The sequence below is a fragment of the Phyllosticta citribraziliensis genome, assembly GCF_038025025.1.
Source record: "Phyllosticta citribraziliensis strain CPC 17464 chromosome Unknown J3D65scaffold_5, whole genome shotgun sequence".
Taxonomy (NCBI): Eukaryota; Fungi; Ascomycota; class Dothideomycetes; order Botryosphaeriales; family Phyllostictaceae; genus Phyllosticta; species Phyllosticta citribraziliensis.
The window spans coordinates 1-50,787 of NW_027117342.1; the positions used below are offsets into that span (position 1 = coordinate 1).

At 45.9% G+C, this 50,787-nt stretch overlaps 13 protein-coding genes across 13 annotated transcripts; 6 read left to right on the forward strand and 7 right to left on the reverse strand.

The window, feature by feature from the left end:
- Positions 1-2,852: 2,852 nt before the first annotated feature.
- Positions 2,853-4,810, reverse strand: J3D65DRAFT_311283 (uncharacterized protein). The gene has a single exon (XM_066795274.1). The coding sequence runs from the start codon at positions 4,589-4,591 to the stop codon at positions 2,861-2,863; it is 1,731 nt and encodes a 576-aa protein (XP_066655723.1). The 5' UTR covers positions 4,592-4,810; the 3' UTR covers positions 2,853-2,860.
- A 412-nt stretch (positions 4,811-5,222) lies between these two features.
- On the forward strand, positions 5,223-5,657 carry J3D65DRAFT_602094 (uncharacterized protein; the record flags this gene model as incomplete). Its single annotated transcript, XM_066798092.1, has 1 exon — positions 5,223-5,657. One exon carries the CDS (start codon positions 5,223-5,225, stop codon positions 5,655-5,657), a length of 435 nt encoding a protein of 144 aa, XP_066655724.1.
- Positions 5,658-6,800: 1,143 nt separating this feature from the next.
- J3D65DRAFT_311405 (uncharacterized protein) lies at positions 6,801-7,919 on the forward strand. The gene is made up of 2 exons (XM_066795275.1): positions 6,801-7,069; positions 7,142-7,919. Exons 1-2 carry the CDS (start codon positions 6,947-6,949, stop codon positions 7,622-7,624), a joined length of 606 nt encoding a protein of 201 aa, XP_066655725.1. The 5' UTR covers positions 6,801-6,946; the 3' UTR covers positions 7,625-7,919.
- A 1,287-nt stretch (positions 7,920-9,206) lies between these two features.
- On the reverse strand, positions 9,207-9,991 carry J3D65DRAFT_620786 (uncharacterized protein). The gene has a single exon (XM_066799891.1). It carries the CDS (start codon positions 9,924-9,926, stop codon positions 9,384-9,386), a length of 543 nt encoding a protein of 180 aa, XP_066655726.1. The 5' UTR covers positions 9,927-9,991; the 3' UTR covers positions 9,207-9,383.
- A 457-nt stretch (positions 9,992-10,448) lies between these two features.
- On the reverse strand, positions 10,449-11,310 carry J3D65DRAFT_676157 (uncharacterized protein; the record flags this gene model as incomplete). Its single annotated transcript, XM_066803604.1, has 3 exons — positions 10,449-10,893; positions 10,962-10,980; positions 11,229-11,310. 3 exons carry the CDS (start codon positions 11,308-11,310, stop codon positions 10,764-10,766), a joined length of 231 nt encoding a protein of 76 aa, XP_066655727.1. The 3' UTR covers positions 10,449-10,763.
- Positions 11,311-13,209: 1,899 nt separating this feature from the next.
- On the reverse strand, positions 13,210-14,176 carry J3D65DRAFT_311455 (uncharacterized protein). Its single transcript, XM_066795276.1, has 2 exons — positions 14,074-14,176; positions 13,210-14,004 (listed from the first exon to the last, which is right to left on the reverse strand). The coding sequence occupies exon 2, from the start codon at positions 13,978-13,980 to the stop codon at positions 13,264-13,266; it is 717 nt and encodes a 238-aa protein (XP_066655728.1). The 5' UTR covers positions 13,981-14,004; positions 14,074-14,176; the 3' UTR covers positions 13,210-13,263.
- A 528-nt stretch (positions 14,177-14,704) lies between these two features.
- J3D65DRAFT_311465 (uncharacterized protein) lies at positions 14,705-15,788 on the reverse strand. The gene is made up of 2 exons (XM_066795277.1): positions 15,417-15,788; positions 14,705-15,357 (listed from the first exon to the last, which is right to left on the reverse strand). The coding sequence occupies exons 1-2, from the start codon at positions 15,628-15,630 to the stop codon at positions 14,849-14,851; spliced, it is 723 nt and encodes a 240-aa protein (XP_066655729.1). The 5' UTR covers positions 15,631-15,788; the 3' UTR covers positions 14,705-14,848.
- A 1,441-nt stretch (positions 15,789-17,229) lies between these two features.
- Positions 17,230-17,648, forward strand: J3D65DRAFT_666759 (uncharacterized protein; the record flags this gene model as incomplete). The annotated part of the gene is made up of 2 exons (XM_066802952.1): positions 17,230-17,340; positions 17,439-17,648. 2 exons carry the CDS (start codon positions 17,230-17,232, stop codon positions 17,646-17,648), a joined length of 321 nt encoding a protein of 106 aa, XP_066655730.1.
- A 3,640-nt stretch (positions 17,649-21,288) lies between these two features.
- On the forward strand, positions 21,289-22,505 carry J3D65DRAFT_666761 (uncharacterized protein; the record flags this gene model as incomplete). Its single annotated transcript, XM_066802953.1, has 2 exons — positions 21,289-21,501; positions 21,552-22,505. 2 exons carry the CDS (start codon positions 21,289-21,291, stop codon positions 22,503-22,505), a joined length of 1,167 nt encoding a protein of 388 aa, XP_066655731.1.
- A 102-nt stretch (positions 22,506-22,607) lies between these two features.
- J3D65DRAFT_666762 (uncharacterized protein) lies at positions 22,608-23,345 on the forward strand (the record flags this gene model as incomplete). Its single annotated transcript, XM_066802954.1, has 2 exons — positions 22,608-22,931; positions 23,013-23,345. The coding sequence occupies 2 exons, from the start codon at positions 22,608-22,610 to the stop codon at positions 23,343-23,345; spliced, it is 657 nt and encodes a 218-aa protein (XP_066655732.1).
- A 2,390-nt stretch (positions 23,346-25,735) lies between these two features.
- On the forward strand, positions 25,736-26,948 carry J3D65DRAFT_657606 (uncharacterized protein; the record flags this gene model as incomplete). Its single annotated transcript, XM_066802523.1, is given in 5 exon segments — positions 25,736-25,823; positions 25,879-26,063; positions 26,116-26,257; positions 26,277-26,373; positions 26,439-26,948. The coding sequence occupies 5 exon segments, from the start codon at positions 25,736-25,738 to the stop codon at positions 26,806-26,808; spliced, it is 882 nt and encodes a 293-aa protein (XP_066655733.1). The 3' UTR covers positions 26,809-26,948.
- Positions 26,949-30,140: 3,192 nt separating this feature from the next.
- Positions 30,141-30,942, reverse strand: J3D65DRAFT_620810 (uncharacterized protein; the record flags this gene model as incomplete). Its single annotated transcript, XM_066799892.1, has 1 exon — positions 30,141-30,942. A coding segment is annotated over exon 1 (481 nt), but the record flags the coding sequence as incomplete, so codon positions are not given.
- J3D65DRAFT_311636 (uncharacterized protein) lies at positions 30,895-31,361 on the reverse strand. The gene has a single exon (XM_066795278.1). The coding sequence runs from the start codon at positions 31,255-31,257 to the stop codon at positions 30,979-30,981; it is 279 nt and encodes a 92-aa protein (XP_066655735.1). The 5' UTR covers positions 31,258-31,361; the 3' UTR covers positions 30,895-30,978.
- Positions 31,362-50,787: the final 19,426 nt, after the last annotated feature.

The window sequence follows — 50,787 nt, forward strand, 5'->3', positions numbered from 1 at the left end:
AGTAGTATTTAGTTAAAAATAAGGAGGTTCTTAGTATTTCTAAGAAGAAAGTTAAAAAGAAGACTAGATTAAGGGTCTATATTATAGCTACCCCTTACTACCTACTATTTACTTATAGAGGGGGCTAAACTATAGTAGGAGGTACTTAATAAGTAGCCTATTTAGTAGTATTTAGCTAGGAATTCTTCCCTATCTCTTTCTTAGTAAAAATTTAAAAAGGAGGCTAGATTAGGGGTCTATATTATAGCTACCCCTTACTACTTACTATATCCTTATAGAAGGGGCTATATTATAATAAAGGGTATTTAATAAGTAGCCTCTCTAGTAGTATTTAGCTAGTAATTATTCCCTATCTCTTTCTTAATAGAAATTTAAAAAGGAGGTTATATAGGGGGTCTATATTATAACTACCCCTTACTACTTACTATATACTTATAGAGGGGGCTAAGCTATAATAAGAGGTACTTAATAAGTAGCTAGCCTAGTAATATTTAGCTAGATTTTTAACTTCTTTCTTTTTACTAGACTTATTATTATTTTATTAAAGACTAGACTTTTTTTCTCTTTTTTACTTTTCTCTTTATTACTTTAGTCTTTATCTACTAGATAAAAATATATTTAGGCTAGATTTAGTAGATTTACTAAAATTTAAATTTTTTACCCTACTTTTTATCTAGTAGGGGACTTAAGAGGCTAGAAAGGAGGCTACTTTTAAAAATAAAAATATCTTAGTATTTTAAGCTATAGGCCTATACTATAAGACTAGTATATAAGATATAAGCTTAAATTATAGTTATATCTTAAGCTTTAATCTAGCTATAGTAGATTCTCTACTTTTTAATAGAGAAGAATAGGATAGGGTTTTTACTAAAACTAGACTATATATACCTATATACTAGCTATATACTAGTTAAATAGACCTAGTTATATAAGTATATACTTAGTAGGTAGCTATTCTAGTAGTATTAAAATAAAAAAAAAGATTCTTTAAATTTTAATATTTTCTTTAAAAGGAGGCTAGATTAGGGGTCTATATTATAGCTACTTTCTAATACCTACTATATACTTATAGATAGGGCTAAACTATAATAGAAGGTACTTAATAAGTAGCTAGCCTAGTAATATTTAGCTAGAAATAAGGAGGTTCTTAGTATTTCTAAGTAGAAATTTAGAAAAAAGGCTAGATTAGGGGTCTATATTATAACTACTCTCTACTACTTACTATATACTTATAGAAGGGGCTAAATTATAATAAAGAGTACTTAATAAGTAGCCTCTCTAGTAGTATTTAACTAGTAATTATTCCCTATCTCTTTCTTAGTAGAAATTTAGAAAGGAGATTATATAAGGGGTCTATACTATAGCTACCCCTTAATACCTATTATATACTTATAGAGGGGGCTAAGCTATAGTAGAGGGTACTTAATAAGTAGCTAGTCTAGTAGTATTTAGCTAGATTTTTAACTTCTTTCTTTTTACTAAACTTATTATTATTTTATTAAAAACTAGACTTTTTTTCTCCTTTCTACTTTTCTCCTTATTACTTTAGTCTTTATCTACTAGATAAAAATATATTTAGACTAGATTTAGTAAATTTATTAAAATCTAAATTTCTTACCCTACTTTTTACCTAGTAAGGGACTTAAGAGGCTAGAAAGGAGACTACTTTTAAAAATAAAAATATCTTAGTATTTTAAGCTATAGGCCTATACTATAGGACTAGTATATAAGATATAAGCTTAAATTATAATTATATCTTAAGCTTTAATCTAGCTATAGTAGATTCTCTACTTTTTAATAGAGAAGAATAGGATAGGGTTTTTACTAAAACTAGACTATATATATCTATATACTAGCTATATACTAGTTAAATAGACCTAGTTATATAAGTATATACTTAGTAAGTAGCTATTCTAGTAGTATTAAAATAGAAAAAAAGAGATTCTTTAAATTTTAATATTTTCTTTAAAAAGAGACTAGATTAGGGGTCTATACTATAGCTACCCCCTAATACCTACTATATACTTATAGATAGGGCTAAACTATAGTAGGAGGTACTTAGTAAGTAGCTAGCCTAGTAGTATTTAGCTAGAAATAAGGAGGTTCTTAGTATTTCTAAGTAGAAATTTAGAAAGAAGGCTAGATTAGGGGTCTATACTATAGCTACCCCCTACTACCTACTATATACTTATAGAGGGGGCTAAACTATAGTAGGGGGTGCTTAGTAAGCAGCTAGCCTAGTAGTATTTAGCTAGTAATTCTTCCCTATCTCTTTCTTAGTAGAAATTTAGAAAGGAGGCTAGATTAGAGGTCTATACTCCTTCTTTCTATCTATCCGTCCGTCCTTTATTACTTTTTCACGCCCGCGCTTGCTAACATTAAATCCGTGTCTCCTGACCCGTGAAGCTAACCGCCATGTCCCGATGGCTGCTGAAAAACTGGAGAGATGGGCATGGTGAAGATAGGGTAGTGGTAGTGCGGCGCGGTAGCAGCAGTCATCAATAGAGGCGCAGGCAGCTGCTATATACTCAGCGGGCACCACGCCTAGAGTGGCCGTGGGCGGGACTAGATGTGGCTCACTTACACCTGAATTGGGAGTTGATGCTAGACGACGAAAGGTGGGCCGCTGTGGTCGGTCTAGAGGAACGCGCCGGCCAAATGGCCGCGCGTCAAGGGCGTGCGTACCCAACAGGCTCCTTGGACGGGCCGCTCATTCGTGGTGGCCGTCTTTGCAGGGACTGGCCAGATAGGGGACCAGGCAGGAAATTTTGTCGCGGCGGTGCGTATGGTCGTGGATGTCGATGGCATCTGACCCGACGAACTTTGTGGGCGCGGCCGTCCTGACGCCGTCTACGTGTTCTCAGCCGGGGGCGCGGGCGGGCGAGATAGGCGCAAGACGTCCCTCAACAGCAGTGCAGCCACCCATCTTGTAAAAAGCAGCGGCGAGGCACCTGGCGCGGGCAAACTCGTACTCGCAGGCGACGGCGTCGCCATCGCCGTTGGGGAAGACGCAAAAGGGCCGGTCGTGCTGCGCCAGCCGCACGGCGGCCCGGCCAAGCTGGATGAGGTCCTCGAACATGTCGACGTCGGCGTTGGCCTGCAGGTTGCGGTTCAGCCAGAGCCGCATGTAGTCGGCTTGTTTGGCCGGGTCCAGCGGCCACGGCGCAGGGTCGCACGTCCAGCCGGCGCCGGCGGGCTTGGCGATCTCGTCGGCAATGATGCGCTGGGCGAGAGAGTCTCGCAGAGCGGTGAAGTGGTCGCGCATCTGGTCTTGGGCCGGCGTCGTCACCATCGTGCCGGTCGCACCAGGAGTGAGCTCGTGGATGGCGAGTCGCGCGGCGAGGCCGAGGTCGAGAAAGCCGGCCAGGTATTCCTCGTGGGCCCGGGGGTTGCATCGCAGCGCTCGCTGCAGGAGCGCGACCAGATCGAAGAAGAAGGCGTTTGCCTGCGTGAGCTCAGTCCTCCAAATTGATGTCAGAGGCCCGGTGCTTGGGGCACTCATGTCAGGGCGGCTAAATGATTCGAAGCTCCCATGGCCGAGATGCGGGCTGTCCTGGTCGCCGCATGCATCAGCCGTGCCGACGCTGTTGGTGGCGCCGTCCGTCCGACGACCATCTTGAGTTTGAGCAAGAGCAGCGACGGATGTCGCAGCCGCCGCCCATCTGTAGACCTCCTCAGTGCAAGCGGCGTCGGTATCCGCGGTGCTCCGCTCGTCCAATAGCACCTTGCGCAGCAGCTCGCGACGCCTGGGCGGCGAGTCGGAAGCCTTGCGCTTCTTGGGCGTCGGATCAACGCACCTCCAGGTTATGACTTCGTCGGGGGACGACTGGGCTACAGGCTCGCTACGGCCGGGCGAAGGTGGGATGAGAATGTCGCTGTACGCAGGCGGGTCGCGGTCGACGTAGGGGTTCCAGCCGTGTGTCTTGTTGGACCAGTCGTCGGCAGCGACAGGGTAGTGCTGCCAGCAGTTGATGGCCCTCGTCGTCCCATCCGCGTCTGGGGTGGCGACGTCGATGGCGAGGTCGCGAAGGAGAATGCCTTGGGGCGCAGCGTCAGCCAAAGCCTGGAACACGCGAGACGTGGTCGAGCTCTTCACAACGTGCACATCTACATGTTGGACCACCACGAGGCTTCGCATGCACGTCACAAGGTAGCCGGGGGAGTCGTCGAGCGGCTTCTGCATCGTTCGCCTGGGCACGGGCATGATGGCGTACGGGGCGGCGGCGAGCGCGAAGGACAAGCCAACGTGCGGGACAGAAGAGCGCAGCCCGAGGTGGTTGTTGGTCGCCAACTGGGTGTTTGTGACGGGCAGGACGATGTAGAAATCTTTTGTATTTTTTCCCTTGGACGTCCGGCCTCGAAGCGAGAGACGAATGGCAACCACCTTGCATGTAGGGTCGTCGACAGCGTGCCCAACCCACAGCGTCAAACCCGTTGCCAAGGGCCCAGTAGCTCCTCCATGTGCACCATCTTGATCCTCGTCCAGGCGGCCAAGAAGCTGGTAGGCGCCCGAGTCCTGGCGCCGCCACCCAAGCACAGCCAGCGCGCCCTCGACTTCCCAGTGTATCTGCGTATCCTTGGCCTGCAGCATTGCGCAGGCGGGCAGGGCGAGTGTAGGTAGGGTTCGGATCGGATGCGTCGGAGGCCTGCACTGGTCCGTCAGTTGGTCGTCTCTCCAATCTTCAATTGGGGCGTCCGTCCGGCACAGGTGCTGGTGCGAACAAATGCGGCTCACGGGGCGCTCCTCAACTCCAGTTCCGCTTGAGCAGACACGAGAAGAGGCGCAAGCGCGAACACACGCCGCTCACAGGGCACGAATGGGCCGGAGCGGGGCGCAGGAACCAAGACACAAGCCGCAGCGCATATCGCGGCTCGCGGGGCTTTCCTCGAGTACGTCGCAGGCGTCGCGAGCGAGACGGGACGACGTGCCAGAGGCGCAAGCGCGAACACACGTGCGCTGACAGAAGCAGGCTCGGTGCGAGAGAGGGTGGGGAAAAGAGGATTGATGCAGAGTGACGGTCGGAGTTGATGGCGATGGATGGAGAGATGATGGTGATGGAGCAGGAGAGTGGAGGTCGGGCGAAGGTGGAGAGCGGAGGTTGGGGAGAGCCACCAAGTCTAGCTGATGTAATGCCGTAGCCACTCCCTATATATAGCCGGAATCATACTCGCCGGCGAGTATGGCTTCCTCACTCACGTGACCGGCATACTCGCCAGCGGGAATGGCCATACTCGCCGGCGAGTATGGGTTCCCCACTCACGTGACCGGCATACTCGCCGGCGAGTATGGGTTCCCCACTCACGTGACCGGCATACTCGCCGGCGAGTATGGGTTCCCCACTCACGTGACTGGCATACTCGCCGGCGAGTATGGCTTCCCCGCTCACGTGACCGGCATACTCGCCGGCGAGTATGGCTTTCCCACTCACGTGACTGGCATACTCGCCGGCGAGTATGGCTTTGCCGCTCACGTGACTGGCATACTCGCCGGCGAGTATGGCTTCCCCGCTCACGTGACTGGCATACTCGCCGGCGAGTATGGCTTCCCCGCTCACGTGACCGGCATACTCGCCGGCGAGTATGGCTTTCTCGCTGGCGGGCTACTTCCTACATGTACCGCACCCACCACCGACCCGACTGCTACTGACCTGACCTGACCCATCCATGCCTTGCCTGGCAGCCAGCGACCACCATCCACCCACCATCATCCACCATCATCCACCATCCACAATCCACAGCAGCCATCTGGATGTCATGGGTGGGCGGTCACTTCACTTTCAAGCCGCACGCCTTCGAGCGCCCACGCCTGTTGCTGCGCCTTGGTCATGGACTTCGACGATGACTCGATACTCTTGAGAGCCCGGGCCCGCACGACGACTGCGAGCCTGCCCCCACGCCTTTCCTCCGCCCAAGCGCCGCAGCGCCGAGACACTCGCCTCCGCCCAAGCGCCGCAGCGCCGAGACACTCGCCTCCGTCCAAGCGCCGCAGCGCCGAGACGCTCGCCCTCGGCCAGATCAAACACCACCAGCCGACGCCAGAGCTGCTGCTCCAGAAGCTGCCGTTTGCGCGCCTGGTCAGTACCTACATACCTGACTGACTGACTGACTGACTGTGTGGATGATTGGCTGGCATCCGCGAAATCGCACACGACATGACGGCGCCCGGGCAGACGACGCGGTGGCGGACAAAGGCGCTCGAGGTGCTACAAAACTTGGCAGAATGGTATTGAGGCTGGACATGCGAATGTAGGGAATCGCGCAACATCATGGTGGACGAAGCTCCAATGGCCATCAATCAATCTACCAGCTCGTTCTGCTGCCGCGTCGCTGAGTATTGTGGGCCGGCCCCGGCCATGTCGACGCCGCCTCGAGCGTTCTGGACGGCTGCCGTCGGACCATGGTTCGAAGTCTTGGGCGCCTGGCGCCGGGAGACGAGGAAAGAAGGCTCCTGACTGGCGCCTGAGAGCGAGTGAGGAGGAGCGACCAGGTTCATGCTCAAGTCCACAGGTAGACTGCCCAAGTGAAGGCTACTCGGTGTTGTGCTTCGTCCTCGAGGGCGGTGCACGGAACCAGTAGTCGAGGCTGGCGCCAGCGGCGTGGAGTCACGATGAATATGGTTATCTGTAGCAAGAGGTATTGCGCGTGTAGGTTCATCTATAGCCAAGACTGCTACTGCTTATGTTTAGATAGCATGAGCATGTGAGTGCTTTAGACATACTCGGACCGCCGTGGCTGCTGCCGGCGAGCCACATTTGCAGGTACATGTATTCTGGGATGATCGCGGGGTCGTACTGATCTGATGAAAAGTCCATCCTGGCACTAACCACGCACGGCAAGGAGATTGAGTAACAATTCCATTCACTTCCTGGTCTGGAATCTTTAGCAACACGAGTGCTCTGCTCATCCACGACATTCTCGTACTTGACAAGCAAAAGCGCGCAGAGACATGGGTGGGTTTGCTTATACTAAGGACACGCCCGACCTACCTTGTCTGTCGCAATCTTGCCCACCGCCTGTTTCCCGTTTTCCCGGCGGAGAGGGCCAGAATCCGCGAGGCATGCACGAAGAGGCAAGTTTGGCCCACAAATGAGGATGTAAAGCGGTGGACTGCATGTTGGTAACATCATCTCATCTCGGGCAGTCCTTCCTTGGCTTGGCCACACGCCCCGGAAACTTAGGCAAAAGGCCATGCGCACGTCACGACGGAGACGAGGCGATGGATCAAGACCCACAGCTTCTCCAGAGCGTCGAACAAGGACGACTGCGAGTCTTTTCGCCCTTTTCAATTGGTCGTCAAAGCAACGTGTATGACAAGCCCACAGTCGGTGCGCTCCGCCGTCGCGTCAACCGCAAATTCAGAGAACAGCTGGGTGTTGTGGAACAGTTTGCCACCGTCTCTGAGGCGCAAAAGGACGACAAGCGCGCTTCTGCCTCGGGTTTCAATGCAGTAGCTCTACCGCGTCGCATGGTCTGGAGCATCAAGCCCATGATTGGCGCCACATGGAGTGACGACGGCAAGGAGGAGCAGCGCGAAGACAAAGAGAGCGAGGAACACGAGCTCAGTAGTTTTGATGCCACGGCCAACACCTCCGCCCAGGACGCATTTCACCAGGCCCTCACCTAGTCGACCTATACCAAACCATGTCCTTGCGCAAGAAGCACACGGCTGCGTCCATGGCGACGTTTAAACAGCGCTCCGCGCAGCTGCGTGCCCATCACGTCCAGCGTTTCCTGACAAGTATGGTGTCTATCGCATGCTGCAAGGTGCGCGTTGGCGAGCGAAGTTCGGAAGACGGCCGTCGAGGGGTTGAGGGTCGAGGGTTGAGGGTCGAGGGTCAAGGGTCGAGGGCTCGGGCAGTACGCGCAGGTCGGGGGTAGGGGAGTTCTGGCTTCTTTTTGTCGGTCGCGGGGTGCTGCTGCTGGTGCTGGTGCTGGTGCTGGTGCTGGTGCTGGTGCTGGTGCTGGTGCTGGTGCTGCTCCTGCTCCTGCTGTTGCTGTTGCTCCTACTGCCTCCTCCTCCTTAGACAACGGCAATGCCAACCGCGCTGCTTTTGCAGAGACGCCCGTCCCAAGCGCGTCAGTCCCGACCGTAGTCGCTGACACGGGTGCTTCTGGTGCTGCTGGCGCTCTCCCGACGCCCGTTTCGCAGACCGAGCCCGCCACGGCCGCACCCAACACGAACGACGACGACAACAACAACAACAACAATAATAATGGTGATGAAGGTCTTTCTGCTGCTCGTGCTGCTATTGCGGCCGCCGCCGCCCTCTACCCTCCTATCATTTTTTCTTCTCGCCAAGAAGACCACACAGAAGAAGGAGAAACGCTGCCTCGGCCTTTCGTCACCACCTCGGGAGACGCCTACGGCCGCGCCATACACGATCTTGAAGCCCTGACGGCCTGGTACTGCCGCACCGGCGGCCGCGGCGGCCTCGTGATCACGCGCCTCGTCGCCATGCAGCAGCGCACCGTCATCAGAGCCATACACGAGTACATGGAGTTTTTGGTGACGTTGTTGGCGAGATTGAGACACCTGCAGTGATGAGGCAGAGGCAGAGCAGAGGCAGAGGCATATGCGGAAGAGGTGGACGATTGTGGAGGGTGAGGATGAGGTAATTCAGCGTCGGTCGGGCAAGGGGGGGAGAGGGTTTCCTTTGTTTTGTCTTCTTTTCCTCCCTTTCCTCTTCGTTCCTCCTCTTTATTACGGATGCTTAGTTTGGTATCATGGTTTCGTTGTAGTCGAATGGAAAAGATGCCATTTGAGAGCGTCAGTGTCCGCTTCTTCCCTCGGTACAACTACACTCTTAGCTCTGCTGCCCGCTCCACCACAAGCCAGAAACGCAACGGCGCGTTACCAATGCCGCATCCAGACTTGCATCGTGACACGGCAGGCAAAACTCTGTGGATGGGATGGTTGGCGAGGTCGGAGGTTATGCGCGGAGAGCGCGACGCGCGCCGTGCCTACGCCCTTCTCTTGTGTCAACAACGCTGCCTCTTGTAGCACCACACACTCAAAATTGTTTGTCGTTTATCATCGTCTGGTTGGGGCCTGACCTGACCCCCGCCGCTACCTCGTTGGGTGACTGACCTACTTCTGACGGTCGAGGGCTCTGGCTGTGGCGGCGGAAGCAATAGCGCTGCGGTGCGAAGCAAGACGACGAGACGGAGAACAGCGCAAGGTATCACGTGGAGAAGGGACGAGTAAACATGGCCAATGTTGTAGATATTCAGGAAACTCAAGGATCCATTCCACTCCACTCGCAGTGCCCGCGACAGGAAACCCCAGAAAACGTGCCGCCATAGGCTGCCCGACGTGCGTGTGCCGGCTGATAGGAACAACGGGTCAAGTCCAGGTGTCCATCCTCCACTGGCAATACTTGCACCTAGACCGTGCCCGTACAGTACACGTCGACGTAGCCGCCCGTGCCCCTTCCCGTGGCAACCATGGCAGCAGATACTTCATGCCCGTGCAATTGCATTTCCATCTCCATCAGCTCGGCGGCCAGGAGCACGTCGTCGGTGTCCGCGTCGGTTTGCGTGGTCCACTGCTCGCCGCCGCCACCGCCGCCGCCGCTCGTGTCCATGCTGCCTGTGTAGTCGGTGCTTTCACGGCGCCGCCGGCGGGGCTGCAGATGCACCATGGCACCGCATTCGGAGAGCTCGATGAAGCCTCGACTCTGACCGTGGCTCGTCGCTTGAGGGGGTGGCCGGCGTGGCTCCTGGTTGTTGCGGACCGCGCTTGCGCTGTTTAAAGATTGTGCTGGCTTGGGCGTCGGACCATTTGCTGGGGAGAGAGACGCCGAAGGTGACAAGAGACTCAGTGATTTGGCGCCATGTGAAGGCAGGCGGCCAGCGTCGTCAGAAGGCTGTGTATGCTGGTCCCGGCGTTGGTGGCTTGGTCTTAATGGCGACTGGTGACCCTTCATGATTGTTTCAAGGCTTGTGAGAAGGATAATCGATGACAGGAGGCGATTAAGGCATGGACATGGTGGGCTCTTGAGTGCTGTCGCTGTTGTGATTCACAGACGGTCGGGTTCCACTGCATGCATTTTCAGCAGAAACGTCTGTAATGTCTGTATGCAAGGGGAGACGCTGCATGAAGAGACGCAGCTGCAGCTGCACGAGAGACCAGGAACAGCATGCAAGGAGACTTTGCCGAGTTGTCAACATGCACACTCCCTGCTGTGTTCACGGAGGAAAAGGGGTCATCGCCGTGTTCCCACGTTGCGATTCGGACTGGGTCCACTTCTTATGGGCTGGCTGCTCACCGACTGTACGCGCGTTTCATCAGTCAGTGGGCCTCATTCAGCCAGTATGTACCTAGGAGAGGATGGATTGAGCTTTGCCGGCTGATGGTGCATTTGTTGGTCTGGGTCAAGTCAGTAGCAGCATGGCCCTTCTCATTGGCGTTGAAGACGCGACACGCAGCATCAAGAGCAGCATGGCCATGGTGGCCGTTGCATGAGCAGCATCATGTCGTGTTCCAGACGGAGGGTATGCAGGAATGCAGTCGGCACAGCGGAGGAGGACCCAGACAAGGGCAGATGAAGATGATGAGCCACCTCATGCCATGCATGATTCCGCGCTGCAAGATGTGTGCCGAATCCTGTACATGCATCCCTCGCTTCAAAGTATGCCTGATGATGACTGGAGACCGTGTGAAAATAGTTCTGCGAATCTCAATGTTGAATGTGGCATCGCCCGTTTGAAAACATTGCTCTCGTTTGGCAAATTGGAACAAATCAGCCCATCTTGAAAACGTCCTACCACTTTTGTGTCCTCTGAAAAGAGCCGTAGAGATGATTGTGGTAGTGTTGCGCTGGCGATATGCGGTATTTAAAGGCGGCGGGGAATAATGGCGACGTGTTTGGCGCGTGGAATTCGGCGATAAAACTGCCTTGGAGCGTTAGCCAGTGTCAAGAGTGAGCCAGGGATGTGGGGAGTAAGCCAGCTCTGCTTACTGGTAGTCTGTGTCCGTATCTACGTTCCGTTGGCAATCTTGTCCTGATGCTCTTGGATCAAGCAAAACTTTCGGCATTCTGGCCCATGCGACTAGCAGGGACAATGTGCCTCTTCTGGGGTGGGTACACGGGCAGTCCTGAGGCCGTCCAGCCAGCCGGCAATCGACATGGCGAGGCCTCGAACGGCGTCACTCAACGCGACTGCTGCTTCAAGCGCCAATGACTGCAGTGACGTGTCGGTTGCTCGGGCGATGAACTCATCCGTACATTGTTCGAGGATGATGTCGTGTTGCTCCTCGTATGATACCGTAACCCAGTCGTGGCCGATTTCGGCGGCTTGGGTCGTCATTTTGGCGTCGTTGGACGGAGGGGTTGCGAAGGGTTGATCGACATAGGCGGCGCTGCTGGGAGCGAGATTGAGCGAGATTGAGCGAGAGGGGCAGAGGAGAAGATGGAGATGAGTAGAGTCGGAGGAATGAATTTGTTCGGTCGGGCGTGGTGTGGGTGTGGGTGACTGCCGTCGCGCCTGCCCTGCCAGAAGCAGAAGTGACGACCAAGGACGTCGTGACTGTCGGGTGAGACCTCAATCTCGGCTCCATGTATTGTTCATGGTGTTGTCAGAGCAGCGCGGTGTGGCGTTTATGGCGAGCTGTCAAGTACTTGTTGACATGGCCCTCGGCCGGTTTGGGCGAGTTGGGAGTTTTTTGTCCTCTACCACTTCGACTCGGTGAATCGCGACGCCGCGTCCTCCTCATCCTCTGGCACCACTTCCACCCTCATAGAAAAGGCGGTACTGGGTCATTCTTCGGGCGGTAGTGCTGGGAGAGGTAGGATAAGGAAGCAGAGGGTGGATGCGGGCACGCGCGGTCATGATTTGCGGCGACAGTGCAAATCTCCATTGTCCTCGTTCAAGCCATGTCCACGCCGCGCTTTTTCTTCTCCTTGAATGCGTCAAAAGACGGTTCCGGCATGGACGGCGTCAAACTCGTCAGGGCCCCACGAGGTGGACGGTGATTTGATGGGGGAGGGCGGTTTGTAGTGTGGGGGTGGGCCTGAAGGTAGCGTGAGAGCAGCGGGTGCTCCTGTTGAGAGGGCGAGTACACGGGTCCAAGCAGTATGGAGAAGCCGTGATTAGGCCTTTTGGTTGGCCAGGCCCTGGCGGGCCATCTGTCGGATAGCCCTAAATGTCGCGGAGGTGTCCACGATCCTCAACCAGCTCACCCGTCACCAGGTCGATTTTGTCGATGCCACCGTCTTCTCGGGCGTACTTGGCCAAAGAAGACAGCGGTGAAGATCGGGTCGGCCCATGCTGGTGCTGCTGGGGGTGGTGTTGTCTCGAGACATGTTGTTGGATGGAAGGAGGACGCATGGAAGGCGTGTGGTGTTGGAAGAGCAAACGCCCCAGTAGCGCGTTGGTTTCGTGGGGAGAGGTGCGCGCGCAAGAATGTGGATGGCAAACATGATGACGAAGACGCTGCAGTCGTCTGTCCTAGTCTGATGCATACGTGCCAGCATCTCAACCTGCCACCCGTCCCAAGATATGTCTATGCTGCTTACGATGGCGCGGGCCATGTCCGTGGCATTTTCGACGGTTGGGGGAGCTAGCGAATCGTAAAGTCTTGCGCGTGAAGCCAGAAGTCCACTCAGACTAGGAACCATTGTCTCCCGGAGCAACCAATGTCGAGCAAACGGCTGTCGGGCTGCATGAATTTGGCAATCCGTCGAGAGGTCGGTAGAGCTCAGCCAGGCTGACGGCGAAAGCTGAAGTCGAGTAGCAGCAGCAGCATTAGGTCAGGTGTTGTTGAAGCGCGTGGGCTACGGTCGGGCGAGGCGTGCAAATCTACTATGGTGAGTGGTTAGCTTGAGAGCTACCGCTGGCGTCGACGGGCATCTACACATCCATCTACGAACCTAGCAGCGTCGTCGTCGTCGTCGGAGATGATGGTCTCCACGAGAGACATGGCACCGAGGTCTTCCTCTTCTGGCGGCGGCTGATTGCGGGCATGCTCGACGCTGACGTCTGAGGCAGAATCGCTCAAGTAATCAGCGGTAGCCTAGGGAATACGCAGTGCTTAGGTGGGCAACAAGGTACTGTGGAGAGCTCATTGTTTTCCCGAACTTTGGTAACAGTGTCAATAGAAGCTCTGTCATCGTCTGTTGTCTGGTGCGTATCTAAGCGTGTGCCAGTTATGTAGTAGGTGCATCAAGCGGAGAGAAATGCGCTTCTTGATTTATCTAGATTTTGGTTTCAAAATTAATGCATTACGCTGAAGCCGTCTAATCCCAACCCCCTAATGTTTTCCTACCTATTCCTCGTCGTCCGTTTTACGTTCCTCCTAAGGTTCGGTTTGACATCTTCGTTGCTGTCTTCGGCGAGGGCTTTGGCAATGGCGTCGAGTAGGGTTTTGCCGAGTATAGCGGCGCTGGTGCCTTGATTGACAGACGACTCCTCCTCTTCCTTCTTCTTCTCATTCTCTTCCTCCTGCTTTTGAGCGCTGCGCGGTGAGACGGCAGCATTTTTGCCGCTGTTGCCGGCGCTGCTCATGTACGCCGTGATTGAGTTTTTGCTGGACGTGGCCGTGGCCGTGGCCGCGGTCGCGCAGTGCGTGGCTCGCTGGTGTCGCTTCATGTTTTTGTCGCGCGTGTACTTTTTGCCGCACACGCACGCGAAAAGCTTCTCACGCCTGTGGACGGTGCGGCGGTGGCCCTCGACGTGGGTGCGACGCGCAGGGAAGTGGTGCTGTGGTAGGGCTCCTGGGCGTTGTTCTAGTTGTTGCATATCAGGGAGCGAAGCCATGTCGCTGCTTTCATGCCCCACCATCGGGCTGGGTGAATCGGCGCTGAATTTGAACTCGTCGTCGTCGCTGCTGTCATCCACCGCCACGGGGCTGGGCGAATCGGCGCTGGCTTTGAACTCATCGTCGTCGCTGCTGCTGGCGCTGGCGCTGGCGCTTTTTGATGGTGGACTGTAATCAGACATTGAGTCCGAGTCTGAGAGGACGATGCGGCGGCGCTTCATCGTCTGGCCTTGCCACGGACGGCGCTGCATGAAGTTTTGGTGGTCAGGAGAAGATGACATTGTAGAGAGGGGATGAGGACATGGAAAACTTACCAGGTTAGCTGCACAGTTCCGTGTCTAAATACTTGTAGCGGTCGAGCCACGGCAGAGCACACGTATGCCCGTCGCCATTTGACGGAGAAGCACATTTCATGCGATTAATCGCCTTGTTTCATGCTTCCTCTCCGCTGGTGGGCCGTCTATCCACTTCTATTCTTGCGCGCTCACAACTCTGCCGTTTCTTTTGGTGTTATACACAACGGGGAGCGGGGAGTAGCAGCCGGCTAATTTCGAAGCGGGTCGGTCCGTCGATCAAGAAGATGCATCGTAAAGTTGTCAAATTCAAGGGTAGTCAGGGATTGATGATGTCGACAGAATTGTGTCAACGCGAGTGTTTTTCGTGCGACAAATTGACTCTGAGGCTTGCTAGCGGTCGGGTGGCACAAGAAGGCCTTCCTCAAAGACCCTCTGAAAGGTGCACAGTTGAGACCCATGGCAACGATGTTTTTGGGGACTTGGAGGGTCGTGCGCTGATGCATCATCGTAAAAAAAAGCAAGGGAAATCAGGAAAAGAAACTGTGGAAAATTAATGACCAAACAAAAACAACCATGAGCACCGGCCTCGGCTGTCGCGTTAACTGGAATTTATCCCGGGCTACCCATAATTCGCACTCGGCGCGTCAAATGGAAACCTACCTTTTTCTTGATGACGGCAGCAGTCCTCTCCGCCGTCTTGGCCCCCACTCACAGCAGCACCGGCCGTGCAACATGTCTCCATGCGACGATGCTGTCCATCTCGCGCGCTTGGTAGGCTTGCCTCTGTCGTATTTTATCCCGTCTCTTCCTTATTCCTGAAGGCCCCGACCTCGGCGAAGGCGGCGACCTGGCGCCAACGCCCGCGCTGCCGCGGCCAATAAGCGGACACTCGGCAAACGCAGCCGCAGTCGACGCGCAGAGCCTTCAACTGCAACAGAGAAGACGCGGAGGCCCGGAACACCAGACACTGGGCGGCGTAGCAGCATTTGTTGGAGGAACCGGGTCGCAGGGGGGCAGACGATTCGGAAGCAGCGCCGCGAAGTTGAAAGCCTACAACGCCGGCTGGTTGACAGGGATGACGACAAGATCCATTCTTGCGGCTATCGGCGCGCCAAATTTCAAGGGCAGAAAAATGAGCGGGTCGCAGCGCAAGCGGCTGGTACCGTAGGGTTGTTGTTGTTGTTGTTGCGACGGGGGACATGACTGCGGCGGCGAGGGCAGCTGCTGCTTGACGAACATGGCCGCGCGGCACAGCGACTCGAGGCTGACAGACGACACGGTGCTGCCCATGGTCATGCGGCCCTCAGTCGCTATCAGCTTGCGGATGAATTGGGAGAGAGAGAGAGGGGCGTACAACGTACCCTGCCAATGATGATAGGAATGAGCCGCTAGCGAGGTTTGACAAAGGTTCAAGGGAGAAGGGCGTGGATAAGGGCGGTCATGATGGAGAGGCTTCGGCCGAAGGCGAGGGCAAGACTCGAGGTGGTGGATGGAGAAATGAAAGCGAGAGAGACGAAGTTGGACTGGACCGGGACGGGACCCGGACCTGACCTGAGTGGTTGACGCTGACGTCATTTCCGCTTGCTTCCCTCCAGGTCAACACCACCGCAGGCACCGTCCCGCCATCACATCACAACCACCCACGGCACCAATACTCCAGGGAATTTCAAGGACTCGCGCTTCTGGTTCTTTCGGCTTTCTCAGTGGTGAGCTCACTGCAACAACACTGCCCAGCCCTCTTCTTCTGCCCCGTACCACCACTCCGCTAACTTGCATGTACCACCAGAGTGACGAATCGCCTCTCTCTGTACTGGGCCGACATGTCCGGCTCCGCTCCCTCGCTCCCGTACATCTCACGGCACTTTGGCGGCATTGCCCCAGACATGCCCAGTTCATACGGCCTCGACATCTCCCATCCCGGCCCAGCAACTCCTGCCAGCCGCCGCCGCCGCCACCGCCATCGCAGAAATAACGGGTAGCTGGGTACAAAAGTGGGTGCGGCGCACTGAGGAGGCTCTAGAAGATGGCAACAAACATGACTTGATGCGCGCAGAGGATGAGAAGCAACCAAACCGAGAGGGAGAGGGGGACGGGTCAAGACGAGCGCCTTCTCGCGCCCGCACTGCCGTCATGATGGAACATCACCGTGGCATTGGTCCAGCTACGCGTCGCCAGAGTCAACTGCCGCACCGCCTGCCTTCCATCTCCCTGCCAGACTCGCCCCAGACCGAACACCCACCTTATGAGCTGTGAGGGTACAGGGATAACCATAACCACCCCGGCCCGCGCGCGTCGCGTACGCGTTTTCTGGTGCTGGAGATGCAGCCGCTGCCCCGTGTTTGCCTGGCTGGCGCGGAGAATTTCACCTCCAAACTCCTGTCCCCGCTGGCCCGCGCCTTGGTGGACGCGACCGATAGTATTTCATCTCTTGCGACGCCCACGCTCAAGCTCGACCTCGACCCTCGTCTGACCTCTTCTGGCAGAGCATGATGGCCTCCACCCGGTATGCATACGCCATGTGATGCCAAATGCGGTTCACTGGGCGGCCGGTACGTCTGGCGACACGTTTGCTCAGCACCCTCGCACCAGAGCTCCGCGACGAGATCGAGCTGATGCACTCTCACTGCCGCTTGGCCGCCCTAGGTACGCAGACATGACCAAGCCAAACAACGGGAAATGCTAACCTTCACCACTCGTGTAGCCCGGCCTGCTCCTACAGCGCTGCCAGCTCGACCACCGTCGCCACTGTTCCTCCTTCTACTCTGCCAGCCCGACTGCGGGCACCCTTTCGCCGGCACCGGAGGTTAACAGCTCGACGGCTCACACGGACTTGCCAGTCGCAGCCCTGGGCACCCCTACTCCACTACTTGACGACCAGGCAGGACCATAGCCGTCTTAGTCGCCTTGTGCCCACGACCGACGCGTCCCCAAGGGCGGCAACCCCGCGCCCAACCAGAGCCGATGTAATGGACGCGCTGCTGCGACTTTGCGCCGTGGCGACGAGTCCTTCACTGCCGTCCGACAGTGCTCCCCGACGCTTACGGTGAGAGGCAGGTCGGGCTTGCGCCGCCGCTGCCGGGCACCGCCTTTTTGGTTGGCGAACGCCGCTGCGCAATAGCAAGGTCACCCATATTGTAGCAAGTTAGAGGTCGCATGGCTAAGCGGATCTGCAATATGCTGATTGACTTCCCCCACCAGCAATTCCCCGTGCTCATGAGCTGCGTTGACTTTGACGAGGCCCGGCCGCCGCTCTACAGCTTGGAGGCCTACCGCAGCCGGACGCCTGTTTTCCCTGTCGCAACGCAGGCTCGACCGGCCGCCATTTTGTGGGCTACCGCGAGACGCGAGCAAGGAGGACAGAGACGCCGGCTGTTTCGGTGCAGATAAAGATCAAGACGACGGCCGCCCAGACAGCAAAGAAGCCGGCAAATAAGAACGCCGTCTACCAAGGCTATGAGCTCAAAGACGGTGACGACCAGATGTGGCATGCGAAGTGGTGTCTGGGCTCGTGGAACAAGTCTGGCTCCAATACCCTCCTGCTCTTCGAAGAAGCCGGCGAAGAAGAACGCCGTCTACTGCGACTACGAGTTTGAAGACGGTGACGGCCAGATGTGGCATGCGAAAAGTGGTGTCTGGACTCGTGGAACAAGACTGGCTCCAAGACCCTCCTGTACAAAGGCGCGTGGTCAATCGCGGTAGAGGTTGCATTGCCCTGCTTGTCACCCTGTGTGCTGGTCAATGGGGGTGCCTAGTTGGTAAAGCGAGGCGGCGCTTCTAGACATGTGGGTGCAGCTTTCTGGCGCAACGGCAGACCGTCATGTAAGCAGCTTCGCGGCTGACCAGGGAATGGACGATCCCGGGCCTGGTTGTGAGCGTCCACTCTGCACTACACTCATACCTCTCAGCAAGCACCGAACCACGCCGCTCTACTCGCACCTGTACCTGTTTCAGCGTCACCAGCCCCATGTACTCGGCCCTCACAGACGTGTCCGCAACCATCAACTCAAGCTCATCCATATCTCTCAATTGCAGTTGCCGCAGCGGTACTATACCCGGCACTCCTAGCGTCTTTGCCCGTGCGGTCAACCTCTACTGCCGCTAAAAGAGCCTACCGGTCCTGGCTGCAGGCGCACGGCCCGACTCAGAATACCGGTAGTGCCTCAAGTCTGTCGACGTGTGACTCGGTTGCCGCGTGCCCGCGTGCGTCTGCTATGGGAGTACGACTCGCGCAACGGCGCCAGCGCGTGAAGCTCCTCCTTGTGCATCTCTTGCAGGTACTGGTAGGTCCTGAGTCGTAGGTCGTGGATGGCGGCATCGGCTCTGGTGTTGTAGAACGGTGGCCATGGTGGCAAGGGAGCATGGGGAGGAAGAAGAAGAAGAGAGTTGACGAGGGTGGTGTTGCTGGTGCGAGGATCGCTGCGTTTACGCCTTGGCCGCTACGACGGCCAACGCTTTCAATCCCCAATACCATCTTGCGAGACCGCGCGCGCCGCCTTGCTTTTCCCCGCCAGGACTTCCTTCTGTTGTTTGTTCTCAAGTTTGCTGTGACGTCCAAGTCCAATTCACCCGTCGTACTGTTCCCCTCCTCTCCTCGCTGTCGCCAGGGAGCCCCGACCCGCGCTTGCTAGTGACCGCGGAGATTACTCAGCAGCATCCCAGCTGCAGCAAGCGACGCAAAAATGATGTAGCGCGCTCCGGCCAGGCCATGTTGCTGGCGAAGAGCGCGGTGGAGGGAGTGGAAAGCGCGGAATTGGGCTTCGCTCAAGGTCGTTGGCGAGAGTTCGGCGTAGTCGCCTGGCACGAGGACGCTGCCAGCCATGGCCGGCGGTTCAGCGTGAGCGAGAGGACGAGGTTTATGAATGTACATACTCGCCACGCCGCCGGAAGTCCGGCCCTACCTCACTGCTACTCGTCTTGCTTGCGTCCTAGCCGCAGGTTATTGAAGAGAGACGCCGGCCTCTCGCCGGCAGGACTGGATTGAATACCACAACTCTCAACTTTTGGTGACAGTGCACGTCATTCGGCGCCTGAACAGCTGGAATTTTCGACCGCTCCTCCCGGCTCTACCAAGACAGACAAGACGCGCTGCTCCAACGACACCGCTGCCCCCACCGCGTTCGTCGCGCGAGCGAGCCCTCTCCAAACTGTTGCAATTGCTAGATCCATGGCCCTGCCAGAACGCGATTCACAACGTGTGGCGACGCCTTTTCACAGACGGGGCTGATGAAGAACAGGGTCGTGTGGGAAAAGGATCGAGTCTCCACCGACTTTGAAAGGCCGAGTCGGGAGACGGACCCATGGCACGCGCCAGTTGTAACCTGTATTGCGCCGGAGCGATTGCGCTCTGTCGCCCGCCGAGAGCCCATTTTGTGATTCCATCTTCCATCATCCCTCAGCCTGTTAGGCGAACGAGGTGCGGCTGACGATGCGGCGAGAGGATGAGGCGGGGCCTGAGTAGAGGGTGGGGTGATGGGGGAAAAGGCGGGTCGCGAGGGCGAGTTGGCAGCCGAGGAGCTGGGTCCGCTGGAGAAGTTGAAGGTGGTGGACATGGGAGTAAGGCCACGATGTCCGCAGGATTGCTGACTTGAGGTGCTCGAGGGCAATCACTGTGCCAGCTCGCGGGCCAGGCGCTGCGTCTGGCGCGTCCTCAGCTGCTGCAGCATATCGGCATGTGAGGTGGCTTCCAAGGCGGCGGCGGCGGCGGCGGCGGCGGCTGAAATGTTGGATTCGGGTGGTTCCATTGTGAGTTTCGGGTCGGCGATGAGGTCGTTGGGCGATGAGGTCGTTGCTGGGCGTCCAATCTCAGGAGGAGCGAAGCGGTGGGAAGAGAGGGGGATGCCGCGAGTCGAGATGACGACGGGAGGGGACGTGACGGCGGAGACAGGGAGACCGACTGGAGTCCGTCGATGCCGATGTAGGGGAGACGCGTGAGGTGGTAGGCGCGACGCGACGCGTCGGGTGCGTGTGTAGAGTAAGCAAGGCGGTGGCAGAATCAATATCCCTCCCTTCCCTCCACCACGCGACCAGCACCACTGCACCTGGAAACCCTGCACGGCATGCATCATCGCACCTTGATAGCTTCCCGTCTGCTCTGTGGCAATAATGCTGACTCCCAGCGTTGGCAATCGACGCGCAAATCATCCTTTTCAGCCCTTCTACCGGCCGTGCTCCTCTCGTTCGCTGCACTGTTGTAGCTCCGCCGGCAAGGCACCACCACACGGTCCGCCGATCGGGTGGAAGGTGTTTTTGTCGCATCAGCGGTTGCTGCACACTGCATGCCCCGCATAGCGATGAAGACATACGAGGTCATCTCTTGCTGACGTGTCGTCAATCCTCAGCGACGCCGCCGGTCGAAGGCTGAAGATGCTCACCGGCGGGAAGCAACCAACCTTACCCTCTCTCGGTTGGCGTCGGAAGCTGTGCGTAAAGTGCCGCTGCGCGCGCCGAATACAATACCCGCTTACATAACGTCCATACTCGCCAGCGGGAATCACACTCGCCAGCGAGTATGGCTTTCTCGCTCACGTGACCGGCATACTCGCCAGCAGGAATCATACTCGCCGGCGGGTATGGCTTTCGCTCACGTGACCGGCATACTCGCCAGCGGGAATGGCCATACTCGCCGGCGGGTATGGCTTTCGCTCACGTGACCGGCATACTCGCCAGCGGGAATGGCCATACTCGCCGGTGGGTATGGCTTTCTCGCTCATGTGACCGGCATACTCGCCAGCGGGAATGGCCATACTCGCCGGCGGGTATGGCTTTCGCTCACGTGACCGGCATACTCGCCAGCGGGAATGGCCATACTCGCCGGCGGGTATGGCTTTCTCGCTCATGTGACCGGCATACTCGCCAGCGGGAATGGCCATACCCGCCAGCGGCAATGTCCTTTCTCGCTGGCGGAAATCGTACTCGCCAGCGGTAATGGTACTGTAGTTACTAACAGAGGCCGCTGACTCTCCCTCTCCTCCTCCTTCTCCTCGCACAGGACTACAAAACCTTCTGGACACTTTGCGTCGTCTCGTGTCGCGTCCGCCTCTCTTCTCTCTCTGCTGTCCCCCCCAACCATCCATTCCACAGCGACATCCACACTGACCCGACTGCCTGCTGCGCACGCCTCGACTCCATCCCACTGCCAACATCATGGTCCAAACCCCCGTACTTCCTGACCTGCGAAACCCGCGTCCTTGCTGACCCGCGTACCCTGCGTCCTTCCCGACCAGCGTTCGCCGCATGAACGTCGGTCTCACGTGTGCAAAGAGCTCGCTGTGGGTGCTGGGCAACTCGCAGAGTCTACCCAGGGACGAGTTCTGGCGCAAGCTCGTTGAGGACGCGCAGAAGAGGGATCGGTACACGCAAAGCGACTTGATGGGCATGTCGAGGCAGCACTCAACCGCTTTCCCGGCTCAATTCACTCATCCTCCCCGAGCACACTCCTGCCCGTACGTAGACCCTTGCACGCGTCGCATTGCCGACCGCGAGCTGACATTGTACAGTCGACATTCTTGTCGAGCGACGACGCCTCGCCCAAACAAACCTGCAGGTCAGCATGTCTTCACTGGCTTGGAGGACAACGAGGAGCAGTTGACGATTTGCATGTACTGGACACAACCATTCTTAGCGACGGCTTCCAAGGCCGCATCAACAACCTCAACGACGATGCATCTACGCAGCGCCAACTTCTCAACGGCCAATACCAGGATCTGAAGAGAGCATACCCAGGCAACGGGGACTTCAACAAGCACGTCGAAAAGACAACGCTCGAAGTCATCGGGCTGTCGCGCCAGCACGCCGCCAACATTGCACGCTTGAAGCAGCGCTTGACCGTCGCCTGGAACGTGAGCTTGAAGGACCTTGAAGACGCTTTTGGGCAAACCACATCCAAGGACTTCTTCCACGCCGTCATCAAACTCAGCGCTCTCCACAACTTTGATGAGAGCTTGACACGTCTGCGCGAGAAGCGCACCTCATGGCAGGCCTCCAAGACGGCCGGTGGTGCCAGTCGCAAGCGTGTATGTGTTCCGCAAGACGCGCAAAACGCCTTGAAAAAGGCCAAGGCCGAAACCGAACCTGAAGCGCATCCGTCGCCCTCAATCAAAGGCGGGCGCGGCCAAAGTGCGGATCGTGAGGTTCCCGACGACTTCGGCGGCGACAACGACTTCAGCGACGACGACGACTACTTCGAAGACAACTACGGCGGCAGCGGAACCGATGATAATCTAGACGGCAACCTCGCCGAGTCATTGCTCGATGACCAAAACGAGCCAGATGTCCCCGTTCCGCCTCCCAAACGTCGCCGACGCGACTCGTCTGCCTCGTTTGTGCCCGGCGACTCCAGCGCCTTGTTGACACCAAAGATGGCACGGTACGAAGCAAATGTCGGGACAAAGATGGGTCTTTATCCGTCCAAAACAACGCAGCAGACGTTTCAATCAAAAACTGTCCTCTAAAGCTCGCCTCGTCGCGGAAACTCAGCCCCTCCGTCACCGACCCCCACACGGAACAAGGCCAAGGGCAAAGCTGCTGTACTTGAGACGTCAGAAGATGGAGCAATGCCGATCAACGCCAAGGCTTGCGAGCAGTTGGTCAACGGCCAGATGCTCCACAGCTCCGTGGTTGACAGAGTCGTCGAACTGGCCGTCTCTACGAGACCCGAGTGGCGGGCGATCAACTCGTCCTCCTTCACGAATCCAATTCCTCTCCGACACGTCATGCGCGCGAATGAGAAGGAAAATACACTCCTCGGGCCACTCCACCAGCATGGGCATTGGACGCTTGTCAGGTGCATCCGCGACGCTGATGACCAGGTTCGCAAGGAACACTGGGACTCGATTGCTGGTGGCAGGTCGAATGCGACCGTCGACAGCCTGCTTGACGTGTTCCTGGACAAACAGCCAAATTGGACGCAGAGCGAACAAGGCAGAAGATGACTGTCGGAGAGACTTTGTCCGTCCCAGCTCAACAGCGTCGACTGCGGCATCTTCGTGGCCGTTGTCTGTCTCTTTCTCTGTGCAGACCAATCCCTCCCATCGACACTCAACACGCGCCTGTGGCAGCGAGTGCTATTCTGTCTGCTCAAAGACGATGGCGACGTCGACGGCGATGAGCTCCAAGAAGAAGAGTCGGAGCCCGGTCGGCTGTCTACGCTGTCGCCCACGGAAGTTTTGGCACTGGTACGCGATGTCGGCGAAAGGACCGTGGCCGCACAACTTCGCAAGGAGAAGCTCGACCGCGTCGCGCATGCCATCCTCTACGTCGAAGATCTGCACGAGGTCAAGGATCTGGCTTAGGCGTTGGACGCGCGCGCATCTTGGGCGCTGGCAGCATGGCAAGGCCGACGTGACGATTCGACCCAGGACGCGGCGCGCCAGGACGAGGCGCTGAAGAAGTTGGAGGCCTGCACTGGCAGGGATTCACAACTCGAGCACCAACTCCGCGCTCGCGTCAAGAGCACGCGTGAAGAGGCAAGCCTGGCAGGCCGACAGGTCGGCGCGGTCGGGGAGCTGCGACGGGGACTCGCGAGGGCGCGTGCGCTGGCCGTCCGCAGGCTCGACTCGGCTGGACGGCAGGTTGAGGAGCGGCAGCGGGAGCTTGCAGAAACGGAAAAGGTCATGCGTGTAGACTGATGGCGCAGGATGAGGCAGTGTGGTGGTTGTAGTGCTGCTGGTGGTGGTGGGTATTAAGATGACGGACATGACATTCCGCTCGTGTTGAACCGGTTTTGAGTGCTGGAAGATGGGTAGAGGGTGAGAACGCTACACCGCGGGAGCATTCGGGCGACTCCCTCTTATTGCGCAGTGGAACAAGTCTCGGTGAGCGAGTGCTTCAAGGAATCAATCTTCTACGACGACATTGTGGCTGACTTGGCGCGCAAAAGACCAAGAAAGTACGTCGCCCACCATCTACAGGCCGACAAGCAGTTAAAGCCGCACAACCTCAACGCCGCCACGAAGCCTACCCTCTATCCTAATCTAACAAGCTAGCCCATCCTTTATCATCTCAACGATCATGTCATGCGCAATCCGCAAAGTCCCATCTCTGACGCCGACCGCCCTCTAACCATCTTTTTTCAACCTTGTGCTCCCGCGAGTATTACTAGAATGGCAGATTCAAGGCTCTCTGTTGGCATCCTGCTAAAAAGAAGATGGTAGATGATAGTGATCAGGTTAGGGCGTGGGTGGTCATTCTCCTAAACCAGCACAAGCTCGGAAAATTTCCACGCAAATGGAGCCAAGATGTAAAAGTCTTTGGTGCCGGAGCGCGTACTAGGCGCCACGGGGGCGCCTTGATTGTGCACTGTACATCTAAAGCAGATGCTGCACCAACTTGAGTCTGGAGGCCGGCTCATGGTGTGGACCAAGAAGATGGGGCCCGAGTTGTTAGAGCGCCGGACAGGACGGGATGAAGTGGCGAAGCGAATGAGGCCACCGCGGGGGGGGGTTGGGGCAACATGTAGCGAGGACTGACGTCGCAATGGATTCAGGAGTGCATACAGACGAGGCTGCGCTCGTTGCAACGGTTTGATTCGTTCGTTCTCGCCGCTGAGCGCCGCGGTCACCTCAACCACACGAGGACCTCGCGCCGCCGCTCAGGTCTTCCAGCTCGCCTTGCTCTGCTCAAAACCCCGGTCCTCGCCCTCAGGTCCTCCCGCCCTGCGTCACAGACGACGCAATGCACCTTGACTCTCTACGTACAGCGACCGCCGCTGTCCTCAAGTCATCTACTGAAGCTGTCCAATGTCTCGACAAATTTCTCAACAATCGCGACAAGCTCCACGCGGCTCGAACCAAGCTCGAGTTCATGCAGCAAGACAGCCGCCCGCTTGGAGAATTCGCCACTGAGTTTGTCAGCTTGACTCAGAGGGCCGGGTGGGACCCAGTCTCGGCCAAGAAGGCCCTGGTCAGCAAGTTGAAATTTGAGGACGCAGCGCTGATGATAGAGCTCAAGGAGCAAGGCCTACCCTACGCGGCGATGGCAGAGTAGGTCGGGTGTACAGATAAGATGGTCACTAGGCGCATCAAATACATCAAGGAGCGGCCTGCGGAGCGACAGTCGTACCAAACATGGACTCCTAAGGACTATGCCAACGAGAGGCTCGGCTTCAAGACGATTACGGAGTGCTTGGTAGGGAGGGCCATGGCGCAGGCTGTGATGCAGTACAAACACTTGTTGAGGATGCTACATGCAGTGTTGACGTGACCCCAAGCAAGTAAGGTAGCCAAGTAAAGCCGGCGGCGGCAAGAAACCCTCTCCCGGTGGGCGTCGGAAGTTATGCGCAAAATGCCGCTGCGCGCGCCAAAGAGAATACCCGCTGGCGGGAATCATAGTCGCCAGCGGGAAAGCCAAACTCGCCGGCGGGAAAGCCAAACTCGCTGGCGGAAATCATACTCGCCAGCGGGAATGGCCATTCTCGCCGGCGGGAAAGCCAAACTCGCTGGCGGGAATCATACTCGCCAGCGGTAATGGCCAAACTCGCCAGCGGGAATGGAGCCTGCGCCGGCGGCAAGGGCGGTCGCTAGGGCAGTGCCTGGGCAATAGGCGAGCGCGGCAGAATCACGGGCCGGGCAGAACCCACACAGTATAAAGAGGCCCCCGCCGCCCGCCGGCGGCCTTTTCTCCTCCATTCCACTCCACTCCACTCCACTTCACCCTCCCAAATCCGATGTGGCCTCGGCACCCAATGTGCACGCCGACTTCTCTCGTCCGCGCCCTCCTGTCCCCAACCAGCGGAACCCGCTCATCCTCCCAGAGCACACTCCCGCCCGTACGTTGGTCTCCTGCACGCGTCGCGCGTCGCACCCTGAGCTAACTCTCCACTCATAGTCGACATTCTCGTCGAGCGACGACGCCTCGGCCAAACAAACCTTCAAGTCAAGTCGGGCCAGGTCGCCGGCCCTTCCAAGCAGCCAGAAGTGACGGATCTGTTCGACTACGCCCATCTGCGCGTGCCGTTGCCCAAGGACCTCAACGGTTCCGGCATCTTCAGCCTTTCGTCGTACATTTTGATGGTAAGCTCGCAAATCCACCACCGTCGCGCCTTGGTGCTAATCCTCTCAACAGCGCCGCAGCAGCGATGGCTTCATCAGCGCTACCGGAATGTTCAACGTCGGGGGCCCCGCCTTTCCTTGGGCCTCGCAGGACGACGAGGAGCAGGAGCGCATTTACCACAAACACCCTGATGAGCGCCGGCGATCGTGGATGTGTACTTTCTCGCGTCCGAGGTTTCAAGGCTGTGGCTGGATCAGAAGGATTCGGGGGCCAACAAATTCAAGATACAAATGCACTCTTCTCCTTCTTGACCCAATTTTGCGATCCAATGTGAGCGTGACTTGACTCATCCCCATGCATACCCATAATTGTTTTCTTTGTCTTCTTCTTCCCAGATGCACCGGCCAAATTTCTACGTGCAAAAGCGATGACCTGACGAAGAAGATGATGCAATGCAGCCCCGCACCCTCGACAAACCCCATCATTTTCGCCATTTTCCTCCGTCACCAACCATGGTCTACGGCCACGCCACCACACGCCCACCAGCGTCATGTACACCGATTTGCCGCGTCCACCGTCATCACCGCCTTCATGGTCCACATCAACCAGTCTACAGCCAGCCCCGTCCTTGTTTCCGGTTCTCGCGGGCGCAGTCCTGTCTCGCCGAAACCCAAAGTCGACGACGACGCAGCGCTCGAGGAAACCCGACGCCAATGCAATACCATGGAGGGGATGCTTGTCAAGCAGGCTCTGGGATCCAAATGACCTTGGTTCCGCCCACAACTCGACACCATGCATGCATGCAGGCGGATCAGCAAATCCGGGCTCAACGCGCAAAACACGGACATTTCAACAACGGAGCTTGGCCTTTCAAAGGCGTGTGTGCATCAAGTCGGCGACCGGCAGTGTCCAATCCATGTCAACTTTTGAAGACATTTCCCAGGCTCCCTCCCTGTCAAGCACCGGGCGCCTTTCCGCTGCGCTCTCGTCAAATAAACGCGTGGACCGAAAACCACACCTGCGCGTGCCTCCTTTGCTGCCTCTGTGTACCCGGCGATGCGAGTCTAAACTCGTACTGATGCTCGACGTGAGAGACAAGGGAGGTTGAGCTGGGGGCCACGCGTCCTGCTAACGGAATGGTTGAGCCACCACACAGGAGTCACTGCCGACGCTGGAAACGGACAATGTCGACATTGAGCCGGATGATGACGATGACATATTTATGCCGCGGCCGGCGGGCAAAGAAAAAGACGACGTCGACTGCCTGAGGGCTGGCTCAGAATCCCGCCGGCGGGATTCTCGACGTCTGTGATTACTGGCAGCGGCAAGCTACCTAGCCTTCCGCGAGAGGGCGTCTCTACACAACTATCCTCTCTCTCTGCATTTTGGCTCCTCATTCGCCAGCTTATCAGTCGCCAGCCAGGTGTCTCGTCAGAGAAGTACGCCCCACCCCGGCGTTTTCATGCATGGCCGCCGCTGTGGTCGTGCTGAGTCTGGCTGCCGTCGCATCGTTTCTTCTTTGGTCTGTAACTGTTCACACCGGCGACGCCCAAAGAAAAAGGAATGCTCTTTCCCGTGGCCAGACTTTTGCACAGCCCAAAGCCTGCTTAGACTCTTAGTCTCGCGCGTCGATTGCCTCCGTCGTGCCCGTTTTTATGACACAGCTCATATCTCGGCTGCATCTTCACGCTCTATCTTCCTTTCCAGTCACTGGCCCTTCTTCCCCTTCTGTTGTCCATATCGGGCACATCGTCCGTGCCGCACCATCTCCCCCCTAATATGTACCTCGCCTTGGTTATTGACGCTTCGTGTCAATTAGTATTACCGGGTCGTCAATCACCCCTTGGTATCCCTCCTTTCGCGGTACCTTCCATCTCGAGCGCTACTCGGGTCCTCAATTCGCTCGTAAAAAGTAATTCCCGCGCCGGATTTGTGCTCCCAACGAGGGTTTCCCGCTTTGATGACCTACGCACGTCACGGCGGCTTGGACTTTAACAATGGCCCACCGCCGCATCGCCTATCCTGCTCCTCTGAGATGCGCAAACCACACGCAGACTGAGGATGAGGGGCAGATGGCCTGGTAAGTAAGCGATCCGCCGAAGTCGTTCTAGTGGGTTGCTGCAGTGGGCTGAGGACCGGTTGACGGCAAATTTAGCCAGGTAATGTCGTCGCAGATGCCCTTCCCGCCGGCGGGAACGCCCCTGACTACTACTGCTGCTGCTGCTACATACGGTCGAGGCCAACACGGTCCTCGCGCTCCCCTTGCTCGTCGTCAGCGGCAGCGACATCTTGTTTCCGCATGGTTACCATGGCGCGCTCGTCTTCCGGAAGACAATCAGTCTGTTAGTCCTGTCCAGGTACTTGGCTTGTCTTGGCCTAAGCCACCAACAGCAGTGTAATGGAAGTCATCGTGTGGCTATTCTTGTGCCGGTAAGTTAAGCCGTCCTCTCCCCCGTCCCCCTCGTGTTTCGTGCGCGTGGCACCGGCTAGACTAGGAAGGCGCGAAGCATGGCGGGATAAGGCTAGCCCACAAAGCCACGTGAGCAGCACGACGAGAAGTCAAAAGAGGAGGAAGAACATGCATAGCCTTCGTCGCGCAAGTAGAATGAACGATAAAAGCTAGAGCACATTGGTAGGAACATTCCCAAAAGAAACGTTTCCTTTGCTTGGGTTTTCTCGAGATTCAGACTGATTTGTGTTGAGAAAAGGCAGTGAGTGTCGGCTGCCATGTTCTACCTGTTGTTGGTCTGGCAACAAAGGTTGTAGAGAAGTAGCAGTTTGGAGGACTCCCGTGTTGTCTCTCTTTCGACTGATGGATTGATCTCTCGACCAACCAACCGACCAACCAACCAGCCAGCCAGCCAGCCAGCCAGCCAGCCAGCCAGTCAGTCAGTCAGTCAGTCAGTCAGTCAGTCAGTCAGCCAGCCAGCCAGCCAGCCAGCAAGCCAGCAAGCCAGCAAGCCAGCAAGCAAGCAAGCAAGCAAGCAAGCAAGCAAACAAGCAAGCAGTAAGCCATCCCGCCACCATCCCGCCATCTCGCCATCCCACCATCCCGCTAGCCGATCGGCCGGTAGTTAACCAGTAGCCAGTAGAACACAATGCCGTTCCCACCCTGCCCTCCCCCCGAGACGCCGCGCCGCCAGCCCTCCCCGTCGTCTCCGCCGCTCGGCCTCTTCTCCCGCGGTCCGATGCGGCGCGGCAAGGCCGCAACCCTCCGCAACGCCGCCGCCGCCGCCGCCGACGCCCCGCCGCCCAAATTCGTCCTCCCTCCTCTCCCTCTCCCTCCCCCTTCTTCTTCTTCTTTTTCTCCTTCTGCGGCCGCCGCTCCCCCTGCCGCTGCCGTCGCCGCCGTCGCCGTCACGCCGCTGGGCCGGCGGGCCCCAGAAACACCCTCTCGCGGTTTGTCTTCTCCCGCCTGATAGACAGTAAGATGGAGTAGAGTATCTGTACTAACCGCTTGCTCGTAATGTACATGTAGCCCCTGCCCCCATCATTCCTTGCACGCCACCATCTGGGATTCGTGGTGCGCCGCGCCGTCGCCACCAGCGTCCCGCCCGCTCCCTGTTGTTTGTGGAGGAGGAGGAGGAGGAGAACGAGGGAGGAGAAGGGGAGGTGGCGCGTGGTGGTCGTCGTGGTGGTGGTGGAGCGGCGGAGGACGACGATGACGACGATGAGGACGACGAAGAGGACTTGTCCGCGCGCACGCGCGCCACCGTGGCGGCGGCGCTAGAAAGCGCCAGGAGGAGCGGTGCGCCTGCGCCACGGACGCCGAGGGCAAGGCCGGTGGTGGAGGAGGTGGTGGAGGAGGAGAGAGAGTGGGAGAGGGACGGCCTGAGCGAGAGGGCCGGCGCGAGCATGCGGGCGGTGATGGAGGCGGCGAGCCGGCGCCGCCGACGTTAGGTTAGGATGTTGTGTTTGTGTGTGTGGATAGTGTGTTTTTGTTGTTTTGTCGTTTTTCTTTTCATTTGTTTTTGGTCGTCGTCGTTGTTTTTTGCTTTTGTTTTTTTTTGTCCTCGTCGTTTTTTCTGTTTTCTGTTTTCTGTTTTTCTTTCTTTTTCTTTTTTTTTCCCTCCCTTCAGTAAAAAAAAATGATACAAGCATGACAAGCCGAACTCAAAGACATGATGTGAAGTTGCTACTACTACCAGAAGCAGACGCATATGTTCCACAACGTAACCTGCTCTCTGGGGCAAAAGCCACAACAAAGTCTTGGTCTGCTGGACCACGACACCTTCAACTCGCTCGAGTCCTCCCCTCCACGAGGGTCAAGGTGGCTTCGAATTACCTTAGAGAAGCCCAGCGACTCGTACTCGCAGCAGCGTTCCGAAATGAAAGATACAGGCGCACTGGCACTGTTACTGCATGCATGCTCGCGCGACCTTGGACAAAGGAAATTCGACCGAGAGGTGAGATGGCCCCCTGATCGATGACGATCCGACCTAGTGGCCATGAATTATTGCCAGACAATGGACTCAAAAAATGTCTTGACAGGCAAGGCGACTGTACCGCAACGTTGACGGAGCTAATAACGAACGAAGGACTGCCTGCCCTTCCGCGCCTATCCACCACGGTGATGACGTCTCTATTGCGCCTTGGGAGAATTTGTGGTGCCTGGAGAATTGAGACGTATGATGGTCTTGGAGTTCCGCCGCCGCGCAGAACGTCGGGTGTCAAAAAAAGCGCTGTTCCGTAGATGCAGGGAGACGGGTCCGCTACAAACGCGGGGTTGCCATATTGCCAGGAAGTGTAGCCAGACTGTTTCCACATCCCTGTGTGCCGTCGATCCGGTACCCAGCAGATCCACGGCGCGATAACGGAGCGCTGGTTACACCAGAGAGGCACCCCGAGTGCAGCTTTCCGGGCCGAGGTTGATTGTGTACGAGAGAGCGTTGCTGCAAGAAAAGGACGTGGCGGACAAATGGCCAACGCAATCCCTCATGACGCTCGCCAGCCAATGGAACATGTTGTCATGTTTCGCTCATTTTTGTACGTAGGGCGAACCTCTGCGGCGTGGCGGTTGACTTGTCTATCCGGCCACGCAAACGAGCCGCCACTCCTCGTCGCCATCACCGTCGTATGACATGGCGGATAGCAGCCAGCCAACAGGTACCTGGTAGGTGGGTGGGTGTTTCGCCGACTGCAAAGGGAGATCCAAACCAAGACAAACCAAACGACGGCGAATTTGGCCGGGTGTGCGTATTTGGGTCGATCCATGTCTTCCGTTTGCTGGCCATCATCGATTGCATGAGGTACCCTCTCTCTCTCCCCCCCTTCTTTCTCACCCTATCCCAGACCATGTGTCGGCCAGGCCGCGTGGAGTAAAAAGGCGCCCTCTCTTGAGCTGATGGCCATCCACTCCCTCAATCTTTCCTCTGCATCTTCCCCCCATTACTCGACCAACAATCCTTCAATCGACCAATCATGCCTGCCCGTTACGAGCCCGGCGGGTATGCCGAGAGAGTCAACGGCATGAGGAACCCAGCAGACTCTCGCCGCACTTTCGACAACGGTCAGTGGACATCAGAACCCATCCAGCCAGCCACCCGTTTTCCCTGCTTACTCTCTTTCGCAGCCAATACGCACCCTACCGCGGGGATGCGTGGTGACCAGGGTGCCGTCGCCACGGAGAATGAAGAGATTCGCGAGGTCTTGCTTGCAATCATGGATACCTTTCTCGAACGCTTGGACTACTTGCGCCGCATAATTGTCCGCGGCGACATGGGCATGGAAGGTCTTTTCATCACCATTTCCGGCGGCTTGAAAGTCATCCGCAACATTATCGAATTGCGCTATTGATGCGCAAGCGAGGGAGGGATACCGCGAAGCGTCGCGCCGGCCGGTGCAGGATGTTTTAGTCGTTCTCGAAGGACCGAGGTGGAGGGATTGGGATTGCTGAGGGTCGGTTGGTGGATGGCGAAATAATGAGAGGGGAGAAAGAGGATGGTGATGGCCATGGAGGCGAGAGCGGGCAACCCCATTCTATCCATGTAGTTGGTCGTTCCCACACAATCAACATCAAGTCCCTCAATTTCCAGCCCATTATGTCTCGACCAGGCCATGGCTCACTACCTCAGAGTCTACCCATTCGCATCACATCTTGTCAGACATCCGCCAACCAGGAGACTGCAGGGCCGTGAGCATGGCGAAGTGATGGAGTGCCTCTACAGGTGAGTTGTGCGCAGCTAGTCTGTAGTTAGTTAGTCAGGCATGTGTGCGGTATGCGTCCCTAGTAATGATAACTTTATTACTATACGCGTGTCCTCTACTTATATATATAATATAATTAATTCTACTCCTTCTAGACTACTACTATACCTAGTATTTATTAGGTTATAAGCCCTCTTTAATTATTTACTTATATAATTACTCCTACTATATTATTAGAGTTGCTAGCTTATAGTCTTACTTCTATAGCTACCTAATAGCTCCTCTCTAATATTAGCTCTTATAATCTATAGCCCTCTAGCCCTTCTAGAGTTAATAGCTTATATCTATAGTAACTATACTCCTTACCCTTAATAGCTAATAGTTCTATAATATAGTAACTATACTTTAAATCTCTTACTATTCTAAGTAATACTTAGTACTATTACTAAACCTTAATAAACTATATATTAAATACTAATCTCTATACTCCTCTACTTAACCCTCCTCCTAGTAGTTATACCTAAGAGCTAATACCTAAACTAGAATACCTAGAATATAAGGCGCTACTACTACTCCTAGATTATAAGGTACTACTACTACTATTACCCCTTATAACGGTATGCTTTAGGTAATCCTAATTAGGCAATTACTAAGGCTGCTTAGTGCTTAACTAATAGTTCTAGGTATCTAGATATAGTACTTAATGAGTAGTAATAAATAATAACCCCTAAAGATAGTTATATATACCTAGCCTAATCCTTTATTATATAGGACTTATATGTGCCTAGATAATAAAAATACTAAGGTAGAGTATAGTAGGTAGAGCTATATAACCTAATATCTAGTCTATTAGCTTATATAATAGAGAGGTACTTCCCTATTAAATAAGAGGTATAAGGAAGGGGAGTAGACCCTTTTAATTTATATTACTATAACTAAATAACCTTAGACTGTTTTCTAAAGGCTACCTAATAGATAATAATATAGACTAAATTGTTATATACTTAGTTATAAGAAATATATAGAGGAAGAGTACTAATTCTTTAATAAGAATTAGTTAATAATCTATTAGATAAAATAAAGAATTACTACTAAAGAAAAAGCTATTCTAGAGGGCTAGGAGGCCTCTTTATATACCTTTCTAGTTAGTACTAAGCTAATCTACTAGCTAGCTATTAGTAAGACTTATTTATTAGTTATGAGTTACCTCTAACTCTTAACTATAACTCTTACTATTAAAGTTCTTCTAGACTAATTTATTTAGATCTAGAATATAGACTATAACGCTACTATATCCTTATTCTAAGGAGTGGCCTTAAAGTCTAAAATATAAAGGAGATAATATAAACCTTAACTAGGTTAAGTACCCTAGATTTACTAGAGGTACTAACTTTTCCTTCTCCTTTTTACTTTCTATTTCTAAAGGAACTAACTATACTATTTTTCCCTAACTAGGACTATTCTTTAGTCCTTATATAGCTCTTTCTATCCTAATATTAATAACTAACTTTTAACTATTAGTTTCTCTAGAATAAGCCTTTACTTTAATTCCTAAGAAGGGATATCCTCCTTTTCCTCTTTTTTAAACCTAAATTATCCTTTACTTATAAGTTATACTTTTAGGTCTTATAATAGCATTATATATAACTATTATAATAATAGCTTATTAGGAAATATAGTAAGATCCCTAAGAGCCTAATAGTATACCTAGTAAGTTAGGTACTAGGGGTAATGTAAGGGTATACCCCTAGATAGGTACTACTATAAGTAGTAGAGTTTAGTCTATTATAATAGTCCTTACTATTTATAACACCTAAGCTAGTTTCCCTCTTAGCTAGTAGGGACTAGTACTAAGTAAGTAAAGATTCCTTTCTTACTAAGAAACTTCTACCTTAAATATCTTTATAAGTACTAGCACTATAGACTTAAGAGCTATACCATTTAATAGGGCTTGGCCTATAGTACTTATATATAATATTAGGGGATGAATAATCTACTTATTATCTTTATACTTTAGTATCTAATCTTAGGTAAAGACCTTATTTTTATAGCTATCCCCCTCCTTTATAGGAACTTACCCTAAGGTCTAGATAGGTTTTTAGGATATAGTAGTATTAGCCTAGCTAGGAAAGAGTATTTTTAATATACTATAATACCTTAAACTTATTCTAGAAAGGAGCTATCTACTAGGGTAAAGGTATCCTTAGTAGGAAGAATAATAGCTCTAGCTTACCTTCTCTATACTACTAACTATATTAAGTATTAGCCCCTTTAGGTAAAGCTTCTATTAGGACCTAATTTTAGTATTTATAGCTATATAGCCTATCTCTATAAGGGGGAACTTTATTTATTAAGTAAATACTTCTTTTTATCTTAAAGAAGTACCTCTACTAATAATCCTAGCTTACTTTCCTACTCTTAATATTAAGAATAAAGTTCTTAACTCTATCTTAATTACTTCTAGGCTTTAGGATATTATTAATAAATAATTAGACTCTATCTAGTCTATAAGGGTTATTATATTAAAGAAAGATACTAAAATTTAAGATCTAGCTTCTAAAGTTATAGCTAAATATTAAGAGGAGTTTCTTAAGTGTGCCCTACTTATAGCTTAAGAGTTAGTAGAAGTTAGGGCTTAGAATACTATCTTATTAGATAAAAGAGACTCTCTTCTCTCTTAGGTCTTTTCCCTTAAGTATAAGAAGAGGGATATTAAACTTAAGCTTTATAATACTCTATAGATTAATACCTAATCCTTAAATAATCCTACTTTATATTCTTCTCTAGGGGGATCTTTAGATATCTCCTTACCTAATTTCCTTAAAGATATAACTAACTAGGCCTTTATTTTAGGCCCTTTTATTTCCTTAACTATGATTTCTTATAGGATAGGAGTTATAGGTGATATAAAATAGTCTATAACTAAAAAGTCTATAAAATAATCTAACTATAGTTACTCTTTAACCTAGAGGTCTAAACTTAGGTAATTATAAAGGAGTGCTTTATTTTAACCTCTAGGTATACCTTCTATAATCCCTAACTTATATATATTATTATACTAAGTCTAATAACTTAGTATATAAAGTTATAAGGGGTGCATCTAAAAGATATACTTAGTAGGGATTTTAATAGGTAGGTCTTTTCCTTTTTATTTTTATCCTAGTAGCCCCTTTACCTATCTAGGAATTATTTTATATAGGATAGGTCCCTTTAGAGGTAGATAGTTATCCTATATTATTTTTTAAGTTTATTATTCCTAGTAGGGCTAGATGTAGGCTAGTATATTAGTATTTATATAGGAATCCTTTTTATTCTATAGGTAATAATCTATTTTTAGTAATTTCTTTTAAGCTTCTTCTTATTCTAGGCCTAGAATAACCTAGTTTTAAAGTCCTTTTTATTATAGGTTCTAGGGTTATTAAGTTATTAAATTATTTATCCTTAGGAGGTTAGTTTAACGTTCCTCTTAGCTTACTTAGTATGGCTTACTTAGGTAGGTATGGTGTTTTAAGCTATATACTTAGCCTTAGCTATAGTAGGAGCTGCTACCTAGCTATACTAGGGCTAGAATAATATTTTTCTATAGGACTATATACCTCTACTAGCCTATAGTCCTATACCCCTACCTATATAACTCTATAGCTATAAAATTAGCTATTAGCTAATTAAATTACTTTTTTTAATTCCTAAGTACTTCCTAGTATATACTTTTAGGAAATATTAGAAAAAATTAAATTTAGACCTTTTTTTCTAGTAAATTTCTAGTTTTCCTTCTTTTTCTTTTATATATCCTTTCTAGGACTATTTTACTAATTTTTTCTTAAATAGTAGTAGCCCTAATTACTAAGGCTTAACTAGATCCTAATAATTTAGATTAGATCTACTTTCTACTACTAGTTAGGCCTTCTTTTTACCTTCCTAATCTAGATTATCTATATTCTATATAGATAGAGAATAACTATATTTAGAAAAGAGTTCTAGACCTAGTATTTAGGTATATATATACCTTACTTAGTTATAGGAGGATTAAAAGGGCAGACCTTATAATAGTACTATTTAAAGAAGTAAGGAGGATTATAGTAAGTTTTTTAAGAGTATCCTTATTTTTTCTTATATAAGAGATATTAACTTATATATAGTATAGATAGTTCTATATATAGCATGATTATATTAGGGCCTAGACCTAAGTTCTCTACTAAGGCTAAAGGGTACTTAAAGGTAAGTATTTCCTTAAAAATTAAGGGTTTTTTACTAATTTTTATATTTTTAAGTAACTAGGAGGTGGCTTAGGGCTTATAGGTCTAATCTATTAGGCTTACCTAATAAGTACCCTATTCCTACTACCTTTAATACTAGAGGGGCTATTCCTTGCCTTTTATAGGCTATAGGACCTAACTAGGGGAAGAATTAGGGGTATATAGAAACTATATTACCTTAGGGCATCTTAAGAGATATTCCTAGAGAGATAAAGGTTCTAAGCTAATCTTAGTCCTTCTCTAGTATTAGCTCTTTACTAATCTCTGCCCTTCTACTCTAAGGGACCCTATTAATTAGTTTTACTAGTAATAGGTAAACTAGGTTCTAGGGGCCTATAAGTATTACCTAGGGGTCTATTTAAACCTAGTAGAAGGTAAAAGAGTGCCTAGACTTACCTTTATAGATAAATTAGGCTTATAAGCTAGTAGGAGTTATCTTTATTTTATTTTCTCCTTCTTTTATTTATTTTTCTTTAGTTTTTATAGGAGAGGAGGATCTTTTTAGTAATTTAGGTATTAGTAGTATAGGACCTTTAACTAGGCTAAGCTAAATTTAATATTAGCTATTCTTCTTATTATCTAAAGAACTAGTAAGGCGCTAGACTAGTAGAATAGCTAGAAAAATATATAATAGTCTAAAGTACCTAGTATTAAATTCTTAGGTAAATCTAACTGTAGGAAGCTAAGGTATTAGGGCTAGAACTAAAGTAGGTATTCTTCTAGGCCTAATAAATAATAGTGCGTCATTTTAGCTTTCTAGCTAGAAAAATTCTCTAGGTATTAAATATTATATCCTAAGATTTTTATAGAATTTTATCTATAGGATCCTTAGTAATTAAGTAGTAAAGTTAACTACTCTTTTTCTCCTTTATAGTGTGAAGGGGTATTGACTCTATAGGTGATATATATTTATCTAGGTTATTATTTATTATCTAGGTGGTAAAATCTGTAGTTCTATAATTAATCTAGATTATAGTTAGGCTTGACTTATTATTTTTTATCTAGTAGTTTATCTAGTAAGGTTTTGTTTTTATCTATAAGTATTACTCTAAAATAAAGAGTATTTTGTAGTAAAATCTAGAGCTTAACTCTTAAAGAGTAAGCTTGTGTTTTCCCTTTTTCTTAGAGAAATATTATAGGTGATTTTCCTTAAATTCCTATAGAAGATCCTAGTAATCTATAAGGTTATCTTCTACTTCCTATATTGATTTATAATCTAGGTATCCTTTCTATTTAATTAAATAATAATTTTCCTTCTTAATCTTTTTATAATCTTTTATTTCCTCTACCTCTAAATCTTTCTCTACCTCTAATTCTCTAAAGATGTCTTTAGTAGTAATTAGGGGGATAGAGCTATTATATAGCTCTAGTAGAGATATATAAAAGATTAGGTATATCCTTAAATCCTTAGGTAGTTATAGTTTATAGCTTAAGGAAGAGGTTTTCTTAATTACTTTAAAAGGACCTATCTTTATAAAGTCTAGTTTTTTAGATAGGTATTTAGATTTTAGGTTCTTCTTAAGTAAGTAAACTTTATCCCCCTCCTTAAGGTCTAGTACGTCCTTATACTATTAATTATAATATTTAGCCATTCTATAGGTAATAAATTCTATATTATTAGTTAAAGACTTATATAGGAACTTTAACTCTTTAGCCTAAATAATACTCTCCTAAGAGAGTTAATTATAGAGACTAGGCTTACTAAAGTAAGTAGGTTTAAAACTATAATTAGTATAGAATAGACTAATTCTTATAGTTTCTATAGTAGAGGAGTTATAGGTAAATTAAGCTAAAGGTAGTAAACTAGCCTAATTATCTTATTAGTAGTTAGAGTATATTCTTAAATATTACTCTATAACTTAGTTTATCCACTTAGTTTATCCATCTATTTATAGATAAAAGGCTATACTTAATTTAGCCTTACTACCTAGTTATTCTATTAGAGTCTACTAAAATTTTAAGCTAAATTTAGGATCTCTATTAGATATAATTACTTTAGGTAGTCTGTGCTGGCTTATAATATATCTAATAAAAGTATATACTATAGCTAGTATATTAGTATCTTCCTTATATAGGATAAAATAACTAAACTTAGTAAGGTAGTCTACTACTACTAAAATAGCATTATAGATATCTTTAGAGCCTGGTACCCTACTATTAGGTAGCTTAGTTATAAAATCTAATAATACTAACTGCTATAGCTTAGTCGGTGCCGTTATAGGGTTTAATTTTCTATAAGGGGGGTGCCTAGCATATTTAGACTTAATATATATAGTATATTTTTTAATTATTTCCCTTGTTTATTAATATAATCCGGGGATATAGTAGGTTCTACTAATATATTCTGCTATTTTTATAATTCTGGGGTGGCTATTTAAAGTAGATTTATGGAAGCTTTTAAGTAAAGGCTTATAATACTTTTTAGGTATATAAATAAGTCCTCTATATATAAGAGTGCCTTCTTTAGTATAGGTTATATTAACGTCTATATTTTAATAGGACTTAATAAGCTCCTAGGCTATAGAATCTTTAGTATAGTTAGCCCTAAATAGTTCTTCCTATATTATATTAGGTAGTAGGGATTCTATAGAACTATTAGGTGATTCTTCCTCTAGTTCTAAAGCTCTAAACTCTATATTATCCTCTAGACTAGAAGGATAAATAGTAGAAGGGTTAGAATTATAAAATAAGGAATTTTCTAAGTATAGTTATTAATTAGGGAGCTCTTCTATACTAGGAGATAGTTATACATCTTCTATTAGTTCTATAGGCGTTTCTTCTACAGTACTAGACCTAGTACTAATAAATATAGATCTAACTTTATTCTATATATATGATGGTTTATTTTCTTTAGGTTTAGGCTAAAGAAGGCAGTTTAATTCTACTTTATTAAGTAGTAAATCTCCTTCTTTTATTGGTTTAAATATTATACGTATTAGAGGCAGCTCTAAATTAGTATAATCTAATCTTCTAGATAGAGTATCAGCTCTATTATTTTCTTTTCCTTTCTAGTAGGTAATTTTAAAGTTATAATTAGCTAGAATTTCTATCTATCTAGCTTATTATCTAGTTAATTATTTTATTATTATAAAATAGTATAGGTTTAAATAGTCTATTATTACTTCTACTTAATAATTAGCTCCTTCTAGATAATGTCTCTATTCTTTAAAAGCTATTACTATAGAGAGTAACTCCTTATTATATATATTATAATTTAATTCTATAGGAGATAGTTTTCTAGAATAATAAGCTATAGGATATAGCTTATTATCCTTATCTAGTTAGCTTAGGCAGGCGCCTATAGCATAATCTAAGGCATCTGTTTCTAGAGTAATAGGTAAGGTATAGTTAAATATCTTTAGAATAGGCACTTTAGTAAAGGCTTCTTTTAATATATTAAAAGAGTTTTCTTAATTATTAGTCTAAATATAGGGCTGATCTTTCTTAGTTAGATATATTAAAGGCTTAGTAATTTTACTATAGTCTCTAATAAATCTCCTATAGAAATTATAGAATTCTAGGAAGGACTGTATATCCTTTATATATTTAGGTATAGGCTATTCTAATAGACTTTTAATTTTCTTATTATCTATAAGGACTTCTCTAGGTCTTATAATAAAACCTAGAAATTTAACTTCCTTAGAGTAAAATACATATTTTTCTAGCTTAACTAGTAAATATTATTCTTCTAGTTTAGCTAGGACTTTAGAAATATATATTTTATACTCCTCTAGTATTTTAGAGTAGATTAAAATATCATCTAGGTAGGTAGTAGTAAATATATCTAGGTATTCTTTTAGAGTATCATTAATAAGTGCCTAAAATATTACTAGAGTATTAGTAAGACTAAAGGATATTACTAAATACTTAAATAATCTATATTAGGTTTAGAAGGTAGTTTTCTATTTATCTCCTTTCTTAATTCTTATAAGATAATATCCATCCCTTAGATCTAGCTTAGTAAAGAACTTAGCTCTATCTAGCCTATCTCTTAATTCATCTATCCTAGGTAATGGACCTCTATTTTTAATAGTTATATTATTTAATTTCCTATAATCTATACATAAGCGTAGCTTATTATTAGGTTTAGGAATAAATAATATAAGACTTCTATATAGGGAAGATAAGGGTCTAATATAGCCCTTCTTTATATTCTTATCTAAATATTTCTAGAGAGCTTCTAGCTCTATATTAGATAAAGAATAGAGAGGTCTAAAAGTAGGATTAGTTCCTTCTTTTAATAAAATTTTATAGTCCTAGGGTTAGTATTATAGTAAGGCTTCTTAGCCTTCTCTATCTATAAATAGATCTAGATATTTATAGTATTCCTTAGGGACTTATTCTAGGGTAGATTCTTCTAAAGGTTTTCTTAGCTTTCCTAAAGTATATTTTTCTTTAGTAGGTTTAAGTATAGTATTTAGAAGTCTCTAAGGCCTAGTTCTTAGTCTAGTAGGATTACTAATATCTTAAGATTCTAAGATATAGTCCGTTGGTATTTATTGATTATCTATAGGTATAATATCTAGGTCTAGTTTATACTAGTATATATAGGCCTTATTCTTTTTATTCTTTAATTCCTTGTTAAATTCTTTATTAGTTATACTAGAAATTTCTAGATTAGGATGAGTAGGATCTCGTCTAATATCTTATAAAAGTGGGCAATTATTACACCTATAGGTATAGATATTAGAAGGATCTTTAGATCTAAAAATAATAGGATTATCCTTCTTAAAATCTAAGATAGGCTCCTATTTATATAACTAAGGTATCCCTAATATAATATCGTGGCCTAGGATCCTTATTATATTAAATTTAATATATTCTTAGTATTATTATTTATATTCTAGGGCTATATTATTTGTTTTATATTAGACCTTTCTATTTTTAGTATTTATTATAGTTCTATCTATAGTATAAAGCTTATAAGGATTTTCTTTTAACCTCATTAATAGTTTATACTTATTATAGAATCTAGAGTCTATAAAGACTCCTTAGGCTCTAGTATCTATTAAAGCTCGGGCTTTAATTCTATTAATTTTAATTGTTACTACTAAGTTCTTATAGTAGTCTTTCTTCTTATCTTTATTAAATAAAGTAGAAGAGAGGGACTTAATATTATCTAAAATAGTTTTAGATTATATTAAGGTCTTAGTAGCCCTTATAGCTAAGACCTTTTAGAGTTTTTTACCTATTTAGGCGTCGATTTATTTATATTTTTATCCTAGGAATTATTAGTATCTATGGCCCTTAGTAAGTAGTTATTATTATTTTTATAGCTAGATTTAAAGCTAGACTTATAGCTAGTTTTAGGCTTATATTAATTATTAGGCCTATAGCTTTTATATCTATTAGGAGTGCCCCTAGATTTATTATTACCTCTAGAGTAGTTAGATTTTCCTCTATAGGCTTTAGATAAATCTATGGGATCCCCCTAGGAACTAGAATTGCCCTTAGAATAATAAGAGCTAGTATTCTACTCCTAATACTACTAATAGCTCCTACTATTAATCCTTATAACTGTATCTATAAGAGATGCTAAGGTTTTATATAGATCTTATCTAGCTAGCTTATCTTTAATCTTATTCTTTAATCTAAGTTTATACTAGTGTATTAATGCTAGTTTATTCCATTCTAATTTAGTAGAATATTATTAGAATAGTATTATATAGTTAGCAGCTCCTTTATATTATTATAGAGTAGTTAGGTGTTGTTCTACCTCTTTAGTTTTATTATAGATGCTAAATATCTCTCTAATAGATTTAGTATATTATTAGTAATTACTAAAAATATTAATAGTCGTTTCTTAATATTCTTAAAGTTCCTTTTCTTAGAAATCTCTTCTATAGGGTTTAAACTAATTAAATGCGGCACCTCTTAGGAAACTAGAGGTATAGATTACTTTATCTACCTTATCCCTAAATTGTAACTTATAGAATTAGAAGTAATTAGCTACTTAAGCTAAGTAGGGCTCTAGCTTAACCCTATCCCTATAGAAGTTATTAGGTTTAGAGACCTTTATATTAGATCTCTTATACTCTATAGGAGTATCTATAGTATTAGAAGGTATAATACCCTATATTAATACTAAAGGCGGTATATTATTAGGATTATTACCTAGAGTAGCCTAGGCTAACCTTTAATTAAGCTTATTAATCTCTATCTACTAATTTATAGTAGATCATTAATGTTTATTAAAGGTAGCCTATATATTAGCTTCTAGGTTCCTAATATACTCTTCTAGTTTATAGTTTATAGGAGTATCCTCTATATTATATAGAAAAGATACTTATGTATTTTTCCTATATAGGGCTCTATAATAATAGGATGTAAGTTTCTTCTTTTAATAATAATAGACTAGAGAGTTAGAGCTCTCTAGGAGTAGTAAAGCTATAATAGTATGCTTTAGGTAATCCTAATTAGGCAATTACTAAGGCCGCTTAGTGCTTAACTAATAGTTCTAGGTGTCTAGATATAGTACTTAATGAGTAGTAATAAATAATAACCCCTAAAGATAGTTATATATACCTAGCCTAATCCTTTATTATATAGGACTTATATGTGCCTAGATAATAAAAACACTAAGGTAGAGTATAGTAGATAGAGCTATATAACCTAATATCTAGTCTATTAGCTTATATAATAGAGAGGTACTTCCCTATTAAATAAGAGGTGTAAGGAAGGGGAGTAGACCCTTTTAATTTATATTACTATAACTAAATAACCTTAGACTGTTTTCTAAAGGCTACCTAATAGATAATAATATAGACTAAATTGTTATATACTTAGTTGTGAGAAATATATAGAGGAAGAGTACTAATTCTTTAATAAGAATTAGTTAATAATCTATTAGATAAAATAAAGAATTGCTACTAAAGAGAAAGCTATTCTAGAGGGCTAGGAGGCCTCTTTATATACCTTTCTAGTTAGTACTAAGCTAATCTACTAGCTAGCTATTAGTAAGACTTATTTATTAGTTATGAGTCACCTCTAACTCTTAACTATAACTCTTACTATTAAAGTTCTTCTAGACTAATTTATTTAGATCTAGAATATAGACTATAACGCTACTATATCCTTATTCTAAGGAGTGGCCTTAAAGTCTAAAATATAAAGGAGATAATATAAACCTTAACTAGGTTAAGTACTCTAGATTTACTAGAGGTACTAACTTTTCCTTCTCCTTTTTACTTTCTATTTCTAAAGGAACTAACCGCGCTATTTTTCCCTAACTAGGACTATTCTTTAGTCCTTATATAGCTCTTCCTATCCTAATATTAATAACTAACTTTTAACTATTAGTTTCCCTAGAATAAGCCTTTACTTTAATTCCTAAGAAGGGATATCCTCCTTTTCCTCTTTCTTAAACCTAAATTATCCTTTACTTATAAGTTATACTTTTAGGTCTTATAATAGCATTATATGTGACTATTATAATAATAGCTTATTAGGAAATATAGTAAGATCCCTAAGAGCCTAATAGTATACCTAGTAAGTTAGGTACTAGGGGTAATATAAGGGTATACCCCTAGATAGGTGCTACTATAAGTAGTAGAGTTTAGTCTATTATAATAGTCCTTACTATCTATAACACCTAAGCTAGTTTCCCTCTTAGCTAGTAGGGACTAGTACTAAGTAAGTAAAGATTCCTTTCTTACTAAGAAACTTCTACCTTAAATATCTTTATAAGTACTAGCGCTATAGACTCAAGAGCTATACCATTTAATAGGGCTTGGCCTATAGTACTTATATATAATATTAGGGGATGAATAATCCGCTTATTATCTTTATACTTTAGTATCTAATCTTAGGTAAAGACCTTATTTTTATACCCCTATTACCTCTCTTACCCCTAAGGCCTATATATATTAATATCCCCTTTATAGATAAAATAACCTACTTTACTATAGGTATAAAGGACCCTAGCTTTATTCCTTATCTTAAGGATAATAGTAAGAACTTCTAAGAGTATTATACTCTACTTAAGTAGTATATTAAGAGTATTAGTTATTAGGATAAGATTACCTATAATATAGCTCCTAAGAAGCCTAATCCTAAGCTCTTCCTTATCCCTAAGATAAAGAAGGTTAATAGGGCTAAGTATATAGAAATAATAAAGGACTATAATATATAGCTTACTAAAAATAGTTATATTTATAGTATTATACTTAACTTAACTAGTAAGTAGCTTAAGCGCTCTCTCCTCTCTATTAAGACTATATATAAGATATATAACTATCTAGTTAAGAGGTATACCTATAAAGGCCCTATATAAATAGCTATTATTATTAAGGAGTTTATTATAATATACTAGGATAGATACTTAAACCTTACTAAGTTCCTTAATAAATAGAAGGCTATAATAGGATATAGTTAGACCTTTAATATTATATAGCTAAAGCTAGTCTTACTTACTCTACTCTTAATTACTATTAACTATAATATATTAGGCAATACCTAGTTTACTAAATAGTCTAAGTATATATGCTAATAGATTAGTAATAAGAAGGTACTTAAAGTACTTAAGGTAGATAATATTATCTCTAATCTTAAAGACTACTATACTAGTAAGAAGGCTAAAGCTTATCTTAACTATACTTCTAATTATAATAATAATAACTATCCCTTTAATAGTTAGAATAGTTTATCCTCCTATAATAGTAGCATAAGTACTAATAATAACTTAGCTATAAAGAAGAATACTAATAGCTAGAAGTACTTCTATTATTAGTCTAAATACTATTACTCTTAGGGCTATCCTTACTTATACCCTAAAAAGAGAACTAACCCTAAGTTTAAGGTTAATTAGTCTCTTATTAATATATATTATAAAGCTATAAAGGAGTATAAGGATAAGAAGGCTACTACTAAGCCTAAGATATATATATTAGAAATATTTTACTATATCTTAATAGTCTCTACTATAAAGTATATATAGATTATTAACTCTAGTATATCCTACTACTTTACTAATAACTACTCTATATTTATTATATTTAAACTAAAGTAAGGCACTATTAGCTATAGGGGTAGACTAGCCTTATATAAAGGTATTAGTATAATTAAGCTCCTAGTTAAGGGGCGTGATAGTAACCTATATACTAGGTAGTTTAGTAGTATCTACTACTACCCTTTACTACTAGTTAGTACTATTTTACCTAGCTAATTAAAGTGCTATAATATCTACTAGGAAGGTTATCCTAAGGCCCTTATTATAGCTAATAGCTATAATATCTTATATATACTGCTTTACCCTATAATTAGCCTAAATATTATTAAAGTTATTTAACTTAGTAACTTAAGTAATATGTTTATTATAGTTATAGGCGCGGGCTAATTAGAGATGTCTATTCTACTAGTAGAATTACTATCTAGCTAATTAGAGACTACTATTCTACTACTTTATAATAATATAAAATAATTAACTTCTACTAATAATATTTCTAGAATTTTAGAAATTAACTTAGGTAATATAGCTACTAGGCCCTATCTCCTCTAATCCCCCCCCTAAGGGTAGCCCCTTTCTTAAGGGGACCTAGTTTTCCCCTAAGAAGGTTACTATTATTAATAAGATACTAATAATAAATATTAATATTAACGCCCTTTACTAGTATCTTATATATATAGGCTTTAATATAGTTAGGAGCTATATAAAAGCTTACTATCTATATATTACTAGTAAGGAAGAGAACTACTATATATATCTTACTATAAAGGTATAATATAAGCTAGGATACCTCCTATAAGTTTATAAAATAGACCCTCTTATATTTATTTATAGTAATATATAAGAGATTACTCTATATAGTATTTATAGTAAATGCTATATCCTTTACCTTATAGATAATACTACTAGCTACTAGTAGGCCTCTATATTTAGAAAGAAGAGTAAGGTATATAATACCCTATAGGCCTTCTTTAATTACTATAAGCTATAGTTAGGAAGGTTCCCTTAATATATTTAATTTAACTTAGGTATAGAGTTCGCTCCTAAGTAGTTTACTATATTTTATATAAAGAATAGTATTAAATTTATCCTATCTATACTATATTACCCTAAATAGAATAGTAAAGCTAAGAAGACTAATTATATTATATAGCTTTATCTTTATATAATAGTTTACTAGGTAAACGCGCTAAAGTTCCTCTAGATAGAAGCTCTTCTAGTTATAATTAAGCTTATTAATACTATACCTACTTATCTTAATAATATAAAGTCTCCTAATAAGGTGTTCTTTACTAAGTTAGGTATTATATAGAAGGAGATAGTAGATAACTACTATACCTAGGGTAGTATTATATATGCCTATATCCTATCCTAGAAGTATATATAAAGTATAAAGCTTAAGGATTATAGTAAGCGTGGCCGCCTTATTAGCTTTAAGGGAAACTATATATACTAGATCTTTATTACGCCTAACTAATTTATTTATATACCTATAGTATATATCCTTAAAGGCGAATTTAATATTACTAATAATAAGCTAGATAATAATGGCGAGCTTCTCTACTTTAACTATACTAAGTTTAACTATACTCCTAATCTATAGGGGGTGTCCTATACTAAAGCCGCGGCTTTAATAATAAGACTGTCACCTATAGCTGCCCCTAAATAAGAAGATACTAATAAATAGGGGGTACTATTTATTAATAATAAAGTTATATTCTAGGAGGTTATTAATACTCTTATTCCTAAACTCTCTACTCTTAGTATACCTATTAAAGCAACACCTATTAAGATACTAACTAATAAGTATTATTATCCTAAGTATATTTATAAGCCTATTAACTATTATATTAAAGAGTAGAGTAGGAAGGCTAATAATAAGTATAACTATAAGCATCTTATATTATTATAGTTATCTAGTCTTAACTACTACTTTACTACTACTCTTACCTATACTCTATATATCTATAACCTTCTACCCCTACTAAAGATATAGAAGCAGCTTAAGAAGTACCTGCTATATAACTAGCTATATATAGCTACCTAGTATAAAATAGAATAGTACTAGGTTAACGGCACCTACTATAAGGTATATTAGCTAGATAAAACGCAGGTATTACTACTAGTTAAATAGGTATAGAACTATAAAGGAGATATAAATAGCTTCTTAGCCTTATATAAGGTATATCTTATTATTTATAGTAATAAGTAACGCCCTAGCCTAGACTACTTATAGATATATATAGCCACTATTTAGTCTACTATATTAAAGCTACTACTTACTCTTATAGCTAACTAAGGCTAGTTTATCTACTAAGATAATATTATTATAGTATTCCTAAATAGAAAGATAGATTATCTAGGTATCTTTATTTACCTTCCCCCTAGTTATAAGGAGACTAATAACTAAGGAGTTAAACTTATTAGTAAACTCCTAAAATTGCTATATAGCCTAAAGCAGGCCCCTATACTCTAGTAAAAGGAGTTTATAGATTATATAGTATTACTTAAGTATACCCCCTTAGAGGCTAATCTATATATCTTTAAGACTCCCTATAGTAGTTATTTAGTTATTTATATTAATAACCTACTATACTTTTACACCTCTATAACTAGTATTAATATAATAAAGAAGGATGTTTATTTATACTTTAAGACTTATAATCTTAGCCTACTTAAGTACTACTTAGGTATATATTTTATTTATAAGGATAATAAGATCCTTATCTCTTAAGATAACTATATTACTAGCCTTATAGAGAAGTATAATATATTAGATATAAAGTAGTTACCTATACCTCTAAAGGAGTATATTATCCCTAGTACTAATAAACTAGATAATTAGTAAACTACCTACTATTAAAGTATTATTAGATTAGTAGGTTATACGGCTAATATAACTAGGCCTAATATTACCTATATAATCTATAAGCTCTACTAGTACTTATATAACCTAAGTAAGTACTATATAGAGCTTATATTATACCTCCTATAGTACCTTAATAGCTACTGTAATCTTACTATCTATCTTAGTAGAAATAACTTTAATTTATATAGCTATAGTAATGCCGCGCATGCTAATAACTATAATAGGCAATTAACTATAGGCTACGTCTTTATAGCTATAGGTAGTATTATTAACTATAAATTATATAAGTAGATAGTTATTATAACTAGTATAATATACGCTAAGTATATAGGACTCTTAGTTATAGCTAAAGAGGTGCTCTAGCTATAGAAGCTACTTAGATAGCTAAAGTATAATAATAATAGCATCTTCCTATCTACCTACCTAATAGTATTAAATAGTAATAATACTACTTTACTCACTCTTACTAGCCCTAATAGCTATAATAGTAATAAAATAAAGCACTTTAATATTATATATTACTATATTTATAAATATATTAAGGTAGGAGATATTACTATTAAGTATATTTTAACTAATAATATAGTTACTAATAGCCTTATAAAGCCGCTTAATATAATTAAGTTTCCTACTTTTATTAAGTAGCTAGGCCTAGTTACCTTACTAACTAAAGACTAAACGACTAATAACTATATAAATTATAAATAAAAGAATAAATAAAAGAAGGAGATAAATAAAGATATTTCTATAGTTATAAGACTACTTTTTACTAGTTATATAGGAGGATTAGTTATACTAGATACCCCTTTCTTTACTTTTAATACCCCTCTCCTACCCCTTTTAGCTACTTATCTACCTGTTTTTCTACTTTTTAACTACTAGATTATAAGCTGCTATACCTTAGGGGGTGTAATAAAGTACCTCTATAGGTAAGTCATATATAGCTAGTCTATAGTTAGTTAGTTAGGCACGTATATAGTATATATCCCTAGTAATAATAACTCTATTACCGCGCGCGTGTCCTCTACTTATATATATAATATAATTAATTCTGCTCCTTCTAGACTGCTACTATACCTAGTATTTATTATAAAGCTCTATATATCTCCCTATACTATACCTAATAGCACCTACACCTATATATTAAAAGTTAGGTAATAGGAATACTATAGTCTTAATACCTAATACTAAAGCGTCGTTGCAGGCAGCCGGCTTGTTTCTATATTATTAACTCTACTAATTATAGCTCTAGTATCTAATAGAGGATAGAGTCTCTAGTAGGTAGTAGAGTTATTAGATAGCTAAGGTGCTAGTCTATAGATAGTCTAGTATAGTACTACTATAGGTATTATCCTAGATAATTTTATAACCTAACTTACCTACTTAATTAATATACCTTTAATTTTATACCTTTATTAGCCTTAGACCTCCTTTAGGTTATAAGCCCTCTCCTTTAATTATTACTAATAATCTCTCTACTTCTACTACTTTATATAACCTTAGATCTATAAGACTAATTAGACCTATAGGCTCCTAATAGCTACTTACTAATATTATAGTATATAGTATATTTAGATACATCTTCTATTAATATATATATATAATAGCTATAGCTATTAATACTAAGACTAGTATTTAGCTTATCTTAAGATTTAGCTATAGTAGTCTTACTACTAACCTCTTTTTATATTATAACTAACTAGATATCTAATAATAACTCTTTTATTTAATTAATTTAGGATAATCTAAGTAATACTCTCTTAAACTTTTCTTAAATATAAACCCCTAACTAAATATCTAAGCTAGATAAATAGCTAGTACTACTCTCTCCTCTCCCCCTATCTCCTCTATAGCTAGTACTATAACTACTATTTATAATAGCTAATATATATTATACTAGTATAAAGGATATAGGCTTTATACCCTAATTTAAGGATAATAGAGAGAACTTTAGAGATTAGTATATACTACTAGAGTAATTTATCTATAGTATTAGCTACTAGGATAATATAATATATAATATAAAGCCTAACTAGGTAGATCCTACTAAGTTTATAGATAAAAATACTAATAAAATTAAGTATAGAGAGTATATTACTACTAATAAGCTATTTATTAAGTAGGACTCCTATAATAGCTATATATATAGTACTATTATTAACTTAGTAGATACTTAGGTCTATAAGGCTTTTATATAACTATAGATAGCTAAGGCTATATATAACTATACTATTAAGTACTATACCTATAAAGGTCCCTCTTAAATAGCTATTATTATTAAGGAGTTTATAACCCTCTACTAGGATAGCTACTCTAATCTTATAAAGTTTCTAAATAAATAGAAGGCTACCTTAATTTACTATAATATCTTTAGTATAGCTATTCTAAAGCTAATACTTCTTATCCTTCTACTTATTACTATTAACTATAATACTAGTAGTAACACGTACTTTACTAAGTAGGTAGAGTATACTTATTATTAAATTAGTAATAAGAACCTAGTAGAAACTCTTTATATTAATAACCTA

Excerpts from the sequence above, each read along its gene's own strand:
- J3D65DRAFT_620786 (XM_066799891.1), bottom strand. The coding sequence starts at position 9,926 with ATGAAGGGTCACCAGTCGCCATTAAGACCAAGCCACCAACGCCGGGAC.
- J3D65DRAFT_311405 (XM_066795275.1), top strand. The coding sequence starts at position 6,947 with ATGGGTGGGTTTGCTTATACTAAGGACACGCCCGACCTACCTTGTCTG. Across the intron at positions 7,070-7,141 it reads CGCGAGGCATGCACGAAGAG|TCCTTCCTTGGCTTGGCCAC; the intron begins GCAAGTTTGGCC and ends CATCTCGGGCAG.
- J3D65DRAFT_311283 (XM_066795274.1), bottom strand. The coding sequence starts at position 4,591 with ATGCTGCAGGCCAAGGATACGCAGATACACTGGGAAGTCGAGGGCGCG.
- J3D65DRAFT_311455 (XM_066795276.1), bottom strand. The coding sequence starts at position 13,980 with ATGAAGCGCCGCCGCATCGTCCTCTCAGACTCGGACTCAATGTCTGAT.
- J3D65DRAFT_311636 (XM_066795278.1), bottom strand. The coding sequence starts at position 31,257 with ATGGATCGACCCAAATACGCACACCCGGCCAAATTCGCCGTCGTTTGG.
- J3D65DRAFT_311465 (XM_066795277.1), bottom strand. The coding sequence starts at position 15,630 with ATGACGTCAGCGTCAACCACTCAGGTCAGGTCCGGGTCCCGTCCCGGT. Across the intron at positions 15,358-15,416 it reads TTCCTATCATCATTGGCAGG|GGCCGCATGACCATGGGCAG; the intron begins GTACGTTGTACG and ends ATAGCGACTGAG.